At 43.3% G+C, this 72089-nt stretch overlaps 1 protein-coding gene across 1 annotated transcript; it reads left to right on the top strand.

The window, feature by feature from the left end:
* Positions 1 to 3497: 3497 nt before the first annotated feature.
* DMRT3 (doublesex and mab-3 related transcription factor 3) lies at positions 3498 to 18595 on the top strand. The gene is made up of 2 exons (XM_010364417.2): positions 3498 to 4298; positions 16906 to 18595. The coding sequence occupies exons 1-2, from the start codon at positions 3845 to 3847 to the stop codon at positions 17868 to 17870; spliced, it is 1419 nt and encodes a 472-aa protein (XP_010362719.1). The 5' UTR covers positions 3498 to 3844; the 3' UTR covers positions 17871 to 18595.
* Positions 18596 to 72089: the final 53494 nt, after the last annotated feature.

Here is a 72089-nt window from a genome sequence, read left to right on the forward strand (position 1 = left end):
CAGGACCATCCCCTCTGTTCAGTGGTGTCCTGGGCCGCTCGATGCGGATTCAGTCGTCTCCCCGACCCCCAGTGGCCTCTGCTCTCCATCCCTCGCCGCGGAGGGCGCCTTCGGGGATCTCATGGGGGGTTTGCATGAGTCTGTCACCAACCAACTGAGGGAGAATCAGGACACTATTGCCATCTAAAGAAATTGATTGCTGGATGCCCCACCCCCTGGCTAGACATTCCCCCAACTCCTTTCAATTTGAAGCTGGCCGAAGAGCGAGGTCGAGAAGCCGACCGGGTGAGAGCTGAGTAGTTCACGCACAGGGAGAGGGGGCAAGTTTTCCTGCTTTCACAGTGGTTCCTCACGCTCAGGCTTCCAGTGTCTGCCTGCACTGACATCACCGTGATCGTGATGAAAACAGTAAAATAGGAACCCTGACCTCCCCTTCCATGAGAATCCAGCAGAGAATTTCCTGAAGCGTTATACATCCGGGACAATCGGAAACTGTCGTTTTGATTAAGTATTAATTGGGATGAGGAGCACCGACCAGGACTCCCAGATCTGGAGTATCACTTTCTCAGCAAGGGCACCTTCATCCTGAGCTTTTACATACACACACACCCAGCAATTGTGTGTGCCGGGAAAGACCCACAAACGCACATTATTTTTCCCTCTTCCACGATTATCTGCCACAATTCTACTCAGTTAATTGCGGTTTGAGAACACACCATCCAGAGGAGAGCACCAATGGATCTAATCTAGTGAGGTTACATTTACTTGTAATCCTCCCCCTTCCCTTTCCAATTTCTTTGATGATTTTTCCCATAAGTGTGTAAGCTACTGGGACTTAGTAGAAGCAGGCCGCTCCTCCTAAATGTGATTTGGACCATATGCTTTCTACATTCATTCCCGCTTCGGCTTTTCTTCTCTGCACTAACTGCTAACACGTTATAGTCACCTTGAAATTTCCTCTGCTATTTTCCAATTAAAAGCTTAATAGCCCTGGAAACGGAGTTCATGTGGTGAAGTTTACCATAGCCCCTTGTTCTGAAAGGCTTTCTGCTGGGATCCCATTATGTGCTTGAATAAACCCTTTCTGCAAACAGAAATGGGACTCGGGGTTGTCAGGTGTTGGGTTACAATAGACTTTGAGGCAGGGGACATTTTACCAACATAAATACAAACCTGTCCCTATAGGGAGATGTTGTCAAATACTGGGATACGGAAAACATTCCCATCAAATATGAGAAAAGGATTACTGCACTATATCAAATGAGTATTTAGATCTCAGCCCCCGATGTGCACCAGAGTGAAACGGGCCCCCGGGACCAAATAATGCCAGACTGTTTGAGTGGCAACGAGATAGGGTGGCTAGGTGACCAACGGGGGAAAAGGGGTCGCCTTGGTAGTGAGAATGCCCCCACAAACCTGGTGCAGAGCTCTTCTGCTTTCCTTTTAAAAATTTACTCATGCTCAAGTTCTTTATACTTCCTCGTTTCACTATTTGAAGAAAATCGGAAAAAATTTAGTTTTGAAAAAAGTCGTTGGTCCCCACGTTTCCAAGAGATCCGGAGGTTTCAGCGCAATAGTTTTCAGATAAGGTGTCATTTGAGGCCCTCTATATCTCAGCTCGTTAAATGACTTGTGTCCAGCTCCCCACTTCCTAGCCTCGGGCCTTTAGGGCTGGGGGCGACTCTGCCTCCCGTCCCCAAAGCTGACGAAATTCCTTCCATTTGTGTTTTAGGGCTTGTTTTCCTAGAGAAGGTTGAGACTAGAGGAAAGATTAAAGTGGTGGCGGAAGGGGCAAGACCGAGGGGTCCCTACCCACGCGGCTTTGGAGGATGGCCTCCCAAGGTTAGCACTCGAATGCTAGAGCTACTTGTCCACACTCCACCAGGTCAGTCTTCCGCGATCCCCACCTGCCGGACGCGTATGAAACGGGGACAGCTAAGAGCTTCAAGGGAAACACACAACTGGGTTCGGTTTTCCACCCTCCTCTCCTCTGCGAATCAGCCTTCTAGGCAGAGAGGGTTGGCTGCTAGAATGCCTGGTGGTGCTTCCCTTGAATTCACAGCAAACACCAGAGGAACATTTTCAGGTTGCTTGCTTAACTTCCAGGGCAGTACAGAGAAAAGCGGCCTCCCCGAGGGGACAAGGGCCTCTGTGTCCACGAGGGGTCGGGCATTGCAGCGGACTTGCCTGCTCTCATCTAGCATTCGATTCCCCACCAGAAGATGAGCTCGGTGCACACTCTCAGAAGCGTATCCAGCGAAGGCTCTGGAACTGCCCCGCTTCGCATAGACTTATTGTGCTGCCCTGCAGTGTATCCACCTGTTTTTTTGTTTTGTTTTGTTTTGTTTTTTTGGTTTTTGTTTGTTTGCCGATGGGCAGGGGGGAGGTGCGAGCGGGGAGGGCCTTCCTCGTGCATATATAGCGATAGCCTGCACTAGGCCAAACCTACCACTCCTGGGGGAATGGTAACACGCAAATAATCAAAGTTTTCTGCTGTCATCTTGTGCAAGGACTCTCTCCCCCAAGACATCTATGACTGGGGTCTATGGGTTAAGAAGGTGAAAAAGTGTCCCCATCCCATATCCATAACTAAATCACAGAATCCGTGGGGATTTGAATCGAGTGGCTGGCGCAAGACCTCCGTTTGCTTCCAGTGGCTGCTGGGAGAGAGGAAAGAGGATATCGGTAACTTTGGGGGCGCTAATGTGGCTTTTGCGTCTGCCTCTTGAAAGTTTATACCCGGCGCTTAACAAATCCTTGACGGGAACACGTACGTCCCTGACCTTTCAGGATACTGTTTTATATTAAAACATAAGAGGGTAGAAAAGTAAAATTCGCCTGCAAAATGGGTTGTCATCCTTGGGCCTGCAGATCTCCAAAACCATTTTCTTCTAAAGCAACAAAAGAGAAAAAAAATACGTTCTAAAAGGAAATTACGAAAAGAACCTAACTTTCCTAAACCAACAGTACTCCACTCCCCTATCCTAAACTCCACCCAGGTCCGGGGTGCACCCGCAACACTCCCGTAGGTTCGAGTTCTCCCGGAGCTGAGCTTCTGCGGCCAAATGTCGGGATAAAAGCGGCCTTGGGCTCGGAAAAACGCGGCCAGATCTGGACTGGAGAGAGGAGAAGAGAGAGAAGGGGAGCGGCCACCTCACTCGCTTACAGGCACCCCCGCCCTCACTCCCGCAGGTCCTCCCCTTCTCCGCCCCGCCAGCACGGCCGCGTTCTGGAGCGCCGCAGTCTCCCGCTGCGGGCTCGGGTAGCGGAGAGGGCTTGGAGGAGGGGGCCGTGAGCGCCCCCGCGAGAGTGGCCTGGCTGCAGGTGGCAAGGCAGGTGAAGTGCAGGCACCCGAGGGGCGCAAAGAAGGAGGAAGGCGTGGGGCGGGGAGTGCAAGGAGACAGGGACCCCAGGGGTGGGGGTGACGGTGGGAAGGAGGAGGGGTTGGGGGAGGGCGGCGGAGGAGGTGTTGGGTCCGGCCAGCGCGCGAGAGAGCTGCAGAAGAGCTGGCTCAGACCTTAATCAGAGCTCTCGCCAGCTCCTTGCAGCCGCCGCAGCGCCTCCGCAAAGAAGGACGTGCCGACCCAGCTGTGAGCCCAAGGCAGCGGCCCGCGTCGGGGTTGGCTGGGCGTGAGCTGGGAGACCGAGCTGTGAGCGCAAAGGGAGCTGGAGAGAGGGCTGCGGCATCTCCAGTCGCCCCGGAGCACACACGACCAGCGGGGCGGCGGGATCAAGGGCCGCGCCGCCCGGAGGCCGCCCCTGAGCGGGTCTCGCAGCCCCGCCGTCCAGCGGTCCCTGGCCCGCTCCCGCCGCCAGCCCGCCAACTCATCCGGGAGCCCGGGGCATGAACGGCTACGGCTCCCCCTATCTGTACATGGGCGGCCCGGTGTCGCAGCCGCCGCGGGCACCCCTGCAGCGCACGCCCAAGTGCGCGCGCTGCCGCAACCACGGCGTACTGTCCTGGCTCAAGGGCCACAAGCGTTACTGCCGCTTCAAGGACTGCACCTGCGAAAAGTGCATCCTCATCATCGAGCGGCAGCGGGTCATGGCTGCGCAGGTGGCGCTGCGCCGGCAGCAGGCCAACGAGAGCCTGGAGAGCCTCATCCCAGACTCGCTGCGCGCTCTCCCAGGGCCCCCGCCGCCTGGGGACGCCGCCGCCGCCCCGCAGCCGCCGCCGGCCTCTCAGCCGTCTCAGCCGCAGCCGCCGCGCCCTGCTGCCGAGTTGGCCGCGGCCGCCACGCTGCGCTGGACCGCCGAGCCGCAGCCCGGGGCTCTGCAGGCGCAGCTCGCCAAGCCAGGTAAGAGTGTCTGAGGTGCGGGAGTTTGGCGGGGCGCGTGGACGAACTTCGGAGTGTCTGCTGCAGCTCCACTTGGGAGGCCTGGAGGCAAAGTTTTGGGAAGTGGGCCTAGCAGAGCTTTCCTTCCCACTCTCCGCCAGGCCGGGGCTTCCTCTCCCGGGAGAAGCCGGCTGAGTCTGGACCCAGCGCGAGTAGCACTCGCGCCCGCAGGGAAGGCGCCTCCGGGGAGCCAAACGACGGGACTGTGCGTCAGGATCGCCAGGTGCCTTCCCAGATTAAAGGGCTCGGAACGTGTCAGATTGAGCAGGGAGACAACCGAGTTGAGACAGGACCAAATTAAAACCCAGGCGCGCACACTCACCACGGTGGGGTCGGGTTTTCCTGGCTGTAGGCTTTAGAGGTCCTCGCCATTCGGGGGTTGGAATGGGTAGGTAGGTGTAGGGAAGGCGCCAAAGCCCACCACTCCTAGCTGGTTGTGCTTCTAGACCGGCCTGGCCCGGCCCAGGAAAATTTGCGTGAGGACAAGTATCCAGCTCTCAGAACCCTGGCCTTTCTAGCTTTGCTCCGTGGCCTCCAGACTCTTGTAACTGGTGAAATAAGTTCCATTTAGCAATGATAGTAAAAAGGTCCCGAAAGGCTCCTGAGCTGACAGCGGGACCATGAATCTGGTGCGCCCAGAATTCACTCCTTTGCAGAACCTCCTAGATCCTTTAACACTGTTCCCCAGGCCGCCCTCAGCTGTCTTCATGGTTTAAAGAAATAAAAAAACAAAATCTGATCCCCCACCACCCATCCGTTTCCATCCAGGCCTCCTGAGCTTGGCAGGCCTGAGCTGAGTCTCTTAGTCTCTCTCTTCCTGGGGAATTTCTGGCTTGCGGTTCTGCCCTGCGCAAGAGCTGTTTTGATGGCTCTTGGAATACAGTAGACATGTGTTTGGTGTTTCTCCTTAACTGGGGCAAGTGTACAAAGGAACACAGCCCACCTTCTCCCGGAAGGGGGCATGCTGGAATTAGGAGTGGGAAGGTCCAGAGCCCTCCTGCAGGTAGTACCGTGGCAAAACTGGTACTTACACTGACCTGCCAGCTCCCTAAAGACGGTACCCCTAGCTTCTGGAGAAAGGCTTTCAGGAGCCCAGGACTGCTTTGTCTGGATCCTGTGGAGCTGAGGAAGTGAGGTGGACTCACCTGTTTCGTGGTGAGTCACGGGTGACTGGCAGGTGGAGTTCTGCTGCCCTTTCAGCAATGCTTTCCAGGCCTGAAGCTCTGAGAACAGCCTGTGTGAGAGTAGAGCTGGGAATTTTAAAGCCTGAAGAGAGTTTGCTGAACTTGGATTTTGTGGATATTTAATCCAAGTTAGCATATAAATATTTCTCAGGAATGCTCGCCAGTTGTCTCTCTTTTGTCTCTCATCTTTTTATATTTATGGAGTTGCCACAGACGAAGGGGAGGGAGGAGAAAAAGGTTTGTTTTTTTTGTCTCCCGTAGGTTTGAATAAATAACTAGGAAGAGTTTGGTCTCAGCTCTAGAAGTGGATTTGTACCAATATATTTTCTTAATTTTTTCCGTTTCCAGTTTTCTGGTTCTGTTTCCCCCAGGACTAGGGCAGAGGCCGGAGTTAATATCAGAGGTAGCATTTTGCAGTGGCCACCTGCCCAGCAGCATTCCTGTGATAGGGCATTGGGTTCTGTGGTCTTTGTCCACGGAGATTCCTTTCACATCCTGTGTTCTTCAGTGTTCTTTGGGATAGCTAAAGTTCATGATTTCTAAAGAGTCACAAAACTGAAAACACAACCCCAGGAGGAGGAGGAGGAGGAGGAGGAGGAGGAGGAGGAGGAGGAGTGAGGGCAGGCAGAAAGGCGGAGTAGGCAGCGGCAGCAGGATACATGCTTTGGGAGAAGAGAAAAAGGAAACGGATTTCAACTGGACAAACCAGAGCTGTGCTCTCTATTTTACTCCTACTTAGTACTCAGGGATAGCCTGAGCCTTCCAAATTGAAAACAAGTAATTGCAAAGGAGAATAGGATTTATCACAAGGAGAGGTCAAAGTGACGACTTTGGGGGACTGAGGCATCAGGGACCAAGGGCTCAGTTTCCAGCTGGCCACCCCCCCATACCTTGTACATTGATGTACACAACTTTTGTTTTCTTCTTTCAATTGCTTTGACCCCATAATTCCATTTTTTAAAAAAAAAGTCAATCACCACTCTGACGGGGAGTGGGGAGAAAGGTAGGATAATAATAGATAATTGTTTAGGAAGACAAACATACAAGTGGATCCAGTCTACGCAGTGCTTGTAGAAATAAAGTCCATTTGGGGTTTAAGTTGAAGAAAACTGCTCATGGAGACTGCCTGCTGCTATAGGTATTATACCCTTTTTGCAGTTGTTCTGATAATGTATTTGTGTATAGCATTCCATATTTATTTAAAAGCATATCAGAACTACTCCTGGATAAGTAGTTCACTAAGTGCAGAGAGTAAGCAAAGCTCTATTGGGATGGTAGGTCCACATGTGCATTAAGTATACAGACCATCAGAAATCTTTAAATATCTGCTGGCAGTGTGGATCTATTACTTTGTGAACTTTGATTTTAAAATGTGGTTTGTCTTTTTGCAGGACAAAGGGCCTCTTTAGTACATAGCTGTGGAGAGAGATTTTTTTTCTTGTACACAAAAGCACATGGAGTCTTTCCTCTCTAGAGATCTTTGAGAAAAGCACATGCCTTAAGGAAGAGTATGTTTGCTGTGAATCACTGGAGGAAAACCACCCAGTTTAGGGAGTGATATATTCACATCAAAACTCAGTTTTGTAACTGGAAGAAATTTTTCTCAAATTCTGCTTTAGATTCTTTAAAGGAATGGGGTTATTTTATCTAATAGTGTAGTATGTTGAATATCCCTTTCAATGTGTGGTGTTTTTAAGGAGAATTTTCATTTTCTAGTGGTTTTTACTTCTAGTTATGAAGTATTCTTTTTTCTTTTTGAATGTGGATTTCTCCTGCTCTTTGATGACCATCTATGATGGACCTGGAATTAATTATTAGATTTTGATTGAGCCCAACATTTTGATTTAAGCTATATATAGCTATATTAAGCTATCTATATCTATATATAGATATATTAAGCTATATGTCTATATATAGACAGATATCTATATATAGATATATTAAGGTATCTATATATAGATATATTAAGCTATATATATCTATAGACATGTTAAGCTATCTATATAGATATACTAAGCTGTATATATCTATTAAAAGCTATATATATAGTTTAAATTTAAATTGTAATTGAAGCTATATATGTGTGTATATATACATACACTATTTAATTCATTTATTCTTCTCCTAAATTCCCTCTACGTTCTTCTCACACTCCTTCTCCCCATGAAAATATAGGAGGCATGAAGATCTTCCAACTGTTAGTGTATCTGAATCAGCAGTTTCAACCAGCCTAGCCAGCCTTTCAGGACGTGGGCTCAAGAGCTGAGGGAAGGGTCACTGCCAAGGTGGAAAGCTAAAGTTACATTCTTTTGTTGTGGCTCCCTCCCCACCCCCAACTTTTCCTCCAGGGGAGTGTCCTGGGTCACCTTAGACTGTGGTGCAATGAGAAGAAAGATCTATGGTTGTAGACTCTTCCTAGGTCTCCATCTGCCATCAAAATGAGTATGTACACGCATTCTTTTAAATGCTCTTAAAAGGAAAAAGAAATCGAAAACATAGTTGGTTAGGAATAAGAGAGCAGGATCAAATGGGAAAGTAGGATCTTCTTTCCTGTTTATTTCTTGGGGGATGGGGGTGGAGCAAACAAGATTAACTATAGGGGGAGAAGTAAGGAGATTTTGGAAAACTGCCTTTATTTTATTTTTCCTCTTGCCCTGCCCCTCCTAGCATCTTTATGCTTGCCTCTGGGCTTTTCTGCTCCAGCTTGACTGGATCCTGCAAGGTCCACTTCCTTTTTTTTAAAATTTTTTTTCCCCAAAGAGAAGCACCTGCAAGTGCAATGGTTGTTACGGAACACTCGTCCAGGCCAGGATGAGAAGCCCTCTGACTGTTGGCTAGGAGGAAATGAAAAGCAGGAAATACTTGAAAAACCATTTATGAAGTGTACCTGTGAATTGAAAAACAGGGTCTCATTTTAAGATGGCTTGATTTGAGGGTGAGGGTCTTGACTCAGTTGCATTTTAAAAAACAAAACCCAACCAAATAAAAAGGAATATGCATACAGGCACTAAGGTCTCTTCCAAACCCCAACCCAGGGCTGGCTCTTGGGGCTGGGATGCTGCTGGGGACGGGTCTTCCCAGCTCTTGGCCTGGCTGGTTTGCACGCAGTGCAGATGGTGTGTATGTGTTGTGGAGGGTTGTGGCAGCTGGCCCAGGACTGGAACCCTGGCCACAGTGGGCTCAAAGTAGGGGCAAAGATAGGAGGCAGCGCCTCCCTGGGGCTGCACTGGACTGCCGTCCCCTTGCACCAGGGGGTCGGAGCTGCAGTTGAGCCCAGCTCTTTGCCGCCTGCTAGAGACGGCTCTTCCTTGGTCACCGTCAGGAAGCAGCTGACACAGGTACATCCCTTGCCTCTCCCTCGTCCAGCTCTTGGGCCTCTGCTCCCTCTCTGCTCTTCCTGAGCTTCACTACCCTGTCCTTCCCAAGGCAGGAGTCCCGAGGTGAGTTGCCAGCTTTTGCAAAAATCATGCAAACAAAAAATAGGATGCCAATATTGCATGGGACATACTTTTACTAGAAAGCCTTCATTGTTTACTTGATGTTCCCACTTAACTGGACATCCTGTTATTTTATCTGGCAACCATAGGCCTAGGCCTTCCTCACCCAGCCCTGGTAACCACGCAGGGCGCCCCTTGGTGGTGGGGTTGCCTGTGCTCATCTCCTAGTTCTTTCTCTGCAGAGTCAGGGAGGTGCTGGGGTCCATCCTGTGGATCTGGAACCGTTTGGCAGGAAAAACGAGAGTGTGTTCCACGTCTAGGAACCAGAGGTCTACTGCCATCTGGGAAAGAACCTCTCCCCACCTCCAAATCACTCTTTGGTGTTATAAATCTGGAGGATAGCCGTGCTCTCGACTTACACAACCAACTTTTCTTTTTCTCTGATGGATGAACTCCCGGTTTTAAAAGATTACAGTAATCACAGGAGGACAGTGTAAATCGAATCTGATAGCAATAACTTTCGGAGAAGGTCAGGCTCAAGTGAAATGTTACCAAGCAACAGGCATTTTGTTTGCAAAATACAATCAAAGAGCATTGATGAGAAATTCTTTGCTGCAGCCAGTCAGCACTTTCTGCTAACAGCTTTACAGAGAGAAAAGGAATAAATCTTCATAAATCAAAGTCCCTGGAGGACTCGGAGCCCCTTTCTGGAAATGTTGCACTTCTTCCTGATAGGAAGGAGGACTAAGCCCAGTAAAAAGCCATTTGCCTGCCTGCCTTCCTCCTCTTTCTTTCTCTTCCTTTCTTCCTCGCCTCTTGCTTTTTTCCTTTCTTCCCCCTTTAAACCTTTTGCAGCCCCTTAGCCATTAACTGCTCAGGTCCTTGGACCCCCTTGTCTAGTCCTGTGTGGCTCTGATGGCTTGTGCATGGGTGCTCATGGCAGAGGTGGAGGATGCAGTGGTAGGACAGCTGGTCCTCACAGGTCCACTGCCTTGTGATTGTGTCAGTTATGTCCCACATTGCCTTAGTGAGTAATCCCCTTGCCCAAGCAATGCATACTACAGTTCTCAGAAGGGAAACTAAAATAACTAGGTATGGGTTTGTTTGTTTGTTTGTTTGTTTTGCATTTTATTGTATAAATAGCTATAAAAGGTACAATCAAGTACCAAATAACAATAATAATTATGAAAAACTTAAGACTCAGCACATCATTTCTTTATAAAATCTCCAATCTCTTGATTACAACTAGACAGATATAAATTTTACAGAGCTGGAATTAGTGTTCCACGTTTTTCCCACTGATTGTTACTTTGTTTAGTATATATCTCTAGCACCCATAATCTTTATATGTAAGCATTTAAAACAATATTTCCTCCTGTGAAGACACTATGGTCTGCCCAGCTGCTATCCTTGGAGTTATTTGCTGTATTTCACTGTAAAATATAACCAACTGCAGCTTACTTGGAATTTTGCAAAAGATTAGTCAGTAAACTGTAAGCTTCTCTGTGGTCAAGAGGCAGTGCTTTGATCACCTCTGTATAATCTTACCCAAGACAGTGCATGAGAGCATAGGAAGGCATTTAGGGGTATTTGTTAAATAGATGGATGAGTAGACAGGTGCATTTTGGAAGGTACCAAATAAACGTGTAGATTTGTAGGTAATTTCCCCTCTGCTTCTTGGAAGATATTCCCTTTTGAGTCAAGAAAGAGATCAAAACTAAATTTTTACAAAATATATGAGGTCCACAGTTGCAAACTATACTTCCTTCAGCCCAGTCCTGTCTATAGCAATATTCCCCCAAAACATAGTGTCAAGGAACCACTCTGATTCCTTCATACATTATTAATTCAGTGTTGTTGATGATTGTTTTAAAAAGCAAAGCATGGCTCTTTTTTATTTTTTTTATTTTTTTTAACTTTTCACAACTCTCCCCAACCCGGCAACCCACCCCAGGAAGAAAAGGAAAGTTTTTAGACTGAGATCATTCCCTGGTGTTCTTTAGATTTTCAGCTATTCAGTTTTTTTTTTTTTTTTTTTTTTTTTTTTTTTGATTCATCACTTCTAGTGTGAGATAAAGGTAACAGAAAATGTGAAACGTTTGTCTACGGTTAGAATTCTGACTAGGCAATGGTCTCCTGTAAAAGTCCCATCCTGCCTGGGCTCCTTCCCTTGCCACTGCTATGAGATTTGTGTGCTTTGAAAACTACCCATCAAGGACCTGTTATTTAGAGGTGTGTTCCTCACAGCTCAAGTGAACAGATGAGGATATGACAATCTATGTTTCAAAATGCATGACATGATTTCAAAAGGATAGGGGAGTCCAGTGACTTTTGAGCTAGGAAATATTCCTCTCTGCCAATTTTTCTGTATTTTCATTGTGTGTGTAAGAACTATTTTGTTTTTGTAGATATAATTGGATAGAATGGATACAACCTATGACATCTAAGTCAGAAAGATTTTTCACTTTTTTTTTAGACGGAGTCTCATTCTGTCACCCAGGCTGGAGTGCAGTGGCGCGATCTCGGCTCACTGCAAGCTCTGCCTCCCGGGTTCACACCATTCTCCTGCCTCAGCCTCCCAAGTAGCTGGAACTACAGGCATGTGCCACCACGCTCGGCTAAATTTTTTGTTTTTTTAGTAGAGACAGGGTTTCACCGTGTTAGGCAGGATGGTCTCGATCTCCTGACCTCGAGATCTGCCCGCCTCGGCCTCCAGAAGTACTGGGATGACAGGCATGAGGCACCATGCCTGGCCAGATTTCTCACTTTTATGCATCTTGAGCAGAATATTTGTTTCTCATATGTGATAGACTTCCTCAAAGTATTTGAAATGATACATGTTTTTTTTTACTAAATTGCATTTTCATATGAAAAACTCCCCTAAAGAAAGTTACATTTTCAAACTGTAATTTTAGATTGAAAGCACTTTTATAAGTGTTTATTTTCTCTCCCTATTTAAAAGTCTTGTAGCAAAAAAAAAAAAAAAAAAAAAAAGTATTATATCATGGCATATATATTTTGAAGTTGGTAGCATTGTTATCTATAGAAAACTTTTCTTTTTAATTGAATATCTACTTTTAAAAACCTCTTTACCCTAGGGCAGAGTTTATTTCAGGGATAGCTGTAAGTGTTTCTACCCCATGAAATATGAAACGGAAGAGTGAATATTTGGTAAGATTTTAAAAATATCTACATGTTTAGCAATAGAAGCAGCATATTGCATCACTTTCAGTAATATTGGTAATATTCGATAAAATTGATTTCTTCTCTGTTTAATAGTTTTGACTTTCTATACCCATCTACTAGGGGTAAAAATATTATCAGTTGAAATACACTCTTAATATTCTAGGAATTAGCGTTTCAGTTTCAAGAAGAAAGAAGGTAAAGTGTTTCAGGAGTATTTCCTATTTTATTTTGTTAGTTGGCAGTTTCACAGTTCCATGTCTAAAAAGGCCTTTGTGTTTTAAACCAACTAGAATGATTTGTAAAGTTTATTTAGGAAAAAATCTGGAGATGTAAAGAGGTACCTATTATTAAATTACACTTTATCACTGGCCTCAGAACTCACCCTCTATAATTACCTGTGAAAGTCTGTATTTATAATAGAATAATTTACAATATATTTAGTTTAGGTGCAATAATACAACCAGTGCTAGAGACCACAGTGCCACAAAATTGCAGGGACTGTATATTCTGCCCTTCAGAAATTATTGTTTGGTGAGGAGTTATTCTTGATGCAAAGTCAGAGGCTAGTCTTCCTTTGCCTAGTTTTGAAACTCCAACAGCCTTAGATGTTGATGGGGATTCGGCTCACCCAGCACTCCTTAGCAGGACTTTGTGTGTGGCTCAGGTGCATAAGCCTCACAGGTGTGCTCTGCTTGTTGTTCTTTCATCATCTTTGTCTTTCCTTTGAACACAGTATAAACAGTGCTGAGCTCAGGTGGTTGGTTGGTTTACACTGAATTTGTAGATTTGATTCCTGTGACATCCTCTTAGCTTTTCTCATATTTTGGCCATAGCCAGACAGCACAGAAACCTGCGGAGAAAGTATGGAGACTTCAGTGTAATCTGTCACCACTCCTTGACAAGTAACCAGAAGTGCATGATGCACTAGCATGTCCCAGTAGCAGGGGCAAAGGGTTACACAACAAAATGAGAAAGTGACTTTCACAGTCTGAGAGTTCACAGTTGCTGAACAAGCTGGCACTGACATAAGATTCCACTACCGTCTCTTCCGCAGAACTTAGGAAAATAGGTACACGAGTGGAATTTTGTATTGTCAGACTTGTAATCCTGGTATCAAGTATTCAGTTGATTGGGACAGTATATCTGTTGCTATGTTGAAAAAAAAAAAAGACTCCATTTTTGTAATGGTAGAGTCATTAGGTTAGTGAGAACCTCATTCGCTAATTCCCCTTTCAGTTGCCTTCTGCTGTTTGATCCACTTTTTTCCTGAAGCCAGAAGTGTACTGTGGAAGAGTCATTTTGGTTGACAGACCTGAGAAAACACTTCCTAATATGTTTTCAGTGTTTGAAACTTATCCAAAGCGGGGCAGGGAGGGGGATGTACCTTTTAAAACACAAAGCTATTTGGTTCACATATTTCTTTTAAAAATAGTTGAGCTGGCTGGGCATGGTGGCTCACTCCTGTAATCCCAGAACTTTGGGAGGCTGAAGTGAGTGGATCACGAGGTCAGGAGTTCGAGACCAGCCTGGTCAACATAGTGAAACCCTGTCTGTACTAAAAATAGAAAAGTTAGCCAGGTATGGTGGCACACACCTGTAGTCCCAGCTACTCGGGAGGCTGAGGCAGGAGAATCACTTGAACCCAGGGGGCAGAGGTTGTAGTGAGCCGAGACCACCACTGCACTCCAGCCTGGGTGACAGAGTGAGACTCTGTCTCAAAAAAAGAAAAAGTTGAGCTTTGAGCTTTCCATCTGTGCCTATGTACCCTTTATTCCCAGGAAGGACTAGTTGTTTTTCTTGCTTAAAGAAATCTCCTCATTCTCTATATTACTATGACACTGTGTAGCATATTTTTTTCTTTTTTTTTATTGTGGTATACATAACAAAATTTACAATTTTAACCATTTTCAGGGGTACAATTCAGTGGCATTAAGTTTATTCAAAATGTGCAACCATCACCACCATCCCTCTTCAGAACTTTTTCATCATTCCAGATGGAAACTCCATACCCATGAAACAATAACTCCCCATTCCCTTTTCCTCCCAGCCCCTGGCGACCACCATACTACTTTCTCTCTGAATTTCCCTATTCTTGGGATCGAATATAAGTAGAGTCATACAGTATTTGTCCTTTTGTGTCTGACTTATTTCACTTAGCCAGATGTTCTCAAGGTTCATCCATGTTACAACATGTTTCAGAATTCCATTCCTGAGGCTGAATAATATCCCACTCTGTGTGTGTATGTGTGTGTGTACACCACGTTTTATACATTCATGCATTGATGGACATTTGGGTTGCTTTCACCTTTCGGCTATTGTGAATGTTACTGCTGTGAACATTGGTATACGATGTGTGTCATATTTGAGGCTTAGCAAATGCTGCCAGGCCCTGTTTGCTTTTTCTCCCGCATGTGTGTCTTACTTCCCCAGCTGGAAGATAAGGTCCATAAGTTAGGCGTGGGTCTTACACTTCTTGGTGTTTTTCATCCTTTATTCTGTTTCTCCCAGTATCTTGCAGAAATATAAATACTTGGTGCTGATAATAATAATTAGGCTAAAGTTAAAAAAATAAGGAAACTGTTTAGAAGTACACAGTATTTTAAAGAAGTACTTTATGTCCATATTTACATGGGGATAGTATTTCACTTGTTTTTCCAATTTCTAAAAGTGATAGTATATTAATATACATCACTTTTCAAGTGTTTAATAATTTTCAAATGTTTAATAATAGAGTAATAGCCAAGAAGTGTGTATGGGTCATGAGTCAGGAAAGTTTAAATAGATCTAGCTGATTATAAAGTAAATCTATAGAAGCTTTTTTGTTGCTGTTTTTCTCTTGGATCAAGGACATGAGTTCAAATACCACATTAACTCAAGAGGTAAAAGCTGTGTCTCCCATCCTAAGAAGCTGTAGGAGAGAAAATGGCTTCATTGTATATGACGCAAATGAACCTCTCATTGGAAACCTTATATTTTGTATTAAAAAAGCAGTTTAATTAAAATGCAAATTTGGAATAAGTATGAATTCCTATCAGATTTATGTTGATACTTGCACTGAGGTAATTTAAGAGTGTTTTAAAATGTATTTACTTATGTTTGCCACATATTTATTGCTTTGTTAAAGGGCAAAGTTTTGGTTTTTGGTTACACCTGAGATACATCCTGTATTAGAAGAATGTTAATAAGTAGGCCTTTAAGGCTTTTAAAATAAACAACAAGTGTAGGAGAAGATGGTTTCTAGAAGGTGTTTTGATGAAATTTCACAAAGTTTTGTTTTTTTGGTTACACTTAAGATACATCCTGTATTAGAAGAATGTTAATAAGTAGGCCTTTAAGGCTTTCAAAATAAACAACAAGCTTAGGACAAGATGGTTTCTAGAAGGTGCTTTGATGAAATTTCACCAGCTGGCTATCTGTACATAATCAGGTGTACCCACAGAGAAGGCAACAATGAGGCCATTCAGGCAGGGCAGCAGAAAACACAGGCAAAGCAATTGTTTACAATTCAACAACTGGCTCCTTACGAATTTTCATCTTTCGATCAGTTACCCTGGCTTTGAGTAGCCACAGCCAGTGCGTGTTTCAAAAAAGGATAAAACTCCATTTGCAAATAGCTTGCCACTAAAAAATATGTTTCTTTATTATAACGGCCTGTTAGAATTTACTACTGCAAAGCAAACCACTCTGACTCATTCTTTTCTGTGTGCTTAGCCCTGCAATATCACCAGCCGTTAAGTAAAAATGTCCTTAGGTCAACATGGTAAATTTGCTACTGGTTTACTTTATAGCAAGTCTCTGCTTTATTTGGGAAGCTTTTTTTCCCTCCTCCTTTTCATATGATACAAAAAGGTATCTTCAAATTTCACTGGTTTTAAAAAAAAGGTATCTTCAAGTCCTTTCCATGAACGTTACCAGCAAGACAGTTCATGCACAGGTATCTGCCTGGTGCCCCCCGTGGCGGTGGGGTGTGACGCATTGTTTCATTGATGGATAATGCTCCCTTGCAGTTTCACAAACCCTTTCTAGCCACTTCCTTTTTTCCTCTCCAGCAATTTATCCTGCCACCCAGAAGTCATAGCTGGTTTCATTTGCTTTCTAGTCCAAGTTGTTGGCAACCAAGTTTGCCAGTCCCTCAAGTGGCTTCTTATGCAAGATTTCAATGGATAGAGGTATCTTTCACTTCAGCAGTTGAATTAGCTAGCAATTGTACGTGGTAACGTGATGAAACATACTGATTGGTTCATAAGACATATTTAACACAAAATCAACCTATGGGAAAACAGATTTTAGATATTAAAATTCCCTGTGGGTATCTGGATGGTGCTGTCCCTAGATTACAGCTGGGGACCTTATTTGCAGAAGAGGAGCTGGAAGACAAGCTGAGCTCATTTTCCTGTTTCTCCCTGAGCTTTGCTCTTCTAGGAGTCCCCCCGCCAGCCCGCAAAGCTGTCTATTGAGATTGTTACTGCTATGAAAGCCACATCTTCGATGGTTATAGGTTCATGTAGCCATTCTATGTTGAAGGCAAACTTCCTTGCACAAAGCATTCTAGGAAGCCACTCTGATTTCTAGATCTTTATTTACAGGGTTTTTGTTTCATTTGCCAGTGATACAGTCCGAATTTAAAAGGCTTGTAGTATATTATGACCCACTGAGATGCATTTGCTCTTCCAAAAAGCACGTGTACAGGTCTCTTCTGAGCACATCTGTTCCTCTTTATGCACACGAGGAAAAGATTAACTCAGCTGTTCTGTTTTTCAGATTTGACTGAAGAACGACTTGGAGACGGCAACCCGGCAGACAATACAGAGGTCTTTAGTGACAAAGACACTGACCAGAGGAGTTCCCCAGATGTGGCAAAGAGTAAGGGCTGCTTCACCCCTGAGAGCCCTGAGATAGTGTCCGTGGATGAAGGGGGGTACGCTGTCCAGAAAAACGGAGGCAACCCTGAGAGCCGCCCGGACAGCCCCAAGTATCACGCGGAGCAGAATCACCTCCTGATTGAGGGCCCCTCGGGGACTGTTTCTCTGCCCTTCAGCTTGAAAGCCAACAGACCGCCGCTTGAAGTGTTAAAAAAGATATTCCCCAACCAGAAGCCAACAGTGCTTGAGCTCATCCTCAAGGGCTGTGGCGGGGACCTGGTGAGCGCCGTGGAAGTCCTTCTGTCCAGCCGATCCTCAGTCACGGGAGCAGAGCGAACTTCCGCAGAACCCGAGAGTCTAGTGTTGCCCTCCAACGGGCACATCTTTGAACATACCTTGAGCTCCTACCCCATCTCGTCTTCCAAATGGTCTGTGGGATCAGCCTTTCGAGTCCCAGACACCTTGAGGTTTTCTGCCGACTCTAGTAATGTTGTCCCCAATCCCTTGGCTGTGCCTCTGCAGCACCCTTTCCCCCAGCCACCCCGGTACCCGCTGATGCTGAGGAATACTTTGGCGAGAAACCAGTCGAGCCCCTTTTTGCCCAATGATGTCACCCTGTGGAACACCATGACGCTGCAGCAGCAGTATCAGCTGAGGTCCCAGTATGTCAGTCCTTTCCCCAGTAACTCTACCAGCGTCTTCAGAAGCTCACCCGTCCTTCCTGCCCGCGCCACGGAAGACCCTCGGATTTCCATCCCTGATGATGGGTGTCCAATTGTGTCAAAGCAGTCCATTTACACCGAGGACGACTATGATGAGAGGTCTGACTCCTCAGACTCTAGAATACTCAATACATCATCTTAAAGTGGTGCTGGATGGGTGGCGGTCAGGTGACATTTTCTGTGCGTTTTGTCCCCGAGGCATCTGAGGAGAGGCCACATCTTGTGTATGCCCTTTCCTTCTGTTTGACAAAGTGACTGTGCTTGATTCTATACATTAGCAATAAAAACATAACTTATTTAACTTCTTGCACTTCACTGGAAAATGCCAAATAGCTCTGCTCTGTGGCTTTAGTGCTGAATGTTTATTGTAAAAGAGAGTCTAATGTTAAGAATAGTCTTGGGAAGGCTGGGTCCATGGAAGATTTATTTGGGGATGTAAAGCTGAAGGTCAGCCTTGCACCTAAACCCAACCTGGAATGTTAATGAAATAATATACTTGAATGCAATTTTGTAAAAGTGGATTCCTCAGGATATGTGAAACCTAAAGGAAGTGGTTCTGTTGCAAATGGACTATAAACAGGGACATTATATTCTTATGCTAAAAATCCTTGCATTTTAAAGAGAGATGCACTTAAGAATAGAGTGAACTGCTCATATGCTTATTTAAGCTTGGACAGTTTTCAGAGACAAACCCCATTAAGAATTACTCTTTTCACATGGCTGAATCGAAACATGTGTAATGTCAATGTAAAACCAATCACAGCTGTGAACTGCATGAAATGTATTGTGAAATGAACACAAGATTAAGCTTTGTCAGGTTAATGTAGCATGCTAAGGACTCTAGAAAAAAATAAACTAAGAAGACGAACTTGGATTATGTCATTTCTACTTGTGGAAAGAGGATCTCTAAAAATAGAAACTTGATGTAAAAATGACTTACTAATGCATGGGTTAGGAATCAAATTATCAATTAAATGAGACATTCCTGAGAAATATGAATGGCAAAGTTTTAGGGCTACATTCAGAAAGACAGATAATTTGTTCAAGAATGGAGTTAATTCTCTCCATCCATTCATTTATCCAACAGATACTTATTGTGTGCCTACTATGCATAAGAGAATGTGCTTTCCATGTATTGTCCAAGTTATCTACCAGTGAGTCCAAGATAAGCAGGTATTTTTGTGGAGAATCCCATTGAAAACAAAGTAAAAATGGAAAACTCCCAACAATGTACAGTTGAGTGTGGGAAGCAAGGAAAGTGCTTAGCCCAGTACCTGACATAGGAAGTACGCAGTCCATGAAAACTGTTGCTTCTATTCATTAAATTGAGTAGCTTTGCATTCAGAATATAGACGTGCATTCCTTCATTCTTACTTGGAGAACATGGCATTCTGGTTTGAGGCAAGCATTGAAAACCAGGGCTTTTTTCTTTCATTTTAAAAACATTGTTGAAGTGCTGTGTATGACAAACTTCTTGCTCAGATTTTTTTAAGAGAGAATTTTCAAACAGTAATATTCAGTGGTGCTCACACCAACCACTTCTCTGACTGTTTCCATTTTTCAAAGTGCTTGAAAGGTAAGATGACTGCTTAGGTCAGACAATAAACTTATGAATGTGGAAGGGAAAGTAAATAAGCAAATAAATAAAAGCCTCTACATGACAAGGATGCAGAGAGAGCTCCCAGTGCAGGAATAAGTCTTAAAAGGTTCTTCGGTCCTGGGAGGGAGAAGAGCAAGTTCTCTCAGCCTGAGATGCTCCCCACCCTTGAATGGGTTCCCATGGGAAGGGAGATACTTAAAAGAGCCTTCTCATTTTTATTTCCATTGGGCACTTTTGACATGAAAAACCTTTGAGGGGAAAAAATTCCCCGTACTAGTTGGACTAGTATGTATTTAATTGACATAGTTACATAGTAGAGTGTTTAAAAGTAAATATGGGCCAGGCATGGTTGCTCATGCCTATAATCCCAGCACTTTGGGAGGCCGAGGCAGGCAGATCGCTTGAGCTCACGAGTTTGAGACCAGCCTGGGCAACATGGCAAAACCCTGTCTCTACAAAAAATAGCCAGGTGTGGTGGCATGTACCTGTAGTCCCAGCTACTTGGGAGGCTGAGGTGGGAGGATGGCTTGAACTGGGGAGGCGGAAGTTGCAGTGAGCAGAGATTGTACCACTGTACTCTAGCCTGGGCCATAGAGCCAGACCTTGTCTCAAAAAAAATAAAATAAAATAAAAATAAATGTGGTTTCTTGTTAAGGTTATATTTAAACATTAATGTTTATATAAGGAAGAAAGGGCATGGAGGAGAAAGTGGTTTGCCCCGATTCTAAAGACATGTCCAGGACATTTTTTGTAGCAACGAAGTGCTGATGTCTGGACCTATCTAGGACAAATGTATTTTAAAGGCATCTTCATTGCAAAAGTTTACCCACATTTAACAAGCAATAATGATAATGTACCACAGCACCGAAGCCAAGATGCTACAAAGCTTGTCCTCAGATATTACTTCTTCAGGTCGAACCACCCAAACTGAACAAAACCTCACTGATACGGCATCCTTACAGCTTGATTTTGCCTATGAATCATTATCATTGACCTCTTTATGATGGCCAGCAAAATGGAATTATCTGTAAAGCAGTTTATTTGTGGGCTAGTGCAGGTATGTTTGGTCCTCAGTATAATCTGAAAAAAGAGGCTTGGCACGGTGGCTCATGCCTGTAATCCCAGCACTTTGGGAGGCTGAGGTAGGTGGATCACCTGAGGTCAGGAGTTTGAGACCAGCCTGGTCAACATGGTGAAACCCGTCTCTACTAAAAATACAAAAATTAGCCAGGCATGGTGGAGGGTACCTGTAGTCCCAACTACTCAGGAGGCTGAGGCAGGGAATCGCTTGAATCCGGGAGGTGGAGGTTGCAGTGAGCCGAGATCATGCCACTGCACTCCAGTCTGGGTGACAGAGTGAGATTTCATCTCAAAAAAAAAAAAAAAAAAAAAAAATCTAAAGAAGTGTTTGCTTCAGTGGGGTAAGTGTGGTCAGGGGTCAGAAATGAGAAATTGGGTGTTAAGATCCTATGTCCTCCCAGCATTCAGTTTTACTCCCTCTGAGTCCCGATTTCTGAGCACCCTCTGGTTAAAGAGGCAAACCTCTTGGATTCTAACTCAGCTCTTAGAGACTATCCTGCCGCAGCATGTAGAATTCAAGGGAAATGAATACTCATCTGCCCACAGGTTCTCAGTCATTCTTTCACAGGAAACTGAACATCTGGATGAAGAGAAAAAAACCAACTTCTGTTTTAATTCCCTCTGTCACACAGGCAACACATGTGGGGGCCGGGCTAGGCTGTACACTTTCAGTTTTCATCAACTGATGTTTGACTTGTGTGTCAACCCAGTCTTAGAGAAAGTTAATCCACATTAAACCACAATGCCTCTTCTCCCTTCTGGTGGATCTGCCCACTCCTAGTGTTGGTGTAAATGCTTTGTTTGTCTAAGATGCTGTGAGTGTGGGTGGTTTAGTTACGTTCTAGAGCATTCGTGTCAAAGTGTGGTCCATGTACCCAGATGCTTAATTTCTAGTGTGGATTCCTGGGCCTGACTTGTTGAGTCAGAATCCCTGGTAGTCTAAGCAGGAGATTTTTATCATCCTCTCCAGGTAATGTGTACACTCACTAAGATGTGAGAATGACCTCCCTCTTCATCACATCCTTGGGTTTTCTTTTTAGATCTATGCCATGTAAAAGGGCTGAAGGCTATACACTTTTATGCTGAGATGTTAAGCCCTTTCTCCCCCATTCCCACCTACTTTTCTAGGGCAAGGGTAAACATCAACATGTAAACAGTCTTAGAACATACCCTAGATCTAGTTCAATGTTGGCATCAATGTCAATTATTAGGTTGAGTATACATTTGGGATCAGACTTGCTTGTTTCTGGAAATTTGGTTGGTGAAGGACCTCATAAGAGCTTAAACGTGCTATTCTTTCCCCCAAGGGGAGGGCCAGAATTTTTGGCACTGCTGATCCTTCTAGCTGTCCCATGATTTCCAGTTTACTAGTGACATCTGGGAATAGGTTTTGCCCTCGAGATTTGAGCTTTAAGAAATAGCAACATTCTTGTTGATGGGGGTGGGAGGAAGTAGTTTTATAGATGAATGGAGAAGCAAGACATTTGTTAGGTACATGGATATGGTTGAAATTAACGGTAGGGCAAACTTGAGAGGCACAGGTACCAGAGAAAGGGGGCAGTGATTCTGGACCACTGGTCCAGGCTGTTAAGTTCGTCAACAGGCTCATAAGAGCCTAAGAACATTTCAAATTTATAAAAAGAAACAGGACTAGAGAAGGAGGTAAGAGGTGTAACAGTTCTGTATTACCAGACTTGCTCTTTAGGGACTCAAATCCCAAGGTCCCTAGCTTGCCCTAAGGATAGAGGGGGTGGGAGTGGTGGGAGAAGGAGCATCTTGAGAACATTTGTTGGGTGCCCAGAAAACAGGCTTTGACTGCATTTGAACTGACATATTTGAAAAATGAACTTTATTTCACTGCATACTGTTTCAGTGATTCATTCTTTATATGTGCATTTACTCAGCAGAAGTGAGTCGAAAATAAGATGGATGCTAAATTTATATGTTAATTTTAATATTGAAGCTATCTTATATTTGAAGAATAAGATCAATGCTTCAATTTCATTTCTTATGTGGTACTGAACATTGTCATTACTGGAAAAAAAATCATTTCTGAATGCATCCTCCCCAAATTCTAATCTCAGAGGGCAGAGGAGGCTCAGGAGAGGCAATCTTGCCTTTTGTTGATGGTCTATTCTGGATATGCTTCAATGTTCCCACAGTATCATTTACTATTTCAGTGTGAAGGGTAAATAGGAAAGGTAGTGGTTTATCCCTTAAATTACAATGGAGTTTATTTACTAATTGGATTCTGAGAGTTTGCTGAGACTGTTAGGCTATGTCAAGAGTTTCATATATCCCATGGGAAAAGCCACTGGACTTAACCAAAAGTAAACTCAGCAGTTATTGAGAAAAATTATCACTTCAGAAGACTTGAGTCACTGCTTGTTGGTTTTAGACCATGACCTCATCCTGCCACTGTGATTTAAATGAAAGATTCCTAAGATCTGTGGAAGTATCTCTGTCTCCTAGCTAAATATGGCAGAACCAGATGTGTGATGGTTGCTATAGAGGGAGGGTGGGTGAGTTAAACGTGGGACCTTTCTCAGCCCCAGGAGCTGCTATGGCAATACCAGTGGGCTCTGTCCTCACTAGCAGACTGCTGGCTGTCCATGCAGTCCCTGGCTTTCCTTGTTGCTTCTGCCTTCAGGGATCACTGGGTGAAATAGGCTGCTGTGGTGGCTATCCATTTTGGGTCCAGCCAAGGGGCAAGTGGGGCCTCAGATCCAGAGTGGGTGCCCTTTTCAAATTTGTCAGACCAGAAAACGTGCTGTTTTAGAAGCCTTTTTCTACTTTGCTCAAAGGTATACCAAAGTCTATCAGAGACCCTAGAGAAAGAGAGAGAAAGAAAAATGAATGAGTTGCTAGAGAACAGCTTGAGCATTGAAAGGAATAGCTGTGGAAGGCATGGATAAATAAATCTTTGTCAACCTATCTCCTTTGGCCTGTCCCCCTTGAGAAAATAGGAAGTAGTTTCAATTAGAGTTTCAAAAAAATCTCACTCAATGGATTTGAGATTAAAAATGAAGGGAGATGTTGGAAAGGGAGCTGGGAGAACTAGCCTTTATTGAGCATCTACTACCTGCATCTGTTAGGTCAGCCCACCATTCTGACCTCAGTATATCTCTGTGGATTGTCCCTGATCTAAAACCAGCTCAGGCCACCAGCAACCAGGTGGGCATACATCATTTGGGGCTGCCTGAGTAGACAGCAGCATATGTAAAACAACACGAATGAATGAATATGCCCACAGCAAACACTGATTTATGCAGTTTTCTTTTCTTTTCCTTTCTTTTTTTTTGAGATGGAGTCTCACTTTGTCGCCAAGCTGGAGTACAGTAGCATGATCTCAGTTCACTGCAACCTCCGCCTCCCGGGTTCAAACAATTCTCCTGCCTCAGCCTCCAGAGTAGCTGGGACTGCAGGTGTGCACCATCACAGCTGGTTGATTTTTGTATTTTTAGTAGAGATGGGGTTTCACCATATTGGCCAGGATGGTCTTGATCTCCTGACTTCATGATCCGCCCGTCTCGGCCTCCCAAAGTGCTGGGATTACAGGTGTGAGCCACTGCGCCCAGGTGATTTATTTATTCAGTTTTCTATCTTCAAGACAGCCCTGTGAACCAGCATGTCTGCATATCTCTAATACAGTAATATTTGAGATTCACTGCAGATCCTGAATCTTCAAGAAACATTATGTCTAATGCAGCTTAGTATTAAAGATATCTTATTGTATCCAGAGTTTTGAGAATTTGGATAATGCTTTGTATACCACTGTTTATACCCTTAGAGAAAATCTTATTAATCCAACACTGATTTAGTCAAATTAGCAATTCAAAGCACCTGCTAGGTATTATTTTGAAACATTATCTAAATCCAACCCAAATGCAAATTAATTTATTAAAAAACAATTCTAGCCAGGCACGGTGGCTCACGCCTGTAATCCCAGCATTTTGGGAGGCCGAGGCAGGTGGATCACAAGGTCAGGAGTTTGAGAGCAGCCTGACCAACATGGTGAAACCCCGTCTCTACTAAAAATACAAAAATTAGCCAGGCGTGGTGGCATGCGCCTGTAATCCTGGCCACTCGGGAGGCTGAGGCAGGAGAATAGCTTGAACCCGGGAGGTGGAGGTTGTGGTGAGCCGAGATCGTGCCATTGCACTCCAGCCTGGGCAACAAGAGCAAAACTCAATCTCAAGAAAACCAAAAACCAAAAAACAAAACAAAACAAAACCCGATTCTACCCAGAATCCCACATTTTTCAAAACTGGTTTGGAGTTAAGTGAACACAGGAGTGAGCATTCAAAAAGCACTTATTCTGGCTGGGTGTGGTGGCTCATAGCTGTAATCCCAGCACTTTGGGAGGCCAAGGTGGGAGGATCACTTGAGCCCAGGAGTTTGGGACCAGCCTAGGCAACATAGTGAGACCTCATCTCTACAAAAAATTTTAAAAAGCTGTGGTGGTACACACCTGTAGCCCTAGCTACTCGGGAAGCTGAGACAGGAGGATCTGTTGAGCCCAGGAGTTCGACGTTGCAGTAAGCTATGATTGTGCCATTGCACTGTAGCCCAGGCGGCAGAGCAAGACCCTGTCTCTTAATAATAAATTTAAAAAGCACTTTACTCTGTGCTAGCCATTGTTAACATCTATTAACTCATTTAATCCTCTCAACAACCACATGAGGTCAGTAGATCACCATTCCTGTTTCGCAGATGAGGAAGCAAAGAAGTAACTTTCTCAAGGTCAGTTATCTGGAAGGGGTGGATGTGGGCTTTGGTTTCAGGACTTTGGATCCAGTTTATGGGCTAGGGAGTTCACAGGGCTTTTTGGAGCTCCTGGACCTTTGCCCAGCCACTTGGCTTTCTCCTAGGCCCGAAGCCGCCTCCATCAGAGGTGGGAGTTGCGGCCGTGGCTGTCGAGGGCAACCCCCGGGAGCCTGAGAGGACATGGCGTGAAACCCTGCAGGTGAGAGCGACCAGGACCTTCCCTTTTCCTGTGTCGCCTGCCTGAATGGTCTTCCCGGCTCTGCTGCCCCCTGGAGGCCAGTGGAGGTAAATGCGTGAAGTCAGCATTTTCCCTCCGCTTGTTAGTCCTCCTCGTTCATCTCTTGGCCAAACCAGAAAAAGATGTGAGGGTATTTCAAAGACATCTTTACTATATTTTATTTAACTCAAATTCAAGGATCCTTCTCCCAGGACAGCTGTGACTACAGACCATGGCATTCATATTTCCCCACCCCACGGCGCAGGACCGGCAGGGGATTTCCAAGAAGCCCCTAGCCCATGGGGCCCTGAAGACCCGCCTAGAAGTTTCCGCCTGGCTGATGACATGCATGCGTGTTGACTATGGCTTGCGGCTTAAACTCAAATGTGAATTATCTAATGCCACCATGGAGGAAATGTAATTTTAAGACACAACTTGATTAGAACTGCTAGGCAAGTAATGGCCAGGAAAACCATTTCATTCATATTTTCTCCAAGTGGCGTCTATGACTCACTGGATCTGGAATCCCCTAAAGTGTCTGTTCAAACAATTTAGATTCTGAATCCATCTTTAAATCTTCTCAACCAGAACTTCTGGGAGGGGATATCTCCCTCCCTCCCAGGAATCTACAATTGCAGTGAGAACCTCGAAGTCCACTCCCATCCAGGGAGCAGCCTTAGAGAACTCAGTCAGGCCCTCCAGTGAAGGAGGAAAAGGCAAATCTAGTCATAATACTTGAAGTATATTGCTCGTCTTTAAATTACCCACCCAGGTGAATAAAACACTCTCTCAGGGTAAAAGCACATGTGAATTTGTCCAAATCATTGTAATAAGGCTCCCGGGGTGGGGGCGGGGGGTGGCTAGCACCAGTAATCAGCAGCAACTACTACTACTAACTACATCATCCCCACAGCGCTTCGGGGGCAAGGACAATTATTTGCCCTTCACAGTTATGGATTGGTTTGACCAATTAAAAGAAAAATTACCCAAAGAGAATTTTTCTTTTTTTGAAGTCAGAGCGAGACCCAGTCAGTAAGCATTTTGAAATGTGGGTGGAGGACCCAGTTGCCTTACGAGCGTGACTTTTTTTTTTTTTTTTTTCTTTGAGACGGAGTCTTGCTCTGTCGCCCGGGCTGGAGTGCAGTGGCCGGATCTCAGCTCACTGCAAGCTCCGCCTCCCGGGTTTACGCCATTCTCCTGCCTCAGCCTCCGGAGTAGCTGGGACTACAGGCGCCCGCCACCTCGCCCGGCTAGTTTTTTTTGTATTTTTAGTAGAGACGGGGTTTCACCGTGTTAGCCAGGATGGTCTCGATCTCCTGACCTCGTGATCCGCCCGTCTCGGCCTCCCAAAGTGCTGGGATTACAGGCTTGAGCCACCGCGCCCGGCCACGAGCGTGACTTTGAAGGAGGAGGAGGAAGAGGGGAAGGAAGGAGCAGTGAAGATGGAGACTCTTTGGACAAAGCGGGGCTTCCAGCATGTTCAGTGGTACAGTTCTGACCCTGCCCAATCATGGGACTGACCTGTGCCACCATATGGGGGTGGTTCGAGGCGGATGGTAGCATCTGGGATCTCTGTTTGGCTTCCCAGCTGACAGGAATATCCTCTGCAGCTCCACTGGGGAGCAGGGCAGACAAGGTGAGATAGTTAAGTCTACAGGAAGGAGGGAGGATTGTGGTTTCTGAGCTGGCCTCCCTCTCCCAAGGGGTGGGAGGGAGGCCTGGAGCAACTTCAGCTGAGCTCCATAGCTCTGGCCCCCACCAGCAGTAAGGGCACGATGAGTGTTCGGAGGACAAGTGAAGTGAGTCCACCTGTGCTCTGGGAGCCCCAGCATCTGCTGCAGTCATCATGGCAGGGAGAGGAAAGGGCACGGCCGAAGCCAGTGCGGCCTGCAGACGATCCACCCATGGCTAGTGGGCTTGACCCTCAGTGAGCGGAAGGGATAGGGATAATAAAATGCATTTCTGTGTGGCCTAAAGGCGTCCCACTAGGAAGGAAGCCAGGGGAGCCGGTTCCAGTGGTCATTTGCCCAGGAGAGTAGCCACTCTGTGGGTGGGATCAAGTCCTTCCTACATCATCCCAGACAGTTATTCACACACCAGAGCTTTGGTGACTTGCTCTGAGCCTAGCTGGACCCAGATACCTTTGTTTTCCAGATTTCCTGATAAATTAGCACCAAAGAAAGAAGAGCTCATTAACTGTCTTGGTCCATATATAAGACACCAGTTAAACTTGAATTTCAGATAACCAGTGAATAATTTTTTAGCATAAGCATGTCCCAGGCTGAATTTGTATAGGTATATATTTTTATGTGTATGTGTGTGTGTATATCTATATATATATTTGTAGAATATAACTATGTCCAGGGAATATTACATAAGTATAATATATAATATAATACTGATACATATAACATATACATATTATATATAACTGATATAATATATAATACATAATATTCCCTGGACATAATTATACTCTATAATATATGTATTGCCTATACATACTTATACTAAAAAATTATCCATTTTTTATCCAAAGTTGAATTCAACTGGGCATCCTATGGTTTTGTTAGCTAAATCTTGTAATGCTACCGGAAGCTTTGTGTCTGTGGTATGACTGTAGCTGTCACCACGGTCATGTCCCTGCAGTTAAGAAAACAGGAAAGCTGAAGTGGTAACAAAATGGGCTGAAGGCCTAATCCAGTCCTCAGGTGTATTTTGTTTGATTAGTACAGAGTTTTTGTTTTCATTTTCAAATGATTGCCAACATTGAAAAATCCAGAGATCTCACATATGCACTGAGTGTTTAGGCATTTCTGGAAAAGGTGGAAGATCTGTCAATATCGTGTGGAAACAAATTAGATGTTCCCTGCCTTGGTCTCACTCATTTGTGCTTCTTTCCTGTCGCTGAATTTGGGACAGATCCATGTAGGGTATTCGATTCCCTAAAATTTTCCCTAGAACAGGCAGGAACTTTTTTGGGGGTGCTGAAATCCCTGAGTGCCTGTTGAGCCTGACCAGGCTTATCTAAAGCAGGAGGGCTCTTTGCCCCTCCCCCTTGACATTTGACCTGCAGACTTGCTCCTAATAAGGCTTAGATGTGACCTGGGACAGGTCCCTAGCTTCTTCCAGGGTCTCTATTTTCATCCCTAAAATGAGCAGACAACTATCCATGTTTCCCAACTTTTTTTGTACCAAAAGTTCTGTTTTGTCAACCTTATGCCACTGTGGTTCCAGTTTTTGCTTGTTTGTTTGTTTTATAGAATGGTTTACAAATTTATGAGTCATCCTTGCTAATCTTCTCTGTGTCATTCTGATTTTGGTATGTGTGCTGCTGAAGCGAGCGCATGGACCTGATGTTTTCAAAGATCTGTCTACCCAAGCAAATGGCGTATATTACAAATAGCCTGTAAATTCTGACCAGCCTGAAAGCTAACTGGTTTCATTACACCACATGGGTCAAATTCCCTCTAAAAGCAAAAACATTTTGTAAGCTCCTGTAACCTTACTGAAAACAAGGATACCTTTAAAGCCAGTAAGGGCTGGGTGTGGCTAGCCTAGGCTACACTTCATTAACACCCTCCAAAATTTCAGTGGTTTAACACGTAAAAGTTTATTTTAAAACCTTAACCCGGGGCCGGGCGCGGTGGCTCAAGCCTGTAATCCCAGCACTTTGGGAGGCCGAGGCGGGCGGATCACGAGGTCAGGAGATCGAGACCATCCTGGCTAATACGGTGAAACCCTGTCTCTACTTAAAAATACAAAAAACTAGCCGGGCGACGAGGCGGGCACCTGTAGTCCCAGCTACTCGGGAGGCTGAGGCAGGAGAATGGCATAAACCTGGGAGGTGGAGCTTGCAGTGAGCTGAGATCCGGCCACTGCACTCCAGCCTGGGTGGCAGAGCAAGACTCTGTCTCAAAAAAAAAAAAAAAAAAAAAAAAAAAAACCTTAACCCATGCAGAATCTGCCATGGGTTTGGCAGCTCTCTAGGCAGTGGCAGATGAATTGTTTCCTTTTTTTTTTTTTTTTTGAGACAGAATCTTACTCTGTCTCATAGGATGGAGTGCTGTGCATGATCTTGGCTCATTGCAACCTCCACTTCCCAGGTTCAAATGATTCTCCTGCCTCAGCCTCCCGAGTAGCTGGGATTACAGGTACATACCACCACACCTGGCTACTTTTCTGTATTTTTAGTAGAGGTGGGTTTCACCATGTTGGATAGGCTGGTCTTGAACTCCTGACCTCGGGCGATCTGCCCTCCCAAAGTGCTGGGATTATAGCCACTCTGGCTTTAGTTTCCTTCTTTACTGTGGCTTGACCATTTCCACACGTGGTTTGCTGGCGGGCTTTCCAGGTCCTCACCTCTGCTCACATTTCATTGGCTGAATCCAGTCTGGTGGCTTCACTTAGAGGAAGGGGCCAGGAGGTAGACTTTTCTGCATGCCTGGGAAGCTGTGGAGAAAAGCACACAGTGAACACTAAGAGGCGACACCACAGGGACATGAGCCCTTTCAGCTGCAAAATCCTACCTTCTGTCATTCTTCAGAGTGGTCACATGGTGTGGTCTGTAGATATGCTGGCGTGACCTTTAAGATGACTGACTGCTGTCAAGCAGAACAGACGCTACAGATATATTGAGCTTTAAGTATTTCCAAATCCCATGTTCTCTTCCTGATGATAATAGCTACATCTTTCTTTCTTTCTTTCTTTCTTTCTTTCTTTCTTTCTTTCTTTCTTTCTTTCTTTCTTTCTTTCTTGCTTGCTTGCTTGCTTGCTTGCTTGCTTGCTTGCTTGCTTGCTTGCTTGCTTTTTTTTTTTGAGATGGAGTTTCACTTTTGTCACCCAGGCTGGAGTGCAATGGCTCTATCTCTGCTCACTGTAACATCTGCCTTCTGGGTTCAAGCAGCTCTCCTGCCTCAGCCTCCCAAGTAGCTGGGATTACAGGCACCCACCACCACACCTGGCTAATTTTTGTACTTTGAGTAGAGATAGGGTTTGACCATGTTGGTCAGGCTGGTCTCGAACTCCTGACCTCAGCTGATCCGCCCACCTCGGCGTCCCAAAGTGCTGGGATTACAGGCATGAGCCACCGCACTGGCCATAGCTGACTTTTATTTTGTGTGCATGTATCAACTCACTTATCTTCACAACAGCCCTAAAAGGCAGGTACATTTTTTGTTGTTCCTGTACTACTTTTTTTTTTTTTTTTTTTTTTTTAACAGGAATTGTTTCATAGATTTTAAAAACAGGCTCTGTCCTCACTTGAACGGACATGTTTGAAAAATGAACTCGAGTCCACTGTGCGCTGTTTCAGTGATGCATTCTTGATATGTGCATTTGCCCGGCGGAAGGCCCAGAATCGCTAAGCCACTGCTTCAGGGTCATGCAGACGCTGATGGCGAGCTGGATTTCCCTCTCAGAGTCACATCCCAGAGCCTGTCATGGGCTGAAACGCAGGGGCTCTGACATGCCCAGCCTCCAGAGTCTGCTCCTCAGGATTTCAGAGACCAGCTCATCAGGAGAGTGAAGCCTGAGTGTAAGATGAAACTGGCATTAAGTTGACCAGCTACTGTAAGTTGGCTTTAACTGGCTGTGAAATATTTTGCCCCTACAGGGAGCTTTAACTGTGTTTTGTTCTTTTTGCCGTTTAGTGGCCCACGTTCCAATGGGTACAATTTCCGCTCCCAGTCCCAGACTAGCCCCTAATTAAAATACGATGTTTTCCCTTCAAGCTTGGTTTGAAAGTCAACTGACAATTTTTTTGTTTTCTGTGATAGGAAATTGTTTTTATTTTTTGAAAAGGTCAGGGATTTACAGAGATCTAAAGTAAAAAGACATAAAAAGATTTACAGTGAAAATTCTCCCTCCTCTCAGCTACCTGAGTACAACCAATGTTATTAGTGTCTTGGGCATCCTTCCAAAAATATTTTATTTTTAATTTTCTTTTTAGAAACAGGGCATCGCTCTATCACCTGGGCCAGAGTGCAGTGGTATGATCACAACTCACTGCAACCTCGACCTCCCCAGGCGCAAGTGATCCTCCTAATCTCAGCATCATGAGTTGCTGAGACTGTAGACACATGCCACCATGCCCAGCTAATTTTTGTTATGTATTTTATTTTATTTTTGTAGAGACAGCATCCTACCATGTTGTCCAGGCTGGTCTTGAACCCGTGGACTTAAGTGATGCTCCTGCTTCAACCTCCCAAAGTGTTGGGATTACAGGTGTAAGCCACTGTGCCCAGCCCTTCCAGAAATATTTTCTGCACATGCAAGCATAAGTATTCTTTTTTCATTTTCTTTAAAAATTAACTATACACACAGTTGTTTTACCTTGCCTTTTTTTTCTGTCCACTTACTGTGTTTTGGAGATAGTTAAATATAATTATAAAGATAGTTTCTTCATTTAAAAGATTACATAGTATTTGGCTGTTCCATAGTTTATTTAGCAGTCCCCTTCTGATAAATATGTTAAGTTTTCAAGTCATGTACTATTAAATGATTTAGTAATAAATAACTTTAGACAAATGTGATTTGAAGTGGGAGCAAGTGTAAGTTGCATAAATTCATGGAAGAGGAATTTCTGCAGCAAAGCGTACATGTGTTGGTAATTTTACTAGACACTGCCAATTTGTCCCCTTAGAGGCATTGCTCCAGTTTATACTCCCACCAGTAAAGTACGAGAATATCAGTTTTCCCACATCCCCAGTGAGTGTGTTTTCAATTGTAATTTTCCACAACTTGAAGATCTCAGTATGCTTTCATTTGCATTCTCTTCTTATGAATGGAGGTGAGCTTCTTTTCATATGTTTCAGAGCCATCTGCATCAACGAGCATCTCTTTCTTGGAGTGCTGGAAGAACACTTGCCCTTGAACAGGTCTGTGACCCAAGCTCAGAGCTGGCAGAACCCCATCGCAGCTTAACCACCAGGGTTTGTAGCTAAATGTCTTAGGCAAGGAAGTGGTTGGTTTCTGCAGTGTGTTCTCATTAGAAGTGCCGGGCGCGGTGGCTCAAGCCTGTAATCCCAGCACTTTGGGAGGCCGAGGCGGGCGGATCACGAGGTCAGGAGATCGAGACTGTCTTGGCTAACACGGTGAAACCCCCGTCTCTACTAAAAATACAAAAAACTAGCTGGGCGAGGTGGCGGGCGCCTGTAGTCCCAGCTACTCGGGAGGCTGAGGCAGGAGAATGGCATAAACCCAGGAGGCGGAGCTTGCAGTGAGCCGAGATTGCGCCACTGCACTCCAGCCTGGGCGACAGAGCAAGACTCCGTCTCAAAAAGAAAAAAAAAAAAAAGAAATGCTTGGTCACTGAAACCAATCCTAACCAGCCTGATGGCGCCATCTATCTTCCTGAGATGGGTAAATGGAATGCAATGCAGTTTCACAAGGGGGACATTTGGGACCTGACACGGATGATTTCAGGGACCTGACGCTGATGATGAACTCTGCCAGGGGCTGTGGATGTGTTCCATCAAAGCTGAAAATATCATCAACTTACTGAATTGTTTTTCGTCCTACTTGATGTCACTGAAGTGAGCATGTCTTTTTGATTTTTTAAAAATGTTTGGCCAGGTGCAGTGGCTCATGCCTGTAATCCTAGCACTTAGGAAGGTTGAGGCAGATGGATCGCTTGTGCCCAGGAGTTCAAGACTAGTCTGGGCAACATGGAGAAAGCCTGCCTCTGCTAAACAGTAGACACAAAAAATTCGCCGGGTGTGGTGGCAAGCACCTGTAGTCCCAGCTACTTGGGAGTCTGAGGTGGGAGGATCACCTGAGCCCAGGGAGGTTGAGACTGCAGTGAGCCGTGACTACACCACTGCACTCTGGCCTGGGTGACACAGTGAGACCCTGACTCAAAAAACAAAACAAAATTTTATTTTTAAAAAATAAAAGGCCCACATATATAGAGAATAGTGAAATGAACCCTAATCTACACATCAGCAACATTAAGCAGTTATACAGACTACACGACGCTTGATCCGTCCATCCCACTTCCTGTTTCTTCCTTTTGGTTGAGGTAAGTAGTCTTTAAAGCAAATAATGTCATTTCACCCTTATGTACTTCAGTAAATATCTCTAAAAATGGACATATTCATATATAATTACAATGCCATGATCAGATCTGATAAAATTAATAGTAATTCGTTGGTATCATAAGACCGAGTTCATAAAAATCTCCGAGTTGTCTCCAGCCTCACTCCCCCTTTACTGTGGGTTTGTCTGATGAGGGTCCACATGCTGTGTTTGGTTCTATGTTTCTTACGTCTCTTCTTTTGCACGGTGGACTCCTGGTTTGTGAGGAAACGGAGTCCATTGCTCAGCAGAATGCTCTCCATTCTGAAACCGTGTGTTTGCTTCCTCGTGGAGTCACTTAATTTCTTCCTGTATCCCCCATGTTTCCTGTAGAGTGGAAGTAGATCTCGAGGCTTCTTTGATATGGGTGCAAATGTTTGAGGGAGATGTACTTCCCAGGAGATGTTGGTCCACTGCCTACTGCGTCACTTCTGAAGGGACACAGAGGGTCTTTAGTCCATCAGGCAAGATCAGTGGGGGTCAGTAATGTCAGCCAGACCCCTCCATTTCAAACTCCACCTTCCATCTTTTCTCTACAACTTTTCATTTGCTCACTATGTTGCTGGAAGCAGTTATTTCAATTAGGGATTGAAAAATGGGGATTTTCCTTTTTAAAAAAAAATGTTTTTTGAGAGGAAGTCTCCCTCTGTCGCCCAGGCTGGAGTGCAGTGGCGTGATCTTGGCTCACTGCAACCTCCCCTCTCCTGGGTTCAAGTGATTCTCCTGCCTCAGCCTCCCGAGTGGGATTATAGATGCGCGTCACCACGCCCAGCTCATTTGTGTATTTTTAGTAGAGACGGGGTTTTGCCATGTTGACCAGGCTGGTCTCAAACTCCTGACCTCAGGTGATCCACCTGCCTTGGCCTCCCAAAGTGCTGGGATTACAGGCGTGAGCCCCTGCACCCGGCGGGGATTTTCTAATTCTGCCATTCCTTCCACATTTATTAGCTGGAGTTTTTTCTTTATATAAAGAAAACTAGAGGTATTTTGTCATCTTGGAATAGTTTATATCATTGTTAAAGTGGCCAATGATTTCCTCAGCGTTCTTGTTTTTTTTAAGTAGTCTATCCTTCTCCAGTTGAGGAAAAAAAGAGCATATTATGTTCAGACCATGGAATTAGCCTAGGAAAGAAATAGCCTTCTTTTTAGCTTTACTTATTATCATAGAATGTTTAGCACCAGATGTGTGTGAAATTTCATAATTACTAATGGATCCTTTTTAGTTGCAGGTCTTACCCTTTCTCCCTGACTTTGGTCTTTTCCTCAGGGTCTGTCTCCCCGAATCAGCAAAAGCATTGAGCTATAAAAAATATGTAGGCTGAAATATCATCACTGAAATCACATTCCTTTTGCTCCAAAGCCAAACACCGCTTATTTGGATGATATTTGGATAATATGTTGCAATGACTCTCAGTTGTGTACACTTTGCTAAGAATTAATGCAACTGGCTTGCTTTCCATTTCACTGATTAATTTACTGAGGAAAAATAAATATGTTTGTGAGGTGATGCAGGAGAGACAGGCCTGGAAAGGAAGTCGCAAAAGGAGGAAGTTGAATCACCAGGTGCAGGGCCCTTCCTAGGTGGTTGTGGAGGCAGCTGTTGTTTTTTCAGCTAGTAGAAGCAGCTGATAGCATTTCATGCTAAGAAGAGATACTAGGAAGAAGGAAGAAGAGAAATAAAGATGTCCTGGGAACTTTTAACTGCTAAGGAATGGATTAGGTCCCCGATTATGGGCACCTGAAATACCCATTCTTCCCCTGCCACACCATGTCTCTGTAAGATGTTTTTGCTGCAAGTCACATAAGACTGAACTGAGAAAGGCCGCTGTGTAGACATGCGCATTTCTGAATAAATACCGACTGGGTGGTAGTATAGCACAGTGGTTCAGTTCACAGGCTTTGGAGACACATCTAACTGGGTTCAAGTCTTGGTTTCATCTTCTGGGTAAGTGGCTTTAATCTCTTCAGCCCTCAGTTTCCCCACCTGTAAAAGGGGGATAATAACAAGGCCACAGGGCTACTGTGAAGATTAAGTGGACTTGAGGCCTTTAACACATTTCCTCTCATATATGCCTTCAATATATAATAACTTTGAAAAGGTGAAAATAAAAAATGGAAAAGATTTTTATTTCAAAAGAGGATTCTACCAGTTGGTAGAAAAAGATTTTATTTTCACTAATCCAGTGGGCAGAAAGACTCCTCCAGGTATCCTTCTGTCATGCGAACAAGAGTGACCTGGTCAGCCACCAACAGCTGGATGCCCCTTAGACATTGCTAGGTTGTTCTGAATGTCAAAGCTTTCTGGCTTGATGTGGAGGAAAGGGAACTCTTACATACTTTGGTCGGAATGTAAATTATTAGTGCAGCCATTATGTAAAACAGTATGGAGATTTCTCAAGAAACTAAAAATAGAACTAACATATGATTCACCAATTCCACTACTGGGTATTTATCCAAAAGTTAGGAAATCAGTGCATTAAAGGGATATGTATACCCTCTTGTTTATTGCAGCATTGTTCATAATAGCAAACATGGAATCAACCTAAATACCCATCAATGGATGAATACATAAGGAAAATATGGTACATATGCACAGTGTAATACTATTTGACCGTAAAAAAAGAGTGAAATCATGTTATTGGCAGCAACATGGATGGAACTGAAGGTCATCATGTTAAGTGAAATAAACCAAGCACAGAAAGACAAATGTCAAATGTTCCCACTCATATGTGGGAGCTAGAAACGTTGATCTCATGGAGATAGAGAGTAGAATGACAGGCACTAGAAGCTGGGAAGGGTGTGTAGTGGGAGATGGGGGTAAAGAGAGGTTGGTTAATGGATACAAACACACAATTGGAAGAAATAAGTTCTAATGTTTGACAGCAGAGTAGGATAACCAGAGTTGACAACAAGGTATTGTATATTTCAAAAAAGCCAGAAGAGAGGACTTGAAGTATTTGCAATACATATAAATGATACTCGCGGTGACGGATACGATAAAAAACCCGACTTGATCATTACGCAGTCTATGCATGTAACAAATGATACACGTACCTCATAAATATGTACAAATATTTGTGTATCAATAAAAAATAAATGTTTTAAAATGAAAAAAAGAAAGGCTTCTGGCCTGATGAAAAGCAGCTTCTAGCAGCCCTGATTTTTCACTTCCATCATTTTCATTCTACAGATCTAAGCATTGTTCCCTAAAGCAGGGCTGAAACAAAATCCTCACCAGCACTGGGCGGACACTCTGCGTTCCTCGAGCCAATGGCGCCATCTTGTGGTGCTATTGCACTAACACAGCCTGGCCCTGGGCCCAGGTTTTGTGGCCACTCTCAGAGTTACCCTGAGTGTTCCCAAGAATAAGTTTCAGTGATGTCTTCTTGTTTTTCACACTTACTAAAGTGCAGTCAGCTGCCTGGCCTCCCATCAGCTCCTCAGAAGATGGGAACATTGCTCACTGTTCCTCTCTTTCTGGCTGTGCCTCACTCCTGTGCCTCTCACTGTGGCATGCTGGTGACATGCTGGTGATGGCATTTCTCTGTGTGGCCCCATTTATCCTTGGGAGAACTGATGACAAATGATAGGTACCTATGCAAAAATCATATGTCTGTTCTGAAGTAGGATTTAAGGGGATGTTTCTATCTTTTCCATGCCCTTCCTGGAACCCTAAGAATTTGTGAATGTCCAGTTGCTAAAATTACAAGTGGCTAACTTCAGGGTCCAATGTGTGATTGGCTCTTACTCTATGATGATCTGACCTCACTCCACACAAATCCCAAGCAATTTCCAAAAAGCGTAGTCTCTGTACATCACCTTCCATGCTTTAGACAGGACATCTGCCACGCTGAGTCTGAGGACACGGGGCACTAAGCGTACCCGAGGCAAAAGCATTAACTGAGTTAGCTCTAAAAGTTCACTACCAAGTGTGGTCTAAGGAGTAGCAGCAGTACCATCACTGGGAACTGGATAGAAGGCAGACTCTGGAGCCATGCCCTAGACCTACTGATTCAGAATCTGAAGTTTAGCTAGACCCTAGAGATTGGCGCACTCACTAACATTGGAAAAGCACTGAACTGTGGCAGTGACTCTCAACTTTGGCCTAACAGTAGAATGACTCAGAGGGCTTCTAAAGATCCCGATACCTGGCCCTCGCCCCAGACTGATTCTAGTCTCTGGGGGTGGGAAGGGGTGTGGGGGTAGGACAAACATTGAGAAAGAGGTTGACCATTTAGAACAGGGTCATTCAACTACCCAGAGTTGGATTTTATCACAATGAGGGTACAGGAAGTTGGCCTATAGCTCCTTCCTGAAGATCTCATGAAAGGAACAAAAAGTGCCAAAACACAACAAAAACTCTCCGGTAGTAAACAAATTAAGTTAAGGGGCACAAATTCTTGTTAGAAACTTTAAACCATGGTGGTCAAGAAAATAAACGAAGCTTCTAGTGTAGACCACACAGGTATCTACCCATCCCATCCTGCCTGCCTGGAGTGTTTCAAGAAAAGGAGGCTGGTGATGAAATTCTGAGAATTCTTACTAATATCCACCAAGGAAAGAAAAGAAAACCTGTGGAGTAAATAGGCAGCCTGTGGGAAAGGTTAAGAGTATTGTGATTTTTTTTTTTTCCCCGAGACAGAGGTCTCACTGTGTCTCCCAGGCTGCAGTGGCAGGATCATAGTTCACTGCAGCCCTGAACTCTTGGGCTCAAGTGATCCTCCCGTCTCAGCTGCCCAAGTAGCTGGGACTACAGGGCAGGCTACCACACCTGGCTAATTTTTAAAACAATTTATCGTAGAGATGGGATGTTGCTATGTTGCCCAGGCTGGTTTCAAGCGCCTGGCCTCAAGTGATGCTTCTGCTTCAGTGCCCCCAAAGTGTTGGGGTCACAGGCTTGAGCCACCACACCCAACCTGAAAATGTGTGTTCTAACAAGCCCTCCTGGTAGTCCTGATACTCACTAACGTTTGAAAACTGCCGACATTAAAGTCTCCACATTATGTTCGTAGCCACTTCCATGCTGCCACCTCTAGCTTTCTGAGCTCCAGCTGAGGAAGGTGGGCAGGGAAGGAACTTTCTATACTGTGGCTCCTACCACGCTGACTGCCCACAAATCAACTGGGGGTAAAGCACCCAGGAGGGAGCTGGTTACAAATGCTGCTCACAAGAGTGGGCCCCATGTTGGAGGACTAAAGAAACCTGATCGTTACAGGCCGAGCACTGTGCCACTCTATGAAATTAGATGGTGTCCGAAGTCCACTGAACTTACTACTCAAAACTTCTTTTGCAGCGCCTGGTGAAAGAAATTGCACGGGACATCAAAACAGATCTGTGCTTCTAGAGTACAGCTATTGGTGTTTTGCAGGAGGCAAGGAGGCCTACCTGGTTGACCTTTTTTTGTTTTTTTGAGATAGAGTCTCACTTTGTTGCCCAGGCAGGAGTGCAATGGCACAATCTCAGCTCCTTGCAACCTCTGCCCCAACTTCCCCCGGGTTCAAGCGATTCTCCCACCTCAGTCTCCTGAGTAGCTGGGATTATAGGTGTGCACCATCACACCAGGCTAATTTTTTGTTTGTATTTTTAGTAGAGACGGGATTTCACCATATTGGCCAGGCTAGTCTTAAACTCCTGACCTCAAGTAATCCGCTCGCCTTGGCCTCCCAAAGTACTGGGATTACAGGTGTGAGCCACCACAGCTGGCCTGGTTGACCTTTTTGAAGATATCAACCTGTGTGCCGTCCATGCCAGACATGTAACAATTATGCCAAAAGGCATTCAGCTAGCACGTGGAGAACGGCTTAATAATCTACCATGATGAGAAACACGTTTCATTCTCAAAAAAATAAAAACTCTCTTCTTCCTGTTATTGGTAGTTGTGAACATTAGACATTTTTTTTTTCCCATGGGGCCAAAGGGTACCTAAGTATATGATTGTGAGTGGAAAAATAGGAGACAGAAATCAAGTATGGCAGTTTTTCCATTTTCATCTGTGTGTGAATTGTTAATATAAATGAGATGTAAAGCATTCATGCAAGTCAAAAGTTTTGTTGAACAAGTTTCAGCAGTTCAACTTTATAGCAATTACAAATACACCTGTTTTAATTGTTTCTGAATGATGCCAGCATTTGAATTTTTTAAAACAAGCAAATTTCTTATTGACCACAACTAACTGGTGTTTGTAGCACTTTTATCATATAGCAGATTCCATCCGCAGACTTTTCTGAGTTGTCCTACATGCAAGTACATGTTTTTAATGTTGGCTGTCTTCTGCGCCGTTCCTGTATTAAAATACATGAAGCTATAAAAATTAAGACTCCAGGTGATTGTTGGTCTCTGAGAACGTAAGTCCAGTATTGTCATGTCTTTTGATTTTGTTTTCCAAAGAGAAGCTAAAATTCTGAAATTTTATGTCTCACCTCCCAGCTTTTAAATGTTGGCAACAAATTTGGCTTTTCAAAAAAAAAAAGGAAAAAGAAAAAAATCAGACCAAAGAAAATAAAAGTTTGTTTCATGGGGTGCTAATTTTGTGCCACTGATTATAGAGCATCTGGATGGCATTGCCCACATTAAGCATGAAAAAGATGAAAAAAAAATGACATTGGCAGGCGTGGTGGCTCAAGTCTGTAATCCCAGCACTTTGGGAGGATGAGGCGGATCACCTGAGGTCAGGAGTTCGAGACCAGTGTGGCCAACATAGTGAAACCTCGTCTCTACTAAAAATACAAAAATTAGCTGGGCATGGTGGCAGGTGCCTGTAATCCTAGCTATTCGGGAGGCTGAGGCAGGAGAATCACTTGAACCTGGGAGGTGGCGGTTACAGTCAGTCGAGATCATGCCACTGCACTCCAGCCTGGGCGACAGAGCAAGAGTCCGTCTCAAAAAAAAAAAAAAAAAGGCATGAAAATGTATAGAATATTAGAGAAGAAAAGATACCAGAGGGACAGAACACACAAAGATAGATGAACAAGCTAGTGTAGAAGAGAAAAACACCCACAGGAAAAGAGAGCTAAAAAACTGAGATGATACAACGGCAAGAAAATGGAACTGTTGTACATTAGGAGACTTTGGACATATCCCTGTTTTTCACCTGCCAGTAGATCAACAACGCGGCAACTGAGTGAACACGCTTTTCAAAGCCAACCAGTCAGTGTCAGGTCTCCCTTCTAAAAGTCAGCCAGTCAGGGAGAGACTCACTTCAATTAAACAGGCCTCCAAGTGCCAACCAATCAACAACAGTGTCATCAATGACGTTTGCCCACCTACACCCCTGGAAATCCTGTCTCTAACTTCCACCTTCCCCTAAACCCTGTATGAGATCCATAGTCAGTTCTGCTGACCAGCACAGTTCTCTCTTATAAAGCAGTAACTTCAGTTTTGTCTTTTTATCTTATATGTTGAATAGTGGTCTCATCTGACAAATTCAGGAATGAAAAAGTTGAAGTAAAAGAAAGAGGTGGGTGGTGAGAAGTGAATAATGTAAATTAGAATTAAGAATAAATGACCACGGGGTTTGTGATCACTGAAGAGGACATAAATATGTTACAAAAGACAAGATAACAAAACTAACAGCGACAAAACAGAAGTTTGGGAGAGGGAAGTGGGAAGAAGTTTAAAAAGTTTAATTTCCTGATTTTTATATCTGGCATCACTCATCAGTATCTAAAATTCAGACAAGGAGTTTAAAAATGAGTCTAACATCTTAATGTCTTCTTATTTTTGTTACAATAAAATGTAAATATGCATGAACATAACTAGTTATAATCTTGATAGCCTCATAGTTCTTATACAAAGTAAACACAAACAAAGCCAATAAAATTCAGATGATCAATTATTTAAAAATAGATTTTGAGTACAGCATTTATACAGAAAAGAGTGCAAGTCACTGGCTAATCAAATGTATTTTCACAAGGTGAACACAGCCATGCAATCAGCGCCTGGGCCAAAGCCTCCTCTCCTTCCTACTGACAGCTCCTCCAGCAGAGGCAATTCTCAAGGTGATTTCTGACACCATAGATTCATTTTGCCTTTTTTGAACTTTATAACAGTGGAATCATAAGGTTCGTCCTCTTTTGTGACTGGCTGCTTTCATTCAGCATTATGTCTGCGGCCCATTCATCTGTATTGTTGCGTGCAGTTGCTTATTTTCATTTTTGTACAGTATTCTATTTTGTGAATATACCACATTGTATCCATTCTACTGATAGTGGACATTTGAGCTATTTCTGGGTCTGGTTACTACAAAGAATGCTTCTGTGAACATTCTTACACATGTCTTTTGGTGAACATATGTACATATATCTGTTATGTATATTCGTAGAAATAGAATTGCTCAGGCAGAGTATACATATGTTCAGTTTAACTAGATGCTGCCAAACAGTTATCCAAAAGTTTGTAGCAATTTATACTTCCACCAGCAGTGCATGAAAGTGTCAGATGTTCCACATCCTTGCCAACAGTTGGTACTGTCAGTCTTTTACATTTTAGCCATTTTGGTGGGTGTTTTGTGATTATCTCAGTGTAATTTTATGTGCATTTCCCTGACAACTAGTGATGTTGAGCACTTTTTCATATGCTCATTAACCATTCGGATATTCTCTTTCATGTGGTGTAGTTTCACATTTTCCCATTAAAATTGGTTTATCTGTCTTTTTCTTATTGATTTGTAGAAGTTTTTAAATATTGTGAATTCAAGTCTATTGTTGGATGTATTAATAACAGAAATTCTTAATTTTAATCAAGTCCAAGTTTATGAAGGTATTACATGTTTCCATCTAGAACTTTACTGTTTTACATTTCATATTTAGATTTGCAATCCATCTGGAAAGGATTTTTGTGTGTCGGGTGAGGTAGGGGTCAAGATTCATTTTTCTCTATATAGATTTCCAATTGGCCCAGCACCACTTATTGTGAAGACTCTCTTTCCTCCACTGCATTGCATTTCTGCCATAAATTAAGTGACTATAGGAAGGTTTGTTTTTGGACTATTTCCATTGGTTAATTTGTCTATCCCTCTGCCAATATCACATTGTCTTATTATAACTTCATAATCAGTTTTGATATCTTGCCATATAAGCTGTTCAATTTTGTTCTTAAAGATGTTATGGACTTTTCATGGTGATTTGCATTTCCACATATATTTTCGATTTGGACAGAAAGACCTGCTGGGGTTTTGATTGGGACTAAATCAGATCTATAGATCCATCTGGGAGGAACTGATATCTTTACACTATTGAGTCTTCTGACTCAGACTGTATCTCTCCATTTATTTAAGTCCTCCCTAATTATGCTCAATAATATTGTGTAGTTTTATGTAGTGAGATCTCACATATATTTGTTAGATGTATTCCTAGATATTTGATTTTTGATGCTATTATAAATAGTACAGGTTTTAAAGTTTCATCTTAAAATATTTTCTGGGACTGGGCATGGTGGCTTATGCCTGTAATCCCAACATTTTGAGAGGCTGAGGCAGGAGGATCACTTGAGACCAGGAGTTTGAGACCAGCCTGGGCAGCATAGTGAGACCCTGTCTCTACAAAAAGTACAAAAATTAACAGGGCATGGTGGCGCATACCTGTAGTCCCAGCTACTCAGGAGGCTGAGGTGGGAGGGTTGCTTGAGTCCTGGAGGTCGAGACTGCAGTGAGCCGTGACTGTACCACTGCACTCCAGCCTGGGAGACAGAGTGAGACACCGTCTCTCAAAAAAAAAAAAAAAAAAAAAAAAATCCTTACTGATATATATAGAAATGAAATGGACTTTTTAACCTTGCCCTTGTATCTAGTGACCTTGCTAAATTCACTGATTAATTCTAATAGTTTATCTGTTGTTTTTTTTCTGAGTTTTTAACTTCCATAATCATATAATCTGATTCTTCCAGGCAGTTGAGCTGAGGGTGAATTACTTTATCCAATCTTGGATTGAGCTGGATTTCTGTATTTGTGAATGCTATTCATTATCTTTAATCCCAGAGTAGAGGCTTTCAGGGGTCTTAACAGAAAACCTGACGTGTTTCACAGGACCTTTCTTCCAAAACCCCAATTTTGTCTCCCCAGCTCCAAAAACTCTGCTTAGTTTCTCTGCCTCTTTGTCACCAATTATATAGTGGAAAAAGCTTGAAGGGAAAAGGAGCCAAATGTCAGGTCACCTTTCTGTGCCTCTTTTCTTTCTGGGATCTTGACTGCAGATATCTCTGCTTCCTTTCATTTTTTAAAAATTTATTTTCATTTTTTATTAAATTATTTTTTTGTTTTTTGAGACGGAGTCTCGCTCTGTCGCCCAGGCTGGAGTGCAGTGGCGTGATCTCAGCTCACTGCAACTTCTACCTCCCGGGTTGGAGTGATTCTTCTGCCTCAGCCTCCTGAGTAGCTGGGATTACAGGTGTGCACCACCACACCCGGCAAATTTTTGTATTTTTCGTAGAGATGGGGTTTCACCATGTTGGCCAGGCTGGTCTCGAAATCCTGACCTCAGGTGATCCTTCCACCCAAAGTGCTGGGATTACAGGTGTGAGCCACTGCGCCAGACCAATTAATTATTTTCGAGACAGAGTCTTGCTCTGTCGCCCAGGCTGGAGTGCAGTGGTGCGATCTTGGCTCACTATGACCTCTGCCTCCCGGATTTAAGCAATTCTCTTGCCTCAGACTCCCAAGTAGCTGGGACTACAGGTGTGAGCCACCACGCCTGGCTAATTTTTGTATTTTTAGTAGAGATGGGGTTTCACCACAGTGGCCAGGGTGGTATCAAACTCCTGACCTCAAGTGATCTGCCTGCCTCGGCCTCCCAAAGTGCTGGGATTATAGGCATGAACCACTGGTCCTGGCCTATTTTTTATTTATTTAATCATTATCTTAGTGGGTATGAAGTGGCATCTCATTGTGACTGATTTTCATTTATTCAATGGTTAATGATGTTGAGCAGATTTTCATGTGTTTATTGGCCATTTGTATATATTCTCTGGAGAAATGTCTATTCAGATCCTTTGTCTATTTTTAAATTCTGTTATTGTCTTTTTATTATTGAGTTGGAAGAGTTCTTTATATAGTGTTCTATCTAGACTGGATTTTGTTACAATTCAATAATAGAATATTTTTGACCATTCTGTGGGTTGTCTTTTCGTTTTCTTGATAGTGTTGTTTGTAACACAAGTTTTTAATTTTAATGAATTTCAATTTATTTTTCTTTTTATTGTTTGTTTCTTTGATGTTGCATCTAAGAAGACTTTGCCTAACCCGAGGTCACAAAGGTTTGCTCTTATGTTTTCTCCTAAGAATTTTTTAATTCTAGCTCTTACACCTGGGTCTCTGATCCTTTGGAGTGAATTTTTACTTATGGTAGAAGGAAGGGATCCAAATTCATTCATTTGCACAAAGATATGCAGTTGTCTTGGTACTATGGTCCTACATCCTTTAACTAGTCCATCACATTCTCCTCCATGACCCCAGGACCCCTCATCACGCATGACCTCGTGCTTGCCCCTGGACTGCTGATCCCTGGGACATCGCCCTCATGGTGCAAGTGGTTCCTATCCAGTCTTCTCCAGGACTAGCAGTAGATTAGAAATTACTTCACTCAAGAACTTGGTCAGGGTATGCATTGCTGTCTTCACTACTTACTGCAAAGTAAGGAGTGTAAGAGTCTAATGTGGAATATATACAATTTTGTGGAAAACTGGGGAGTATGTAGTGGTCAGGCTACTATAGTGCAAAGAAGACCCACCCCACAGGCCCCTGATTTTCTGTGGCAGAAGGGAATGCATGATCTGGCAGCCAGCAGCCGGCTCCACTCCAATGCTTGCTGTTTCTATGGAAGCCCTGGCATCCATGTCTGTTCCCCCATTGAGGGTTCTGATGGGTGCTCACTTTTGCCACTATCGTCATGAAAGCAAAATGACTTGTTTTTCCCCAGAGGAAACATTATGAATGCAACCAAATGCCTGAAGATTTCCTGCGTGTCCAATGCCCATCCACCAGAAGGCCTGGTTTTTAATATTCTTTAGAGCTTTTCTTGTCACTCTGAGTGTGTCAATTCTACTTCTGTTTTGTAGTCTCTATCTTTAAGCATTAAGACAAAAATACTCCTACCCTGATGAATATGGAGAACTGTGTTCCCACAAGTGTCTTTCTTGGGCCTGTGTTTCAGCAACAATGGCTTTTCCTCTGGAAGATTCATGAAAACTTCTGCTGATTGGGAAAGACCTCATCCACTCTCCTACTCCACCCTCCCCGTGTTACAAAGCAGACAGCAGAAGCAGCGCTAGGAGGGAGTGTTTAGCCACCAGAGGGAAGACTTTCTGGGTTAAAGTCTGATAACCAGACTCTGATGCCCAGAGCCGCACTGGGCATGTGACCCCAGCGGTGGGGCCTCTGTCTTACATTGTCAAGTTGTGGAAGATTGCAAAAGGAAAAATAGCAAGAAATTTAGATAGAGCATGTGTAACAAGTTGAGAAAACATGACTGGACTGTACCCTTCAGTGAATTTGTCTTGAATGGCTGGTGAACCTCCACATTTATTGAGTTATTAATTCAGTCAACCAATATTATTGTGCACCTACTATGTGACAGGCATGGTGCTAGGGACTTGAGATAGCAAGGAACAAAAAAGTGCAGGGATCATGGAGCTTATAGTTCAGTGGGGGAAATTTGGAAATAAATATAAATAAAGATAAAGAAAAACTACAGGGCTGGGAGCAGTGACTCAGGCCTGTAATCCCAGTACTTTGGGAGGCCGAGACAGGTGGATCACAAGATCAGGAGTTCGAGACCAACCTGGCCAACATGGTGAAACCCCGTCTGTACTAAAAATACAAAAAATTAGCCGGGCACGGTGGCAAGTGTCTGTAATCCCAGGTACTCGGGAGGCGGAGGCAGGAGAATCACTTGAAGTCAGGAGGTGGGGGTTGCAGTGAGTGGAGATCGTGTCATTGCACTCCAGCAAGGTAACAATAGCCCGATTTATTGGAGGAAGACTTTCTTGAGTATGTAACATTTGAGCACAGGCTTGAAGCGGAGAGGAAGAAGGCTCTCAGAAGAGAAAACAGCAGGTGCTAAGGGCTTGGGGTCTGAAAGAGCTTGGTGTATTTGAGGAGCTGAGGAAGCCACCATGCCTAGCTGAATATGCAGAGAGCAATGCATGGAGAGTAAAAGACTTACTGAGGCTGAGCTTAATGTTTTAACTTTTTTTTTTTTTTTTTTTTTTCTGAGACGGAGTCTCGCTGTGTCGCCCAGGCTGGAGTGCAGTGGCGCGATCTCGGCTCACTGCAAGCTCCGCCTCCCGGGTTTACGCCATTCTGCTGCCTCAGCCTCCCGAGTAGCTGGGACTACAGGCGCCCGCCATCTCGCCCAGCTAGTTTTTTGTATTTTTTTTAGTAGAGACGTGTAGACCAGGATGGTCTCGATCTCCTGACCTCATGATCCACCCGTCTTGGCCTCCCAAAGTGCTGGGATTACAGGCTTGAGCCACCGCGCCCAGCCAATGTTTTAACTTTCTATCCTAAGTGCAGTGGAAAACCATTCTAGAGTTTTCTGTTGGGGAATGATGTGATCAGATTTTATATGCATGTCTTGAGTGTCTCCACGAAGACAATAAACTCTTTAAAGCAGGGCCAGGGCCTTACATTTCTTTCTATGCTTCAGAGAGCTGGTATTGTGCTGTGAGTATCATAGGGGCCTGGCAGGGTGTGTTCTGATGGCAATTCATGCTGGAATTCATTTTAGGCAAAGGTTTGTTTGGTTGCACAAGATAAAAGTAACCTATCTGTGTTCCCTGTAACACAGTATAGGAAAAGTAGGATTATTTTGGTGTACTAAAATAATAAATGCCATTCTCTTCATACATACACATGCATACACCCACATACATATGGATGTACACACACTTATGGTGTGTGTGTGTGTGCATGTATGTGTATTTTTTCAAGTGAGACCATTTGTTACTACTGGAAATTCACAAATAATTATTTTCCTTTTCCTAACTCCTCTCTATTTAACTTTTACTTTTAGACTATTTCTTTTTTCAATTTGCCTAAAAAAAATGTTCAGCTAATAAATATTTTCAAGGCAGACAAAAGGAGCTTCCACAGGTTATGAGAAAAATACTAGGCTCTGGGAAGACCTCCATGGATACAAAAACATAAATCATAGAGGGCCCTTTTGAAATGTCATTCACCTTCCTTTCTCATAGGAAATCAGGGTCCAGAGAGAAATTAACTAACATTACAGTTCATCTGGATCTTGTAACTCAAACCAGGATAAGAATGGTAGAGGAGGATGCACCCAGTAGAAGCCAATCCATTTGGAGTTTTATAGTTTCCCATTAAAAAAAAACTACTGAGCTTTCTAGGAAGACAGATGTATTTATCCAAAACTTGGCACCTGGAAAATATTACTCACTGATGACAATCCAAAGAGTTATTTATCAGCCGGGGTTGGGATGACAGACTAACAACGAAGAACAGAAATCACCATTTGGTTCTGAAGCAATGGAGCCCTAGAAGACATCAGCTATCGGGGATGTTTCAACATCATGAAGCATGAGGCCTTGGCAGGCTGGGGAAGTTTGCTTTTTTTTAGACAGGGTCTTGTCTGTCACCCTGGAATGCAGAGGTGTGATCTTGGCTCACTGCAGCCTCAACCTCCCAGGTTCAAGCAATCCTCCTGTCTCAGCCTCCTGAGTAGCTGGATCCACAGGCACGCACCACCACGCTGGGCTACTTTTTGTATTTTTAGCAGAAATGGGGTTTTGCCATGTTGCCCATGTTGGTCTCAAACTCCTGGACTCAAGTGATCCACTCGACTCAGCCTCCCAAAGTGCCAGGATTATAGGCATGAGCCACCGTGCTTGGCCAAGTTTGCTTCTTAATATTACTGGTTACCATCATTAGTATTTTAAGAAAATTTGGATGCATTTATTTGTTCACTGACTTCCTTCCTCCCTCCTGTCTTCTTTTGTCAAATATGTACCGGTAGCTAATGCATGGGAGATGGTGAGGCGGATACACAGACGTTTAAGCAGAGTCGTCCTTGCCTTTATGGAGTTTACATTCTAGTAGGAAATAAAAACATATATAAAATGTGTGCAAGATAGAATCTGAAAAGCATCCTAAGATTGTAAAAAAGGAGTTTAGAACAGAGGACACTATCTCAGGTTGGTGTGAAGGAGGCTAAGTGCAATTAGGTAGTTGCGACTCAAGACTTTTGGGAAACTGGGACTCCCAGGAGGATCTCCTTATTTGCTTGCATTGGGAAGGTGCTGATTCTTCTTCATGCATGGCTTGTTTATGAAGATTTCTGGGGTCAGGTGATTTTGTTAGATATTGGTAGTGATGCCTGGCACCAAAATGAACCTCCCTTGATTCCTGCCCTTAGGAACTGCCAGAGAGAAGATTTGTATGTTCGTGCAAGAGTGGACATTGAGGTTTTATTGTCTCACCTTCCCACTTTATCTCTGCACACGAAAGAGTCTCTGGTGTCATCTCTGTCCTATGGGCTCTTTTCTTTATCCTGGGGTACTTGGTAGACTCTTCCTTTCTCACTTTTTTCCAAGTTTTTTTTCATGCCCCTTCTCGGATTAACTAGCTTGAGATTCATATGTTGGCTCAGATGTGTGTGTCCTTTACCCAGCATGCAAACTAACCTTCTTACAAACTCCAGTGCAGGCAAGGGATGGGAGGGGATTTTCAGACATTGATGCAATTCATTCTCCTGCCTCCAGAAAAATAATGACCTGTGTAAAGAGTTGCCCATTTCCTTTCAAAGATCTTCTTAGCAAGAAGAAACTCGACTTCTCCTGATTGGGAAGTACCCCCTTCTGCCATTTAGAGCTATTCTGTTTTGCTTCCATTTCTAGGAGATGTTTTTAATTCTAGGAAATTAAAGTCTCTGGCACCAAAATATTATCCACTCCAAGAGAGGCACCATAGCAAAAGTGGTTAAGAAGGCAGATTCCTGGAGCCATACCACTTGGGTCCAGATCCTAATTCTTTCACTTTTTAGCTGAGGCACTTACTATCTGAGCATCCTCTCTGTACCTCAGTTTCCTCAACTATGAGGATAATAACAGTATGGATCTCATAGGCTCCTGAGAGGACTGAATGCCTGAAATGTCTAAAAAGGGTCCTGGCACATAATTAATATTATATAAGTTTTCTGTATTGTTATTTCACTTTTGTTAATAGGGAAAATCTATTCATAGATTACATTCTCATTAGTAACTTTTTTATCTTTGAAACTTTGTAGGAAGTGTTTTGAAAAGGAGTACTATACATATATTCTAAGCAAAAGAAATATGTGTACTGAGAATCACCAAATTTCTTATGCTCCTTCCTATTCAATCTCCCGCCACCCCAGCCCTATGCAACCCCTGTCATTGTACATTAGTCTTTCTAGAGTATCATATACAGAGAAGAACACAGCATGTAGTCTTTTGTGTCTCATTTATTTTACTCAGCATAATTTTTTTTTTTTTCAGGTGGAGTCTTTCTCTGTTGCCCAGGCTGGAATGCAGTGGCATGATCTCAGGTCACTGCAACCTCTGCCTCCTGGGTTCAAGCAATGCTCCTGCCTCAGCCTCTGGAGTAGCTGGGATTGCAGGAACCTGCCACCACGCCTGGCTAAGTTTTGTATTTTTAGTAGAGGTGGAGTTTCATCATGTTGGCCAGGCTGGTCTCGAACTCCTGACCTCAAGTGATCCACTTGCCTCAGCCTCTCAAAGTACTGGGATTACAGGTGAGCCACCATGCCTGGCCAGCATAATGTTTTTAAGATTCAACTATGCTGTTGTATTTATTAGTTCATTCTTTTTTTTTTTTTTTTTTTTTTTTTTTTTTTTTTTTTTCTGAGTAGTATTCCATAGCAGGGGCATAGCCATATCACAATTTGTTTATCCATTCACCTGTTGATGGACATTTGTTTTATTTCCAGTTTGGGGCTATTTTGAATAAAGTTGCTATGAGCATTCACGTAGAAGTCCTTATGTAGACATATTTTATTTCTCTTGAGTAAGTACCCATAAGTGGGATTGCTAGGTTATCAGATCAGTGTATGTCTTACATTATAGGCAACTTCCAGAATGTTTTCCAAAGGTAGTGGTGCCATTTTCCATTCTCACCAACGATGTATGAGAGTTCCAGTTGCTCCACATCATCACCAACACTTGATATTGTCAATTAAAAAAAAATCAGCCATTTGAATAAATGTATAGTATTATCTCATTATTGTTTTAATTTGCATTTCACACATCTTTTTAGGAACTTATTAGCAATTTGTATATCTTCTTTGACAAAATGTCTATTAAAATATTTTTTCCATTTTTCTTTAAATTGAGTTGCTTTACTCTTTATTACTGAATTACAAAAGTTCTTTGTACAATCTGATTAAAAGTCCTTCCCCAAATATGTGTATTTTGATTATTTCCTTGCAGGCTGACTAGTTTGGTTTTAAAACTTTGATCCTTCCAAACTATGTGGGGGTGTTGATCAAGAGTTAATTTACCATCAAGTGGTCCCAAACTGGGGGATCCTTTAAGGAAACACCATGTAATTGCTTGCTCCTGCAATCTAGTATTTCTTCCATTCTTGGCGCTAAATATTTACATTTGGAGTTGAAAAGACACCCTGTGTCAGCATAGACACAGCATTCCATCTAATGCTGTCAGAAAAAAACAGCTCCAGACCCAGCATTACCAAATCTGCAAGATGGAACAAACAGATGTCTTGTCCATCACAGGATGGGGCCCATCCCATTTCTGAAACGTTGTTTCTTCCTTTTGCAGCACCTTGGCTTTTATTAACCAGCTGTTTGCCCAGACGGACCCTCCCTGGCCTTCCAATTCTCTTTCAGGAGAGTAAAGTTATCTAACAGCCACAAGGTAGGGCTTGCCTGTTACTATAGGCTTAGAGAATGGACTGAATTCTGGAGGTCACTCTGGCTTCACAGGAGTGGAAACCCAGAGACATTTATTAGATAGGGAAAATAAACCTCAAAACCAAAAGCAGCTGAAGGAGAAAGCGGTGCTTTAGGCATCCAGGAAATTTCTGATATCCGTCATTCTCTAACAGGTGGTAAAATCATAAAAATGCTATTTAATGTTAATTGAGCACTTACTAGTTCATACACATCTTTTTATTGAAACTTCATAACTCAGTGAGGAAGATGCTTTATTATTTTTCATATTCAGATAAAGAAATGAAGGCTAGGGAAATACTAAAACCAATAATGGCAGAGCTGGACATTTAGCCACGTCTGTCATCAGAGCTGTGCTTTGAGACACTACAGAAACCTTTCCCCTATAGACAAGCACGTCCTCGTATCTTTCCTTGAATTGAGGAATCAGTCGTTGTTGTTAACTTACATTTTCTTTTCTCTTTCTGACTGTGTTTTCTTTGCTGATACCACAAGTTCCCAGAGGAAGGGATGAAGCCCACTGCTTGTCTAACTCCTTTGCTTAGGACAGAAATCCTGATTTGGGGGATTCCTGATTTGGGGACCCTATGTCATCTAAATCCTGACCTACTGACTGATCCATGCAGGTTGTACTGTCAACACAGCTCACAGAACCAAATACTTTATCCCCACCTACACTTAAGGGCACATTTCCTGGTGTCTTTGTGACAGTGAAAGAGAAAAGGGATGACTCATGGCATTATGGAGATATATTCCAAGACCTTCACGAGAGCCTCAGATGCCTAAATGACTCTCCCTTCTTTTGGTAAATGTATTCTATATTTCCAGTAGAGAGCCCCAATGCTGGGCTGAGATGCACATGCTAGGTGCTCAACTAGGTTCGCTCACTCTAATTAAGGGACTCGTTTGCATGCCAGCTATGCAGTGAGTCTGATTCAAGTTTGTGTCCCAGAAAATCACCAATGTCCACTTGTCCTGGATCTTCAAGGTCACACAGGGGAAGCTGGAATCGTGAATGTTGAAACTGGGAACGCCAAGAGTCCACAACTACCTGATCCATGATAGCCCTTGATTTCTTGGCCAAATCTCTTTTTCACATCCTGGGATATTAAATTAAAGAGGGAATTAAGAAAGGCCTTTTCAGGCTGGGCATGGTGGCTCATGCCTGTAATCCCAGCACTTTGGGAAGCTGAGGTAGGCAGATCACCTGAAATCAGGAGTTCAAGACCAGCCTGGCCAACATCGTGAAACCCTGTTTCTAATAAAAATATAAAAAGTAGCCAGGCATGGTGGTGTGTGCCTGTAATCCCAGCTACTCAGGAGGCTTAGGCAGGAGAATCGCTTGAACCCAGGAGGTGGAGGTTGCAGTAAGCTGAGATCATGCCACTGTAATCTAGCCTGGGTGATGGAGTTAAGACTCCATCTCAAAAAAAAAAAAAAAAAAAAAAAAATGGCCTTTTCAAAAGTAAAATTGGTAATTCTCAATCCATATGGAAGCAGGGGCTCAGGAAGGCCTCACCTGTGTCCATAGACACCTTCCAGCAGAACCTCAGAGGAAGGAGTGCTTCTCAGCAGTGAGCATTGTGGAGGAGGCAGCAGGGAAACAGACTGGAGAGGAGCGTGTGTGTGTGCATGCAGGCAAGCCCATGCACGAGTGTGTCTGTTGGGTGGGAGGTGGAATGTGCTTGTGCCTGTCCATGTGTGAGGTGCATGGGAGGTGGTGTGAGTGGGGCAGCTGCAGATGGCAAGCTCGTCCTAGCTGTGCTCTGTTCCCTAGCCTGGCCCCTGGAATGACTGACAATGCTAACTTGAGAAAATCCTCTTTAGGGGCACTGCTCCATAGCCTGGAAGCATGGGAATCTGCTAAGCCCCTGGGTAGCCCAGCTTGAGGCTTTTGATCCAAGCCCACAGCAAAAGCTGTTAACGTGTTTCTTGACTACAATGAAACAGTGGGTAGAAGTTTTGGTTTGGTTTAGATTAGCTAGTGGTTCTATGGCTTTTGGGGAGAATAAAAGCCCAATTACTTCCTTAAAAAATAAGTGGGTAACTAGATTATTACCTCTTATTTGTGATTGTGAAGAAGAGGAGGTAGGTGTAAGACGTTTGTGTCTGGGAAAGACTAGGGTATCCAGACCTCATAGAGGCAAAACCATGAGGTCATCAAAATGTGTTGCCTGGGCCCTGACTCTAACCGCCACCTCCATGTCCCTCATCTTTCAGGCATTAGTGTCTCCCCTCTCCCAAAACTATTCACAGAAGTAGTTGGCACAGAAGAGTTGGTTCTGTATATCAACCATTTACCCACAGTGTAAATTATAGTAAAGTTTATCTCCTCTCCTCTCCTCTCCCTTCCCTCTCTCTGTCTTTCTCTCTGTCTCTCTCTTTGAGACAGTCTTTCTCTGTCACCCAGACTGGAGTGCAGTGGCATGAACATGGCTCACTACAGCCTCAACCTCCCAGACTCAACTGATCCTCCCACCTCAGCCTCCCAAGTAGCTGGGACTACAGGTGTATGTCACCATGCCCAGCTAATTAAATTTTTTTTCCCATAGATATGGGGGTCTCACTATGTTGCCCAGGCTGGTTTCAAGCTCCTAAGCTCAAGCTATCCTCCTATCTTAGCCTCCCAAAGTGCTGGGATTATGACATGAGCCACCATGCCTGGCTAGTTACTCTCTTTCTAAAGAGGTAAGCCTGAGTACAAATCCCACACAAAAGAATGTACTGACTTAGCTATTTTTTACTTACTGTTCTTTTTCTTTTTTGAGTTGGAGTCTTGCTCTGTCGCCCAGGCTGGAGTGCAGTGGCCGGATCTCAGCTCACTGCAAGCTCCACCTCCCAGGTTCATGCCATTCTCCTGCCTCAGCCTCCTGAGTAGCTGGGACTACAGGCGCCCGCCACCATGCCCGGCTAGTTTTTTTTTTTTTTTTGTATTTTTTAGTAGAGACGGGGTTTCACCGTGTTAGCCAGGATGGTCTCGATCTCCTGACCTCATGATCCGCCCGTCTCGGCCTCCCAAAGTGCTGGGATTACAGGCTTGAGCCACCGCGCCCGGCCTACTTATTGTTCTTTATAGGTTGCTTCCAACTTTCTCCTATGTTAAATAATGTCACCACAAATATACTTGTATATACATATTTTCACTCCTTTTGGTTAATTTATTCCCAGAAGTGAGATTACTGGGTCAAAAGGTCCTTCTGCTAGTGTGTAACCCGGGCCAGCTGCTCAATGCCTCTATGCTTCAGTTTCTCATGTATAACATGGGAATTATAATAATAGTACTTTATTCATAGGTTTGTTGTGAGAATTAAATGAATTGCTGTATGTAATGCACTTAGAATAATACCTGCACAAAGCTAGTACTATGCTTAATATTTAACTTGTTATATTTGTTATTTTTATATCGCCATGGGAGGTTGATTTTAAGACATTTCTAATTATGAAACGAAGAGTTATTTCTGATTGAAAAAAGTCTTTGGAAAAGCGGAAAAGTGGCTCCTTTAGAGGGTGGCATCTTAGCCAATATCCTGATTGGCAGCCTGGAGGCAGGTGTCCATGCGTAACGTCAGTGCCCGGGGGAGCCTACTCTTCCTGCAAGATGGGTGCTGCTCTCAGAGGCCAGTGGCAGGTGGTGCGGCCCCAAGGGCTCCTTTTGGCAAGGCACACCCAAGCAGCTGATGGTCCTAAAAGGCCATTTTCCTTGACTGTGCGCTGGCTGTCCCTCCTCCCATGCCCAGTGCTCCCTGACTCTGCTCCTGGACAGGCAGTGGGGCCTCCTGAGAGCCAGAGGTACAGTGCTGAGCACACAGGAAGGCTCAGGGAACATGTTTTGAGGAATGGAGCCACGTTGGGGAGCAAAGCTCTGTTCCATCACCTGCTTCTGCCTATCACCTCCACTCCCCCCAGAAATCAGGCATCAAGTACATACTGACAGGGCTCTTTAAAGGTAACTGGTTGCTCAGGCTCAGGGGATCCAGTACTTTTTTTTTTTGAGACGGAGTCTCACTCTATTGCCCAGGCTGGAGTGCCGTGGTGCCATCTTGGCTCTCTGCAACCTAGGTTCAAGCAATTATCCTGCCTCAACCTCCTGAGTAGCTAGGATTACAGGTACCTGTCACCTGTAATTAGCCCAGCTAATTTTTTTGTATTTTTAGTAGAGATAGGGTTTTACCATGTTGGCCAGGCTGGTCTCAAACTCCTGGGCTCAAGTGATCCGCCGACCTTAACCTCCCAAAGTGCTGGGATTACAGGCATGAGCCACTACACTCGGCCCCAGTACATTTAATTTCCAGTGTCTTAAAGTAGTGGGATGTGAATTCAGGGCTACTTGGAGCCCTTAGCATAGCCATCTGCCACGATTTTCCCAATGCTTTTGTCCAGAGCCCTTAAATAGTTAAGTAGGACTCAAGGCCAATTGCCATCAATTTCCTTAATATTTACATTGGGTGTTTTATTCTCTGATGACTTGGGAGTGATACATATGCCAGTGTCCCACTGAAGGCGGACACTTCTTCATTTAAAGGGAAAATCTGTAAAGGTATCCTGTCTTACCTGCCTGCTGTTACTGATTACCTTTAGGAGGAGTGACTGGCGCATGGAGGGTGATGGTTAAATGTTTGTTGAATAATGCATGAATGTACAACAGGTTTTTTAGCTGTTTCCTATTGTGGGGCTTTTATGTTGCTTTAGTTTTTAAAAAATTATAAATGTTACCTTCAACATACTTGTGTGTATAGCTTCCTTCATTTGGATTATTTCCTTTTCCAGAAGTAGAATTTCTGTGTCAAAGGGTAGAAACAATTTATGGCATTTGATTTGTATTTTTAAACCGCTTTGCCCAAGTATTGTACCAAGTTTTACTGCTCCCAGCAGTGTTTGAGTGCCAGTTTTACAGTAAGCTTTCTGGCTTCGGCTGTGAACAGAAAATTCTTTTTTGCTACTTTATTAGGTTAATACTGGTATCTCAATAACTTAATTTTTCATTTCTTTGATTTCTAGTGAGGCTATCTTTCTGTATGTGATTACTACTTATATTTATTATTTTGTGAATTTTCTTCACTGCTGTTTTCTATTATCAACTGAACAGTACTTACCTAATTAAGGTATTCACCTGCAAATGTTGTTGTTAGTCTGTTATTTTTCCTTTTCCTTTTTCTTTTCCTTCCCTCTCTCTTTCCTTTCCTTCCCCCTTCACTTCCTTCCTTTCTTTTTCCTTCTATTGTTTTAATGTTCATATTGTCACCTCTGTTAATATTTTCCTCTGACTTTGATTTACAAGCCACAAGAATGTGACTACCGTAACAGAGGGAAAGATGGATGCTTAAAACACAAGGGAAAATTTCTCTTGTTTTAGATTGCTGGCTAGTTTCCACCTCACTCCGTATTGACTTTAGGAATTTTCTAGAAGTATGATTTGTTCGTTGTGTGAAGGGTATGATAGAGCGCCAACATTTTTGGCATGGTGTCTTTGTTCTGTGGGATTCATGAACAAACAGGCCGAAGGGTAACTTTTCCTCTGCCTCCCCACTTACTTGTAACCTTTGTGGAAACTTTAAAGATGGCAGGAAAGGTGAAAGGCAGCTGGCTTGAGTGTTGCAGGAAGGAAGAGGATTATCATCTTGAAATGCTTTTGGAGGAACCAGCTACCTTCTAAATGAAAAATATGGAAAGGGGGAAGGATGGAGCAGTATTTCTTGGCTGTGGTACAGCTGGTCTAACAGGGTTGAGTTGGGGGGTCTGTGTACAAGGGAAGTGTTTGTGCTGGCACCAGCGTGGAACTGTATTGCAGGAAAGGGAAGAAATTTAGCCATTAAAGTGAGATGGAAACGTTAGGCCAGTCCTTTTCTGGGTATATCTGAAAATCAGAATAGTGAGCCTTTCAAGGGCTAAGGTCCCTGGAGGGTCTGAAGGGCCTGCCTCCCCAGGTATTCCCATCTGGGTTTTCAATACTCTACTGTGTCTCCTGTAGTTTCCTGTGGTTGCTGTGTGCAGGGAAGGGACGGTGTTCGTTGTTTCATAATTAAGCAGAGCATGGGTCCCAACTCCCCAGCTGCCGGGAACCACTGTCTAGGTGGTTCTCGTGGGAATGAGTGGGGCATAAAAATTCTGTTTCTCAGTTGGTGAGCCCTGCTTTCCCTTGTGTTATTTTAAGCTGCCATTACCATATGGCCTGATCCCAGGGTGTAGCTTCTGTGACTTATTTTAGCAAAAAAATAATTACTAGTAGCATTGTTGACCTAAAAAGCCTTTAAGATTTAACCATTCCTACCTTCCCTCTTGGTTATGCAGCAAATGCAGTAGGCTTGGGAGCGATTAGTAATTGTAATGAAAAGCAAATATATGAAGTTACACACTTTTGAGTTATTTACATGTGGTGTGAAACACAAAATGAGGGGTAGGGAAAGGATATGTGATGTAGAATATAAATTAATTCATGTGCTTCTCTCAAGATTGAGTCATATCTGAGGCTTAGAGTAGACCCTATCACCTCCTGCTGTCACCAGTGAGTATCTGTGCTGCCCAAGCATACATATGATCAACTGCCGAAAACAAACAGCCAAGCAAACTTGAATGCCTGATGTGAGAACAGGTGCCCTTAGGGAATCTCTCCTTTGGGCTAGTGTCCTCTGAACTCAGCCCTTTTTGATCTGTCTCTTTAAGGTGTGTGCCTTTTAACCCTTCCTGATCTTTACTTTTTGTAGAGTTGGCACACATGGTGGACACTCAGTTGGTGTTGAATTGTTGACTGACCAATGGAGAGAACAGCAAGGAAAGAGTGGCAGCTCTCTCTGCTATTCCTTGTTTGACGGCAGTGGAAGTTTTCACAGATCCAGAGGAGCCTTCTGGGACAGGACCTTCACTTAGGGAAGGCCTGGAGTCTTTGTGGCATGGTCTTTATTTAGAGGCAACAGCTCTGACATCTTGGAATTGATCATCATAAAACCAAGACTTAATAAATTCTAGGCACCCTACGGAACCCTTTAGGTTAGTAGTTCTCCAAGTGTGAGCTCTGGACAGCCATGTCATTTCCTGGGCATGTGTTAGAAATGCAATGTCTCAGGCCCCAACCCAGACCTGCTGAATCAGAAACTCTGGGGTGAGGCTCAGCAAGCTGTGCTTTGGCAAGCAGACCAGGTGATCTCGATGTACACTGAAGTTTGAGTATTACTGTTTTATGGTATGTTAAGTAAGTAATCTGTTCAACACCCATATAGTCAAATCTATTTAAAAATTTTCAGCTTTATTTAGGTTATAATTGACAAATACAATTATATTTATTTAAAGTATACAACCTGATAATTTGATATGTGTAGACATTGTGAAATGATTATCATAATTGAGTTAATTAACACACTTGTCACCTCACATAGTTACCTTTTGTGGGTGAGAGAATGCCCAAGATCTACTCTCCAAAAAAATTCCAGGTATGTAATGCAGTACTGTTAACTGTAGATACCAGGCTGTACATTAGATCCCCAGAGCTGCTTCATCTTAGAATTCAGAGTTTGTACCCTTTGGCCAACATCTCCCCATTCTCTTGCTCCCTCTGCCCCCAACCCCCGATAACTATTCCTCTACTCTCTGTAAAAAACAGCCTATCGTTAAAAGTATCAAATTTTGTTGGTGAGGAAAGAGACAAGGGGATACACCCAAGGCTTCACACCAGTAGAACTGGGATTTGAACCCAGATATACTGATTTAGGGCCTGAGATTAGAAGGGAGAGAAGGAAGGGCCAGGTATGGTGGCTTACACCTGTAATCTCAGCACTTTGGGAGGCCAAGGTGGGCAGACCATGTGAGGTCAGGAGTTCAAGACCAGCCTGGCCAACATGGTGAAACCCCGTCTCTACCAAAAATACAAAAATTAGCCAGGTGTGGTAGTGCACTCCTGTAATCCCAGCTACTCGCTGGGGACTGAGGCAGGAGAATTGCTTGACCCCAGGAGGAGGAGGTTGCAGTGAGCTGAGATTGAGCCACGGCACTCTAGCCACTTTGTCTCAAAAAAAAAAAAAAAAAAAAAAAAAAAAGAAAAAAAAAAAAAGAAAAAGAAAAGAAAAGAAGAAGAAGGGAGAGAAGGAAGACAGACTTTGCAGATAACAAGACAACAATTCACAGGGATAATTTTCAATCCCAATTTATTTATTGAATTTGTAGTGGTGTGCTGGACTTGCTCCTACCAGCTTGCAAGGGCTAATGGTAAACATCTCTTCTCAACTTTGTGTTCAGTGATGTCAGCTTGAAATTGGCCCTGTGGCGGGGATGGTCATTTATACTTCAGAAACTCCATCACTGCCTAAATGAATGCACCATATAAAGCTGGACATCGTGTGTTCTTGATAGACATTGCATACATGTTAGCCTAGAGAATATAATGCAAGCACCATTCATGGATCCATTAATGTTTTGGCTGCACCTGTATTTTCTCATGTCTTCAGAATTGCTTTTGACAACATTAAAACTCTAGAACCTTAGGGTCAGAAGGGAGCAGAGAGCTTATCTTCTCTAAAGCCCTCTGAATGAACACAAAATTAAATCATTTTAATTATTTTTAATTTTTAATTAAAAATAGATCAGTAATAATCGCCTGCCTCTGTGGAGTTCCGGGATTTCAGACATCCCTTCACGGGCCTTCTTGGTACCCTTTGTGATGCGGTAGGGGTAAATACAGCTGGTCCAGGCCTGAGAGGCAGCAGCTGCTGGAAAATTTGGTGAGAGGGATGACAGAGTAGGAATTGCCTTCTCTGTGGCCTGGCACGGGTGTGGGAGAGGGTTCCTTGCTTCTGGAATGGGGTAATGAATTGAAATGTCAACACAGAGCCTTCTCTGAACTTCTGTCTCAGAGGGATTCATGTAGGAAAAACTGAGGATTTGAGATTTCAGGGTTCCCAGGCTGGAGGCCTGGGTTTTCTGTAGTTTCCCGCCAGCTTCTAATTCCATCTCCGTCTTGGATCACGGGTTACACTACTCACTGGTGGAGGGGTGTCCCTCTCCCCAGACAGTATCAGGAATGAATTAGCATGTTTCCCTCCTGTAAGTGATCCTCTTTTTGGGTAAACATCCCCTGGGTTTCTGCGATGTGTAACTAATGGAGTGCTAAACTCTCAGGGCTGGTTTAAGACTCAGAGCGCACACGTGTTGCCAATCCATCATGCTCCTAATACTAATTAACATAGCAGGGACACAATAAAGCCACAGATCCTACACACATTACCTGGCTCGGGTTTCGCTCTCATAACAATCTCACTATTGACCTGAGGAGAGCACACGTTGGGAAAGGGAGCACCAGCCCCTTCTCCCTGGCTCGACCTGCCCCACCAAATAAAAAATGCCACTGAGCATCATGACATCGGCGGCGTCCACTGTCCACTTGTTGTTTCTGCTTTGGGACAGTGCCCGAGTTCACAGAACAGTGGGGTGGGGTGGCCTGAAAGCGAGGCTCCCCAGAATCCTGAATAGCAGTTGTGGCATTTCTGTCACACCCTGGGCTACTGTTACCATTGGGATTTCAGGCCCTGCCTGGTTCATAGCTCTTAAGTAAACCTCTCAGGAAGACTTGCTGTTCAAATGAGAACTGGCTTACCTACCTGCATCCTGCAAAAAGCATTTATCCCTCATCCCAAAGTCGGCCAAGCAGAAATATGTGCATCTAGATCTTGACTGGGTTGTTGGTTATGGGGGATAAAATGCATTTATAAAAAATTACTGAATTGTGGTCAGCCATGGTGGCTCATGTATGTAATCTCAGTCCTTTGGGGAGCTGAGGCAGGAAGATTGTTTGAGCCCAAGAGTTTGAGACTAGCCTAGGCAACATGGTGAGACCCTGTGTCCACAAAAACAAAAATAAAATTATCCAGGTATGGTGGCTCACACCCATGAGCTACTCAGGAGGCCGAGGTGGAAGGATCGCTTGAGTTGGGGAGGTTGAGACTGCAGTGAGCCGTGATTCATGTCACTGCACTCCAGTTTGGGAGACAGAGATTCTGTCTGTAAAAAAAAAAAGAAAAAAAGTTATTGAATTGCACACTTAATATCTGTGTTTCCATGGTCTATAAATTGTTCCTCAATAAAATAGTCTGAAAAGTTACCTTTTGCAGCAACCAGTAGTTTTTGGATGTCTTATAATCAAAACAAGATATAGAAATGGTGCTGGGGCTACTATGACACCCATAACCCTGCATGCCAAATCGTATGGTCTTTATTCTCTAATGACATTATTCTTATTGATGTAAATGACTATGGATGTAAACTTATAATACAGATTATTTTTTAAAAAAGGAAGTGCGTGTTCAAAGCCCATTCACAGAGGGGCCATCTGAGGGAAACATGACCAAACGCTCCTGGTCTGGTGTCGAAATGCTCAGCAAAACATTATGCAGGATCCAGATCCTGCATAAGACAGCATCCAACGAAGCTTCATTTCCCTAAATCAGCTCCATGATTTAGGGACCACTGCCCTGGGCTGGCCTGGGGGAAGCAGAGAAGTGGAGCAGCTCAGAGTCTCTCCTCCTGTTTCAATCAGGATGGCTCAGAATTTACCTGTTTCACGTGGGGGCCTTCTGTGATGCTTTCTTTTGTGGAAAAGGTTCTTGAGCTAAGATACGTTTGAAAATCCCTTGAGCAAATGATCTCTAATGTCCCTCCCAGATCTCGATTGTACGCATCTATTATTTTGTAACATCACTAGGAGATGTTTGATGAGTGTACATTATCATGTGAGATGTTTGTTATCTTTCCAGAATCACCTATCTTTTTATGTTGAAGTATGCCTAATGTGTAATGTAGAAAAAAATCATAGTTATGTATAATATGATATTCCGATATTTTTAAAAAGTATGCTAAAAATTACATGAAATAAGAAATAATAACTATTCAGAATCTAGGGTATTACAATATTTTAAAAATTATTTGTGACAAATAGTTCCATAAACATCAGAGAAAAAAATAAAAATAGATTCAAGAGTTGTATTGCGAGGCAAGAGAAGGATGACCTAAAATTGTTTGTGCCCTCCTCTGCCTAAATATTTTTAAAGATCAGGAGGTTAGATGATGATGGTTTGCTTTTCACATATTCTCAGCCTAAGAGTTGGTTTATTTAGCTGTCTCACAAGTAGGCACATCAAAAGAATATTAAAACAAACCAACAACAAGCTTTGGGAACAAAGACAAAAAAAAAAAAAAAAAAAAAACACCCACAAACAATATCACACTGCCAGGCTCAAAAAAACATCAGAGGAAGAAGCTAAAAGCCCATAATATGGTAGCCAGAAGTTAAACAAACAACCCGTTAGATAAAAAATAACAGTGTCAGCACATGGACAATTTGATGATTAGCTAAGTGTTGTTGGCCTTGATCCAGCTGCTTCAGGATTACCTTAAAACATAATTTCATTCACCACAATATGCTTGATAAACCATAGGATAATTAAATTTACCCTTCCTCTTAAATATTAGCATTATTAGGTAAGTTAACAAGTAATATTGTAAAGACTGGGCTTTCTATTGAAATCTCAATCTGAATGCTCCTAATGGTTGAATAGATAATAGACGGATTTTCACCTACTAAGTATAAATTTTGATGTTTCTTGCAATTTAATTTCTTTTTCCTTTTCTTTGTTTTTTTTTTTGAGACAGCGTCTTTCTCTGTCACCCAGGCTGGAGTGCAGTGGCATGATCACCGCTCACTGCAGCCTCAACTTCCCCAGGCTCAGGTGATCCTCCTACCTCAGCCTCCTGAGTAGCTGGGACTACAGGTGTGCGCCACCACTCCTGCATAATTTTTGCATTCTTTGTAGAGACAGGATTTCACCATGCTGCCCAGGCTGGTCCGAACTCCTGAGCTCAAGCAATCTGCCTGCCTTGGCCTCCCAGAGTGCTGAGATTACAGGCGTGGGCCACTGCGCCAGGCCTAATTTCTTCTTTCAATAAGGTAGGATGCCTTTCTCTAACATGACATTTTCCCACTTAATGCTCATGTAAAATGTGTTTCATTTGCACATCCATGGCAGACACTGCTAATCAATCACTCTGTCTTTCCTGCCCAGCCTCAGAATCCTTTTCAAGGCACAGCGCGGGCACCCACAAACTGTCAAGCTAAGTTGGGACTGGAACTGAAGCCATTTGCTATCCTGCCTGTGGCCATCAGTGCTTCCTGATTCAATGATCCAGTTGACCAGGGGGTCCCTGTCTTTGCAAAGACAACACTTCCTGCCTTTTTGCTTATGAGAGTACCTATCAATGTCTCTCCTTTTTTAATATACCTAGATCCAAATACTGAGTTTAGATGCTTACCCAATTGATGCAATGTTTTATGATTCTAAAATGAAAAAAGAAAAAAGAAGAATTTGTTGGATATATATTTACCTAGTGAGCCTTTCAGTCATGTCAGAGCTTGACAAATTCCCTGGATAGAATGGCACTAACAGACTTGACCCACTAGGTCCATGATTTTTAAACTTTGATGGGCATCAAAGTGCTTGGTTCCCACTTCAGATCTGCTGATTGAAGTCTGCATGACAGAGCGAGATCCTGTCTCAAACAAACAAACAAACAAAAAAAACCCAGACCTGCTGATTTAGCACTTGTATGGGTGCCAGACTAGGCACATGTTTTTCATGGGCAAAGGGGACCAAAATTTCTTATGTGGCTTCCATGTTTTCCAGAAGTTGAGAAACTCTGTCCTGGTGGGATAGGTGCAGTACTTGATCCTTTGGGTATTGAGTTTTTTTAGTTTGTTGTTGTTGTTGTTGTTGCTTGTTTGTTTTTTGACAGAGTCTCACTCTGTCACCCACGCTGGAGTGGAGTGGCATGATCACAATTTACTGAAGCCTCAATCTCCCCCAGCTCAGGTGATCCTCCCACCTCAGCCTCCTGAGTTGCTGGGACTACAGATGCGAGCCACCATACCTGGCTAGTTTTTGTATTTTTGTAAAGATGGGGTTTCACCAGGTTGCCCAGACTGGTTTCAAACTCCTGACCTCAAGCCATCTGGCCCCCCAAAGTGCTGGGATTATAGGAGTGAGCCACCACACTCGACCCTTGGGTGTTGTTGAGGCTAATGGAGAGGATGTAGTAACAAGACTCTGTATCCTGGATGCTCAGAGGTTGTATACTCTCAGACCTCCATACAATGTAGTTCCACTAGAGTATTGCTAGAAATAAGTTAATGGCAGCTAACTTCCTACTTATCTATGTAGTGCCACTCGCCAACAATCTATACCTAGATTTTCAAATGTTAGCAATACTAAAGGGTGCACTTATACAGATGATGTTGACCATTTCATATACAAATCATCTGTATGCAATTGTATATATTCAAATATAATGTATGTTGGAGACTTCTGCCATTTCCATGAATAGTGATTAAGAGAATGGGCTCTGGAGTTAGATCTACTTGGTTTTGGGTTCTAGGCCCACCACTAAATGATCAGCTGGGTGACCTTTGGTGCTTTTCTTAATCTCTGTAAGTCTATTCATTCAACTACAAAAGAGACAAGATGCTTGACTGAGAGCATGGTTTTGAGGAATGAATTAGATAATTTACTCATGCATCTGGCTTAGGTGAGTGTTCTATAAATATAGTAGTGTTTTTACACTTGATCTTAGCCAAAAGGCTGAGAAGTGATAGTAGTGTTTTTATTTTACACAAATAGCTTGAGTACTGGTTGGAGCTTAGACACTGACTGATATGAATGATACAAACTGCTTTAATGCTTTACACTTTGGTTTACTTATTCGTATGTCACCTTCTCTAATCCCCTAAAGGGTCCCCATTTCCCTGAGAGTGTCTGCCCAAGTCCTCTAGGCTCTATACGATTTGTCCTTCTCCACCCCAAGTGCCCACGGATCAGCACTGCCTCCCTTGTACACTCTGACCCAGCTGCACTTGCCCCTTCTCGTTCCTTAAACACGCCAGGCACATTCCTACCTCAGGGCCACTGCATTTGCTGTTTTCTCTGGCTGGAATATTCTTACATCAGATATCAACATCTCCTTTAAGTCTCTTATCAGTAAGGCCACACCCTCCTTTTAAAATGGGGTTGCACAGGGTGAAAAGTTGGGTCCAGAGCTTTTATAAACATTTAAAAAATTATAGATATTAACTTACATATTGTATAAAATTGTATATTTTATATCTGTGCAAGATATAAAATGTATATCTGTGCAGTAAATTGCTTTGGCTGTCTTACTGCGGTGCTCATAAGTATGTTTTGCTTAGAAATTGCTCCACTGGCAATGCATAACAATGAAGTTAAACAAATGTTTTGCTGGTCTCTGAGGCCCAGTCAGGTCAATGGACTACTGCTTATGTTTGTAAGAATTTTCTCTTCATGTCTATTTGGAGACATGGCCTGCTGCCCAGTTCCCCAAGTCCAAGTGATAAAGCAGTTTGAGTCTTTGAATTACTTAACTTATTGCCTCAGTTGCCTTCTGGGTGTTCTTCTGGTAACAGCCTATATTTGATGGATGTGAATTTAATTTCTCAAACACATTAGAATGATTCAGTTATGACTTGGAATATTGGAATGCCATCAAATATGGCCTTTAAAAATTTAAGTAATTTCGTCCACAGTTGAATTAAAAAAAAAAACAAAAAACTCACCTGATTTCATACGAAGAAAAAAAGCTGCTTCAATATTTTTCACTATTAAGTAGATTGAGGTGATAAGAACACAAAAGTGAAAACAAATGCATTCATAGAAATGCCTCTGAAAGCGCCTTAGGCTCTGTTTTCAGAGAGAAAATGAATGGTAGAGTATTATGTGTAGCTTTCCCCTCCATTCTGGTTTTTCTGTAAGCAGCTGCCCAAAATTTCAACATGACTACTGAGACTTAGTAGGCCTGAGTTGAATCGAGATTAATTACTTCTTGGTTGGATGAGATCCCCAATGAAGGTGGGACTGGGATCAGGGTCTTTGAGAATGAATATTAAGTAACACAGTAGCATAAAGCAAGCAGCATCACGTGCAATAGCCCTTGCCTGTTACTCCTGAATAATCCAGTACATGTGATAAATTACACTCTCGAATTCCTTTGTTAGGATGTTATAATTACTGACTAATTAAAAAATAGTCTAGTTTGGTTGTCTTCATTAAAAATTTTGCAAACAATTAATAAGAAATAGAAATCAAATGGTTGGTACTACTGAGCTATCTCCTTCCCCAAACAAGGTACCACAACCTTAGTTTTTTCATATCAATTAAATTGGTTTTATTCATTTTGGGAAACTAATTTTACAACAGAAGTAAAGCTTTTAAATACATTTTCTGATATATATCAAGTATGAGAAATTTGGCTAACCAAACTTTAATGCTTCATAAACATGTAAGCAAAACCAAATGTGAGATCAATCCCATTAGGATGTAAATTTATCAACATTTCTAGACAAATTTCCACAGTTAAGAATCACCATCTTCCCGGTAAATGCCATTTATACACAACGTGGATTTTTAGATGAATATTCTAAAATTTCTAGATTCTTATTTTGTATTTCTGCATACAATACAGGATAATCAGAGTTTCTTTTATTTATCTGTGCTTTCATTCTTTCTTTCTTTCTTTCTTTCTTTCTTTCTTTCTTTCTTTCTTTCTTTCTTTCTTTCTTTTTTTTTTTTAAATAGAGGAGTTGTTTAAAAAACAACACCAGCAACATAAGCAAAAAAAACCTTTCTTTCCTGTGGCTGTGATAAAAACATTGCATTTATCCGAGACTACCAAATACATATGCCCCTGTAGCAATGAATGCTTATTATAATTATTGAATCTCAGAGAAATGGAAATACTCCTGTCATCCTAAATATTTAATAAATGTTGTAGAATCTATAAAGTGATTTAAAACGACTTTCACTTTTTACTATTTGGTAACTTTCAAAGCTTCAAAAGTCTTTCTCATTGCAGGCTTATTTTCCTCTTTCAATTTTTAACTATTAACACACAGGAATCTAGGTTTTAAAACCAGTGTATGTTAGCTTCCTCAAATAACTGAAGAATTAATTTACTCAAGACTTCCTTAAAGAAAATGAAATTGTTGGAGAGCTGAGTTTCTGTGTGAAAAATTTCGCCCAGAAAGATAGTATTTTTGGAAAGAAGTGAAAACAGAAGCTTTGAATGAAAGTGTGTGTGTAACTGTAAATGGAGGGCAAAAGGTTGTAACTGACAGGTCCCTTCTGTGGTGCAAACGTCACCATTACAGGAACGTTAAGCTACCCAATTATGCCGTTACTCTACTTGCGTAGAGTAACTACCCAAGTAGTTGGGTCTTGAAAAACATTTGGAATTCAGGAACCGGGATCCTGTAGCCAGAAAATAAAATTAAAACATGTGTTAAGTGAGGAAGTTTATCGACTTTTAAATATTTTCTCTTCAGCCAGGAAAAGATAGAAAGATTTTTAAAAAAATGTTTTAAAACACCAACAATCTGCAGGGACAAATTAAAAAAAAAAAAGAAAAACATTATAATGAAATGCTGCATCTGGTTGACATTTAAATAAAGCTGCCAGAGTATAAACTAATTTTAAGACAACTCTAGTGACATATTTTTAAAAGAGAGTGCAGAAAAAAACTTTTGGCTGAGCAAATCTTAACACCACATGTATGGGAGCCATTAATATTCATTACCCTATAGATTTGCCAAACAGCACAGAGCCTGTGGGAACATTACAAGAGAATGCCATGTTTGGAGACTTGATTGTGTGCTTTCGTATATTGAACTGTACACTGAGGTCAGATCTAGTTCTTTTGGAAAAGATAAGCCAAATCTATTGACTTTGTGACTCTCAAGTGGATGAAAGTTAAGTGTGCAGATGTCTGCATGAATTGTGCAAATCAGGGTGAAGAAAAACTGTAGAAAACAAAACTAAACCATCAAAACTGTTCTTTGAGATTCTAGGAAGTTGTCTGTTAACATGAATTTGATGGAGCTGAAGAGGTCTTAGGCTGGGCTCAAGAGGTGTTTCTACTCCTGGGCAAAGAGTAACAGTCTCTTAGTGGAGAGGAATACAATAGATTTGTAGTTTTAAAGCCAGGGCTGAGATAAAGTCTCTGCTAAAGGAATGAATTCTAGACCCTTAACAGCGTGAGAATCCTAAACCCTTTGAGGGAGTAATTATTGTGTGCTATGGAGGAAATTTCCCAAATTGGTTAGAAAAGTTGCACAGAATTCAGTTTCTAGACTCTAGAATCTGGGGTCATAACTCACCTCTGCTACTTATATGTTTGTCCCTAGTCTACTGGCATCAAGCTGGGTTCTCAATGAGAATCTTGCCCAAATGATTTATCACAAGTCTGTGAATTCTAGAAAATATCAGATCTGAGGTTCCAGAAATTCCATTCAATTGGTTTAATTAAATCTTACCAACTCAATAAATGGGACTGCAGGGTTTTTGCTTTTTTTTTTTTTTTTTTTTTTTTTTTGAGACAGGAGTCTTGTCTTGCTCTGTCACTCAGGCTGGAGTGCAGCAGTGGCATGATCATGGCTCACTGCAGCCTCAACCTTTCGGGCTCAAGTGATCCTCTCACCTCAGTCTCCCAAGTAGATGGGATTACAGGTATGCACCACCATGCCTAGCTAAGTTTTGCATTTTTTGTAGAGATGAGGTTTTGCCATGTTGCCCAGGCTGGTCTCGGACTGCTGGGCTTAAACTGTCTGCCCACCTCAGCCTCCCAAAGTGCTGTCATTACAGGCATGAGCCCCTGCTTCTGACCAGCTGCAGGTTTTAATAGACAGAAATGTAGTGGACTTTCTGAAGCATTTTTCTGAGCAGGGATGGGCAGAAAGATGGGTCCATTATAACTGTTGAATCTAGTTAATAGATACATAGATATTACATATCCATATGGATATACAGGTACAGGTGTTACTCTACTGAGTTACAGTAATGGATCTTATATTATTGGCCTACTTTTGTATATTGTTAAAATTTCCATATTTAAAAGTATAAGTAATATAAAAGAAAACAACCCAGCTTACAGTTCCAGCTGGAAACCAGCCTTAGCTGAGTGAGGTAAGAGTTGAAGCTGGACTCATCCTTTCTTGCACAATAACAGTTTCCTTTGAAGAGAAATGAAAAGCATTTAATCAACCTGCTTATTTAGAAAGGTTTATTACCTTGCTGCATCCCTCCTCCTCTTCAAAGTGAGAATGACATTTCCTTTCCAATGCTTCCACAGGGACATGGAAATCTATGTAAACATTCCAGAGCTTTGTTCCTCACTGGCCACAAGGGAGGTTAGGCACTGGATTTCTTATATGGCTGATGAAGGAACGCAATGGCAGCTTCATTTTAGAGAAGGGTATTGCCTGAACAGTAATTAATAAACCAGCGCCCATATTTCCCTCTGTGGCCTTTCCCAGACTTGTCCTATTTGATCTTACCAACTTGTTACTCAGGGAGTGAGGTTCCTGATTAGAAAGCAAACTAAATAAGACAAGAAGTCTCATTCATACCTTCTGCTTTAAATGCTTTCTAATTTTCAAAGAATTCCAATTGCTTTTTTTTTTCATTTGGTTATTGGGAAGTCATTGACATAGGCAAAAATATATATATTTATTATGTTCATTTTGCAAATGAGGAGACTGAGGTTTAGAGAGGTTAAATGAATTTTCCAAAACTTCACAAGGGCTCCAGGAATGATTTGGGGTCTTTTATGTTTTCGGAGCCCAGGTTTCCTGTGTTCTATGCAGTGTATAGATTTGTCTTTGGGTTATTTCCTATACCAAACTTTAGTCTTTAGCACTGGATACAAAGAGAAATTCTAAAATTCTGTTCCCCATGGAAAAATGTCCTTTGCTCTTCAGGGCAGATTCTGCAGGGTGAGCCTTGCAAATTTGAAGGAGTGGAAGGTGTGATCGGAGAAAATACCAAGGATTGAAGGATGAAGGGGTATGGGATGGATTGGAGGCAGCTCTGAGATGAGAGCCTGCTGAATTTGTGTTCAGGGAGATCAAGTTGGTTTCTTCTGGAAAAAAACCTGTAAGCTTGGGAAGGCTGGGATTGGCTTCCTTCGCAAGCAGCTGGGATCTAAGTTCATTTTCATCAGGGCCGCTCTAGCTCAGTTCTGCCGGGAACCGTACCGGAATGGGTGTGGGACGGCTTCGAATTCAGATCTGGGTTCTGTTTTTTCTAGGCAGTCTCTCGGAGCCTGCTTCCTTGACTATAAAATGAAGAGTTGTGAAGCGTCAATAATGCCAAGTTGGAAGGGTCTGACACAGAATCTGACAAAGGATGGACCCTCAATAATTGTGATTTCCTCTCCCCCTTTTCCTTCTTGGCAAAATCATCCCATGAATCTACGCAAGTAGGGCCTTTCGTCATTCTTCGGAGTAGCCGCCTGAGGGCTGGAAGGAACAGTGATCGAAACCCCAGAGAAGCAGAGACTCTCCAAGTTCCAATTCGATCACTGTCCTCCCCCGACCGCCGACCCCGCTGGAGAAGAGGGCGCGACCAGACGATGATTTAACGCGGAGGGAGCGCGGAGACCGCGGAACCCGGGGATGCTGGGTCTCACCACCCGCTGCTGAGCGCGGATCGGCGCTCCTCCCCACAGAGCCCCCGCGCGGCCTCCTCCCGCTGCGCCCCGGACGGCGACCCGCCGCGGGTAGCCCTGGCGTTTGGCCACGCAATCGGCTGGGGACCACTAGACGCTGGGGGAGGATCAAAGCATTCTTATGGGGCTCAAAGCGCCTGGGGTTGCAGTTTTGTTAGCCTGGCCTCACCTCGTCAATAAATTTTCGGCGAAAGTAGGGAGCAGGAGTGGAGGGTTGGGGCGGGGGTTGGTGAGGCGCGGGGGTTGGCCGGAGGTAGGGACCGGGGATTTCTTGCACCTGCGCTCCTGCCGCGTTAAGTCAGTGGGAAGCAAGTGGCATTTCACTTTCGCCCGCCCCCTTGGAACTTGCTCATCTCCCTCCTTTAGAACACCGCCTGCTCTCCGGGGTCAGCATTATCAAAAAGATTTCCTCCAGGCCCTTAAAATTTATGTGGCGCCTTGTTAAAAGGAGCGCGCTGGAAGATGGCTTTGGTCTCTCCTTGTCCCCTCTTTCTTCTAACCCGCCCCCACATCCCCGTGGAGAAACCCTCGAGTAGGCCTTTTCCATTTTCTCACCCCACTTAGAACTACAAAAAATATATGGGAACGTGATTTGGTTTCACTTCAGCCTCTTCATTTTGCAGAAGCCTAAAGTGGTGATGGTGAGAAAAGTGGCCCAAGGTCGAGGGTTACTTCAGTTGGCAAAACCAGGAGTAGAACAGGAGAATCCCTAGAGTCTTACTATGTATTTTTTGCTACTTATTTCATGGACAAAAATAATCCTTCTCTTAGGCAGGTCAAGTACTCTTTAAAGGTGTCTGTGCTTTTGCCAGTTGGCTGCAAAACATAGGATCACACTTCAGTCACCTGGACATCATGGGGAGTCGCTGGCTATCCAACGACAGAGCAGAGTATGGTCTGATCCCTCCTCTGAGACACTCCTTCCTCACTCCCACTCCATCCTGAAAAACACTATGGAGCATGTGTTCTGGGCAAGTCTTCTCCCAGGCTTGGGTAAAATTTGAGCATAGGGATTCTTCTGGCAGAGTTGGGGGGAATCCCTTCTCCAGCAAGAACCCTTTTCAGAGGGCCCTCCTGAGGCTGACAGGGAAGGAAATATTTCAGCCCTCCACGCAGCTGAAACTCGGACCTCAGAGTCAGCTTCGCACAGGACAGGGCTAAAGAAGCCTGGTAATT

This window comes from Rhinopithecus roxellana, chromosome 16, assembly GCF_007565055.1.
Source record: "Rhinopithecus roxellana isolate Shanxi Qingling chromosome 16, ASM756505v1, whole genome shotgun sequence".
Taxonomy (NCBI): Eukaryota; Metazoa; Chordata; class Mammalia; order Primates; family Cercopithecidae; genus Rhinopithecus; species Rhinopithecus roxellana.

What these genes read in the sequence shown, in the direction of transcription:
- DMRT3 (XM_010364417.2), top strand. Translation starts at nt 3,845, where the DNA reads ATGAACGGCTACGGCTCCCCCTATCTGTACATGGGCGGCCCGGTGTCG. An exon ending in GGCGCAGCTCGCCAAGCCAG is followed by an intron (nt 4,299 to 16,905) that starts GTAAGAGTGTCT and finishes TCTGTTTTTCAG; the next exon opens with ATTTGACTGAAGAACGACTT.